Source organism: Stenella coeruleoalba (assembly GCF_951394435.1).
Source record: "Stenella coeruleoalba genome assembly, chromosome: 5".
Lineage (NCBI taxonomy): Eukaryota > Metazoa > Chordata > Mammalia > Artiodactyla > Delphinidae > Stenella > Stenella coeruleoalba.
In genome coordinates this window covers 127026768-127098856 of record NC_137150.1, presented here as the reverse complement: position 1 = coordinate 127098856, position 72089 = coordinate 127026768, and positions in this window count along the sequence as shown.

Sequence of the window (72089 nt, the reverse complement as noted above, 5' to 3'; positions counted from 1 at the left end):
TGAATCATCCTACCATATGTTTTCTAATACTATTATATTCCAGGAATATGTTGAAGTTCAAAATTTATTTTTTCAATCTTGCAAAATATAGTCATCAACAGAAGTCAAATGATCTTCCAATCTCTGCATTTGACTTCTTCTACTTGAGAATAATTGCATTATTTAAAATGTGTCATTTTAAACTATGTGTGTGATAATATATTTGTATTTAGAGTCTTAATTTTTAATGTAATGCTTAGATTTCAACTTGAAGGCATTTATTATACTATGTTTAATGGTGTTAACTTCATTATTTTATTGTGCAATATATACAAATTTCATAAATGTCAAAAAAACTAATTGATCTGGGAAATTTTATGGATTTTCTCTTTAACAGTGATTGCTGTTCTGTTGTTTTGTTTTCACATATGGTGGGAAATGCACAAAACATTAATGTCTACAAAGCACTTTGTAAGTGCAATCCCAGTGTACTCTTTACTCAAAGTGCCCCACATGCACTGCCTAATCTTCACAACAACACTGTAAGCTAAATAGCATTATCCTCATTTTATAGATAAGAAAGTGAATTCCTAATGAAATTAATTTTTCAAGTACCCATATACAGTAAGAGTGGACACAGATTAAAACCCAAGTTTGTCCAAGTATTTAATACTCTAAATTCCAACACTTTCATCTGCACTCAATGCTTTCCCCAGCTCTGCTTTCTCACCTGAAGAGACACATATTACCTCTACTAATAAAAATACTAATATTGGGAGAAATATTCCTAGTACACTATATTTCTGCATGTAAAAAGTGAAAATCTGAAACTATGCCATAGATATGTTTACCTGAAAGAAGCAAATACCTTTGCATTTTATTCTAAATAAAGCGCTAAGAGATACTAACAAAAACTAAACTTTATACCATTTATTAAAATTCTCACTCACAAATTAATATAAATACAAACATAAAACTTGAGTGGATATTTTCTAATTCTCATTTGCCAGGTATATATTGATGACTATTATTATGAAATTTTTCATCAACCCAAGAATCTTTTTGAAAAATACACAACTTATCACTTAAAAATTTGAAACTATGAAACTGTACAAATTGGGTTACAATGTCTTATTACATTTTCACACTATTGAAATGGTAGAGAACATCCAAATCCATCACATTTACACATCTTTCAAAGCCAAAAATCAACAATGTTTTCGTATGTTCCTACAACAGAAAACTTTTGCCATTCAAATTATGACTATTGATATTCCTCAAAAGTAATTCTTGGAAATGTATATTTATAGTCAACTCTTCTACCTTTATAGGCCTATGCTTACTTAAGGGAAAATATGATATATATTTATGTCATATCTACATATATATGTTATATATGTATATATATACCCTACAGAGTTGCTGAGGCAACCACAACTTGCCAGGTCAGGATTTTCAAGAAATTCTCAAGTAAGCCAATATTTGATTTGCCTATATTTGCAATCTGCTTCTTCCCCCAGGGCCTTGGTGACTTTTTTCCCAGAAGAAAGGTGGGGAAATCTTCCAAAGTCCAAGTCTAAGAAACCAGAAGAACTTTAAATAATGCACAGGTCTGGAAAGAAAACATTGGAGTCTGGAGCTGGCAAGGCCATCAAGAATTGATGTTCCTAGCCCATACAGAGAAAAAAAAGGTAGCAAGAAATGAGTGTGACAGTTGGAGGTTTGTCATTTTGAGAAATTTGAAAAATTGTTAAGTTTTATGGAGCAATAAGTTCAAAAGCTAAGCCAAAAGATACTGAAATTCAGAGTGAAGTTTTGGTAGACTTACTGTATTAAGAAGCCATAATTGGAGTTCAGATCTGACCAAGTAATAAGAGTTTTAATAAACAGTCCAAGATCTCAGTTGGGGCACATGGAGATCTAAATCTTTAGAACACAGTTGAAGCAGAAGTAGAATGAGCTTTATCAAAACTTCAAGTAAGTCTGGACTCAGCTAAATCCCCACCTGGATTAAGGAGACTCTCTCCCAATAAGGCTGCTGGCCAGAATTTAGGGTCAGCCTTCTGTGGAAGAAGACAACACTATCCAGAGACACTATAATTTTTTTATATGCCTGGTATTTTATTGTACCAGGCAAAAGAAGAATAGAAACATGACTAAAAATATTGCAGTCAACACAAATGGAAGATCCAGTTATTGGAATAATAAAATATTGATTTTGCTTAATGACCATGAAGATAATAGGGATAATAGCTATGAAAATAATGTGAACAAGAAAATTTAGAAAAACAGTGGGAAAAATATATAAAAGGATGGATAATTTTGGCCAAAATTTGGAATCAATTAAAAATGATTCAAACAGACATTCTAAAGCAAAGAATGGAATATCTAAGGTTAAAAACTCAATGAATAGTTTTAATAAAAGACTGGATACAGCAGGATACAGGAGTTTTGAACTAAAATGCATGTCAGTATAAAATAAACAGAATCAGAGGCATAAAATAAACTAGGGAGAAATGAAAGAAAACAGAACATAAAATAAGTCCAAGATGTTTAATACACATATAACTGGGGTGACAGAGGATGTGGCAGAAGCAATATTCAAATGAATAGTAGCTAATAGTTTCCTAAATTCCAAATTCCAGAAATTCAGGGAAACTAAAGCAAGAAAAATGGTGAAGGGGAAGGATGGGGAATGGAGATGATAAATAAAAAATAGGAGACATAGGGGAAAATGCACATTTTCTTCAAAGAGCAATGGTAAGACAGGTGAATGATCAACAGAAATGATGGATACTGTTGACAATGGTAAATTCAATGGTGAATCTTTAATCTATAAGCTAACTTGAGTTTAAATCCTACTCTGAAACTATCACTCTAATTTAGAACAGATTAATCTTCCTTCTGAGCCTAAGTTTCTTCAACTCACCAGAGCCCAATTATTGTGATAGTCACATATCAAAGTTATTACAATACTTATCAAAATTTCTGACACACCAAAGACATTCAAGAAATTCTAATATCCTTTCCTCTATTTAAAGCAAAAAAAAAAAGAAAAGAAAGAAAGTCTGAATGTTTTCTAAACTGACTGTGGCATTTAGTCAACTAAGTGCATGGATCTTTGCTTTTGAGCCCTCAGATAAGAGTGAAGGGGAAGAGAATTACTTTATGAGCACCTGGCACACAAACACACAATAATGTTGTCTCCTCCTTGACTCTGCCCATCTCCTTCCTCAACTTCAAATGTCACCTACAGTTCTTTCTGAAGTTTTTAGAGAAACCTCACAACAAAGCCAGTGGAATAATTTTAAACTGAAAATGCTGCTTGCTAACCTGTAAAATGCCTATTGGTTCCTTCCAGAGAGTCTCATTATTTTTAAGTTTGAAATAACACATATAGCACTTCTCATGGAAACTAAAAGTGACTTGTATTTTTTTTTAAAGAGAGGAGCTCCAAATTGATATGAATTAATTATTTAGTCTAAATGATAAATAAAAAATGTTGATAAATGGCTTTAACAGACACGCTAAGTACAGTTACATAAAGTCCAAAAGTACACTCAGTGCTTTTAATGGCAAGGAAGGATTTTAGCCAAGTTATTCTTTAAGCATAATGGACAGTTTAACGCTTCACTACTTCTTTTCCAGCTGTGAACTGCATGTTATTTTTCAAAGAGTGCTTCCTTTATCTAAAACACTTAGTCCAAACCATTCAAGTACACTCTGCTGCTTAAGGGAAAATGATGTTTTGAGTGACCCATTTTTTAAAGAACCTTATCTCAATTCACCATCCGAAAAAGGAAAATTTTTGTAAGCTTATATGCAGTCTAGTGTAGAATTTTCTTTTTTCCTAAAATTCTAAGCATAAAACGAATAGGCAAAAATTAATAAGGGCAGTGTTTTATAAATATATAACAGCTAGATAATAACATAGATCACAGGAAATTCAGCAATTCTTTGATGGAAAAATCTATTCACGATGAGCTCTGAAGGAAATCACTTTCAAGTTGATATTACCAAAATTCAGAAAAATGTTACATTAAGAAGGCTAATGATAAAAAGTCCATTATCTGGGCATCTGGATTCTTTGGATTGTAAATGAATAGATGTTGCACCTTTAAGGCTACCAAATATAAATGGAAGACTTTAACACGAATTAATTATGGATGATGCTTTACTGGAGCAAAGTGATCATTATTACGAGATGGACAAAGAGAGTTCTGAAATCAACAAGATGCATCATCATAAGACATGGAGATACAACTTGGCTGCCAATGGAAGCAAAATAATTTGCTTTCACTGCTTCTCGGGAAAAACCTATAGTGAGCTAAGTCCTGCACAGGAGCCATGGGCAGGACGATCCTAAGATGACATGTCCCTGACAATTTAGGGAGGGGCAAAATACTTGTGTATAAATAACTATGATACAAGTAAACTGACACATGGAAACTTGTAAACATAGTAGAAGTAAGTTTTATTTATTTTGCTGGACTGGAGAGACCGGAAAAGCCCAGAAAGATTTCTTGGATGAGGTGAGATTTGAGCTGGGACTTAAATAGCACTTGTCAAATGCTAGTGTGTTTATGAGTCCCCTGAGGATCTTGTTAATATACAGATTCTAGTTCACTAGGTCTTGATGGGATCTAAGATTCTGCATTTCCAGCAAACTCCCAGGTGAAGCCACTGCTGTTGGTTCTGAGGCCACACTTTGGGGAGCAAGTCTTTAAAGGACAAATAACAAGTTGTATGTATTACCTTCCTTGGGTAATAAATAAAGATAAATGTGGTCCAGTCATAGAGAGTAGTTTGGGAAACTACACAGAGGCAATAAAATGCAGTATTTATTTAGGAAGGACAAACACTTATTATGGCTGTTGTGCTAAGGGGATAGGATGTAGAATTGTTAACTGTACTCCTAATTATCTAATTATCTTTTAACTCCACTTCCACCTACCCTGTGCTGTTTATTCAATGTATAACTTAAGCATCTTGCACCTGATTTATTGTAATAACTACTTAACTAGAGTTCCTTCTCCTATCTTCTTTCCCCTAGAATTCATTTGTCACAGTGTTACTCAAATTATTTTTCTGAAACGCAGATCTTTGGCTCTCTAACTTATAGCAAGTAATGTACACACACTGAGACATATCATGACCCATGATCGAATTCTACTGCAGAATTCATAATCTACAGTTATCCCTGTGGACCACAATGCAGCAATGCTAAGAGACCTAGAGTCCTCTTAATGAGTCACATGATTTCACACAACTGTACATTTGCACATGCTGCTTTTAAGCCTGAAATATACTTGCTGACTGGGATAATCCTATTCATTCTTAAAGATTTAGCTATGTTTAATATTCTGATTTCTCTTTCTCTCCCTCACTCCCTCTTTTTCCCTTCCCTTGGTAGGAAGAATGGTTCACTTTCTTCTCTGCTCTTCTTCTGTTTTCATTCATGCATCCATTTATTCAAAAACATTTTCTGAGCACCTGCTAGGTGTCGGGCAATAAAGAAGTTAGCTAAGGCCCCAGCCTTCATGATGCTTAGAGTCCATTGAGGAATGTAGTGTTAAACAAATGACTGAATATGTGTTATTTATAGAAAAAGGTAAATAAGTATAGTTTTCCTAAAAAAAAAATTGGATGGTCAAGAAACACCAACCCTGTATTCTGTTGTGAAACGATCAGCCAAAGCTGATGGTGGCTTCCCCCTTTAGAGAGGGTAGCATGTGTTCTCTAGTCTGCAACACATTCCTGTGTCAGTCTGGGTCATGCCACACTTGGGTTCATGACTTCTTTTTAAAGCAAAAGGGTGATACAAGCTACTTTCATGTTTGTTAGATCATTGCCAAAAGTATAGGGAATAAGTTGAAATGTGACAAGAATTGCTATAAGGTCTACTTATGAAAATATTATTGCAATTGTCCTAGAAATGAATGAAGTTGGTCTAGACTGAGGATGGTGTGAGTGAGGATAGAGACAAATGGGTGAATTGCAAAGATATTTATACTCTAGGTTAGCAGTATTTGTCATTTTTTTATGGAGCATTATATGAATAGAGAAGTAAAGAATGACTCCCAGAAATCTGGCTTGAACAACTGGTACCTGCTGGCCATATAATGAGAAACAAAGTATAAAATACTAACAGTTATGAAGCAGGGAAGAGATTATGAATCTAGTTTTGCACATATTAAGTTTCAAGTGTCTGTGAGATATTTGTATAGGGCTGGAGCTAATAAAATAGGCCTTAAGCTAAGAAAAGAGGTTAGGCTGATAGATGTACATTTGGGACTTGTTAGAATGTACGTGATAGTTATATGCATGTAAAAGGATGAAACCACATAGAAATAGGGTTTAAATTAGAACAAGAAAAAACTTAAGAAGATATTGAACATTGAATAATTGTGTGACAGGGAAGCAGTTTAGCCTAAGAGACTCAGAAAGAATGACTCTTCCTCTGAAAGAGACAGGAGCAAAACCATTTTCTAAAAATACCAAGGAAAGGGCTTCCTTGGTGGTGCAGTGGTTGAGAGTCCGCCTGCCGATGCAGGGGACACGGGTTCATGCCCCGGTCCGGGAAGATCCCACATGCCGCGGAGCGACTGGGCCCGTGAGCCATGGCCATTGAGCCTGCGTGCCCGGAGCCTGTGCTCCGCAACAGGAGAGGCCATAACAGTGAGAGGCCCACGTACCGTAAAAAAAAAAAAAAAAAAAAAAAAAAAAAAAAAAAAAAAAACAAGGAAAGCAAGTATTACAAGAAAAAGGAAGAGATAAATAAGAGATCCAATAAGCTGGACCCAAAAACTTTCCAAAGGAGTATTCACATGGAACTAACAGGTCCTGTTAGTGACAGGAGTTTCAGAGGAGATAAATTGGCACAAGCCAGATAGAGAAGGATGAGGAATCCGTAATGGCAAAGAAGTAGATGCAATGAGCATAAATAAATGTTCTTTAAATGGACAAATAAAAAGAAAGGTAGGGGAAGAGGTAGTCAAAGTGTACATAAAATTCATATTTCATGACAAGAAAAAAGATGAAAAAAATTTTAAACATGAAAAAAATGTTCTCTGCCCTTTAGCCTCCTCTCTCCCCACTGTATCCCCCATTGAATATCTGCATTATGCATCCACCAAACCTCTCCATCTTCTCCAATGGCAGAAATACCTGGTCAACCATAAAGAGCAACATTCTCCTAGCACCAACAAGACAACTCCTTAAAAGATAACATTCTTTCTTGATCTTGCAAGGGTCCATGATGACCCATGACCCACTACTCACTAGGTTGTATAAACTGCTAATAATTCATCATGTAATGTACAACCCTCTGTCTCAAAAAATTATATAACTGTGCTTTGACTTCTAATGGATGGAACAGTTCTCAGAACTTTCTTAGAGACTGTTCCCAGGTTATATTTCTCAATTGGCTTGAATAAAATTTTCCATTTCTTTTTTAGATTGACTGATTCATTTTTTTTTTTTTTTTGACAAAAGGATAGAAGAAGAAGCAAAGGATGAAATGTTAAAATGGAGGATGTTGGATGTTTAAAGACTGGAAAACCAGGAGGTGCTAGAGAGAAATGGAGCAGACATAAAACATGTCATAATGACCCCATGAAAATGAGAGGGCATGGGAGAAAGGGGAGGGGATCAGCCTTAGATAACCAAAGGGTACAATACTCCCTTTAAGACCAAAAATCAGGAAGAATGGATGGCTGCATATGCAGACATTTTTATAGAGTGAGAAGTTTAGGCAACTTAACTCTGATGGCTACAGTTTTCCCTATGGTTATGCATGAAATGATATCCTTAAAAGGAGGGAGGGTAGCGAGAGACAGCATCGCTTCTCAAATTGTGGTTCATCCACACTTAGAGTCAGTTAGGGTGCAAGTATGAGAGCTCTGCAGGACTCAATAAATATGAGCATCTGCATTTTAATAAGCTACTTCAAATGATATTTAAACACATTGAAGCTTGGCAATCACTAAAGAGAAGGAAATAAATGAGTCATTTTATTCAGAGATTGCCTAATTTTTCCTTAGGGAACAGTCCAAAGATATTGCTTTGAACTTTAGGCCTCAGATCACTTACCTCTCTTTGTTTCCTTATAAGTAACGACCTTTGTTTCCTTTCCAGTGTTAAGTCCTCACTTGTTTCTCAGCCAGTCCCTGATGGCTGCATGTCCTACTGTGAGCCTGTAATTGATGAGGATCTACCCAGGGAGGCACCCTTCCTTAGCTTCTCCATGACTGACTACTAAAAGAAAGTCTCAATGTCCTTTCCTTGCTTTTTTTTTTTTTTTGGTTCCTTTATAGTTTAGAAAGTTTAAACTTTCAAAAATGATGGCTAGAAGGGATATACTGTGTTTTGATTGCTCACCATTAGGTAGAAATTGTTGGAGTGGATTTTTGTGTACAGTGTGAGGTAGGGGTCCAATTTCATTGCATTTTTTACATGTGAATATCCAGTTTTCCCAAGGTCATTTCTTGAAGATATTATCTTTTCCCTATTGTGCATTCTTGATGCCTTTATCAAAGTAAGTTGCCTATCTCTGTGTGGGCTCTCCATTCTGTTCCATTGGACTATATATCTGTTCTATGCCAGTATCATACTGTATTAATTACTGTGGTTTTGTAAAATATCTTGAAATCAGGAAGTGTAACGTCTTTGGATTTATTCTTATTTCTCAAGATAATTTTGGCTATGCTGTGTCCTTTGTGGTTCCACATAAATTATTTTTTTTTCTATTTCTGTAAAAAATGCCATTGGGATTTCAATAAGCATAGCATTAAATCTGTACATAGCTTGGGGTAGTATGGAGATTTCAACTATATTAAGTTTTCCAATTTATGAACCCAAGATGTCTTTTCATGTATTTGTGTCTTCTTTAATTTCTTTCATCAATGTTTTGTAGTTTCCAGTGTACAAGTCTTTTACCTCTTTGGCTAAGTTTATCTCTAAATATTGCATTTTTTTCGAAGCTATGTAAGTGGAATTATTAATTTTTACTTTGGATTATTAGTTGTTACTGTATAGAAATGCAACTGTTTTTACATTAATTTTGTATCCTGTAATTTACTGAACTAATTTATGAGTTATAAGAGGTATTATGTATGTGAGTGCGTGTCTTTAGGATTTTCTATATATACTGTCATGTCATCTGCAAAAGAGATCATTTAATTCTTCCTTTCTGATTTAGATTTCTTTCTTTTTCTTGCCTATGCTCTAAATGTATGTTTTTGGAGATTTTTGCTTTTAAATGTATCATAATAATGGTAACAAATGGGTTTTAGTAATTTTTATATAATTCATTTGCATGCTAATTTTAAAATATGAACATACATGCCTGCACACGCATACATTCATATAGAGATATTCATATCTCTATAAAATAGATAGTAATTATTTTTCTTGAAAAATCACCTGGTAGATACAAAATTATAATAATACTTTTAATAATAGGTTTCATAAAGGAAGAGCTATGGCTTGCTTTAAATAGCAAAAAAAAAAAAAAAATCAACCAATAGAATGTTCTAATTATGGAGGAATAGATGGATCCAAATACATTTGACAGGTGGGAGTTACTCTTAGATATGACTGAATTAGCCACAGCTGCTTTCCATAGAATAATGCCCATATGCTCAGTAAAATGGGAGATTTAGTTTTTATCATAGGGTAACATTGAGTAATAATCTTTAAGGAGCCATGTTAATGCAAGCTAACTCCATTTGTATCTGTGCACTAAAAATTCAACACAGAAAAATCTGCACTATATGTGAAGGGAATTGTGTGTATGACCTCCCAGAATTATTCAAGGGAGTGACGTTTCATGGAATTTGGACAAATTCTATAAATCCTGATATTTCTCCTGATTGCTTCATACCCTGTAGATACTTGTATCTGGGGATCTGGTCCTTGACTAATAATTGACTTAAATGTAGCTCAGGTTCAATAAAAGAAACAGAGATTTGTCTTTTCCTTTTGGAACTAGCAAATTTAGTACAAACCCATTTTCACAGTGAAAAATGGATATATTTATTTTGGGCATGTGGCTTCATTTTTCTCCCCATTGTCTTCCAAATACTCATAATTATTTCAACTGTTAGTCATGTTTAATCACTAGATGTTTAGTGGCATTATCATTTACAGACTTGTTATTTTGTAATGAAAGCATTAGCAATTACATAAGAAAGGATAGGCCAAATATATTCAATTAAAACAATGTTTGCATATCTTTATATAACTAGGCAATTAAAATTTAACACAACAGTTTAAACATTATACAACTTGAATCACCATGAAATATTCTCTCAAAGCTTAAATGGCATTAAAAGAGAGCTTTTCTTTGATCCCATGCAGATCCAAATGTTCTCAAAATCTGGAAAAGCTGAGGATGGGAAAATTCTTCCAATCAATGATGCCAAGTATGTTTTCTATGTAAAATAATATTATGTTGTTAATCAAATGAGTAATAGTGTAGGGTAAGTGTGAACTGAACATATTTTATGGGGAAAAAAATTCTGTCTTCTCTCCATGTAAGAAGCATTTACGCAGATGACAGTCATTGTATGACTTCTATGGAATCCATAGCTCTGTCTAGCACCCTTAGTGCTCACAAGAGGGTTATAGTAGGCTCCAGTGGCCTGAAGTAACAATAAACTAAAGAAGCAGCCTCTTTCCAAAGCATTTTTGGGAACTTGGAACCCTGGAGTCAATGTTTCTCATTATTAAAGCATGAATCTGGTGATAATAATAGATGTGATATCTGCTTTTTGTTGATACATGAGGAGTAACTAAATATGACTTATCTTTGGTGGATCTGATCAGTTCTGAACTTTCTTACACAAATATGCTTATTATGTCAGCAATGCAGGAAATGTTATCCAAATCCTAATAATAATTTCCAAGTTTATATTTTAACTTTGATACTATTCACTCATTTATAGATTATGGTGAAAATTTTACAATTCTAATTAATGAAACATGAATCTTGATTCACAGCAAAGTATTTTAAATTATGATTTTTTTACCATATAGATCCATTAAAATATAGAGAAATAAACATTTACAAACTCATTCTACCTGTTTTGCCCTATTTCAGGGATTATTTTACAGGGATTTTCTAAAACTTTTAGGCAAAAATCATTTAGAAATAGTTCAAGAATAAAGCATCCACTAAGATTTCTATTTTGTAATAGTCTCCAACCTTATTAAGTCATTTAAGCCTCTTTAGCCATAAAATTACTTTACAATAAAGCACATATATTTATATACATACACACACACGCATACACATACTCCTTTTCCAACATAAATTGCTAATTCTATCCTGTTGTAAAGAGAATTACAAGGAAGAAAAGAGATTCTAACTTCTAAGTTTTGTTCCAAACCAAAAAAAAAAAAAAAAAATTAAAGCCAATGCCACAGATAGGAAATCTGCTAACAGTTTCTGCTCCAAGACTCTACCAACCCTCCCTACCACACCCAAGGAAATGCTGTTTTCTTCATACTTGACATAAAGAGGCCCATTCATAGTTCGGGATTTAATGGAACTGGTGGTGATCTTATTTATAGGGCTGGTAAAAGTTCCCTGATGCATGAAACAGATCTACTGCTCTTCAATATCTACATTCGCATCCAAAATGGTCGCAAAAGGAGATCTTCTCTCTCTTCCTCAGGGAGAAAGAGGTGGAGAATAAGAAAGTTCCAGACATGTTATGATATACTTCATCAGTGATATACTTATCAATAGTAACACACAGCATGGGCACGTCAGGGCATTTTGTTACAAAAATCTTTAGCTTGTTTTTTAAACTACACCTTTTAAAGAGTGGAGTCAAAGTTACAGATGTTTTAATAATCTTATTCCTGCCCCCTCCCCCCAAAAGTATTAAAATATTCTTAATACATTTTCCCTAACTTTTGTTTAAAAATATCCAGGAGAGGGCTTCCCTGGTGGCACAGTGGTTAAGAGTCCGCCTGCCGATGCAGGGGACACGGGTTCGTGCCCCAGTCTGGGAAGATCCCACATGCCACGGAGTGACTAGGCCTGTGAGCCATGGCCGCTGAGCCTGTGCGTCCGGAGCCTGTGCTTCTCAACGGGAGAGGCCACAACAGTGAGAGGCCCGCGTACCGCCCCCCCAACACACACAAATCCAGGAGAAAAAAGGAAAGTGTAAAAGCAAAGCTGCTTTATACAATATAATCCAGGAATAACTGCAAGGCTAGGATTCAATGAACAGCTGAGTATTTGAGGGACAGACATTAACATCTTAAACGTCTGTTTGATCTGTTCAACAAACACATTTGAATATGAGAAAATCACTCCAGTTATGGGCTATCATGATATATCTGAGTGTAATGAATATGCTATTTGAAGGTAGGTATGGGGAGAAAGACCTGTTTTCACTGGCAGAGTAACACTATCCTTGGCAGCACTGAAGGTCTACTTCTACACTGAATACAGTAATTGTGTATGGAAGACTCTAGGTTGAATACATTTAGTGAGGCAAGGTGCTAGGAGAGCCCTTGGCTCACTGTTGGGCACAGTTGGGTTTGCATTCTGGCCCCATCAACCATTATTGTTGGTTCTTAGTCAAGTTATTACAACTTTCTTAGTCAAACGTTTCTCAACTCTAAAAAATGTATTAATCATACCTATTTTGCAGAGACGTTGGGAAGATTATACAGGGTGATATAGATAAAGCATTTAGTGCCCTCTCATTAGTATAAGTGGTGACCACTCTATAAACTTCCATCTTTGATACATGCACTACAATGTTCATAGCAGCACTGTTTACAATAGCCAAGACATGGAAGCAACCTAAATGTCCACCGACAGATAATGGATAAAGAAGATGTGGTACATATATACAATGGAATATTACTCAGTCATAAAAAAAAATAAATAATGCCATTTGCAGCAACATGGAAGGACCTAGAGATTATCATACTAAGTGAAGTAAGTCAGAAAGAGAAAGACAAAGACCATGTGATATCACTTATATGTGGAATCTAAAATATGATACAAATGAACTTATTTACAAAACAGAAACAGACTCAGAGACATAGAAAACAAATGTATGGGTACCAAAGGGGAAAGGGGTAGGGGAAGGATAAATTAAGAGTTTGGGATTAGTAGGTACAGACTACTACATATAAAATAGATAAACAACAATGTCCTACTGTATAGCACAGGGAACTATATTCAAAATCCTATAATAAGCCATAATGGAAAAAAATATGAATCTCTTTGTTGTACACCAGAAGCTAACACAATATTGTAAGTCAATCATACTTCAATTAAAAAATTTAAAAAAATAAACTTCCAACTTTGATACTTTTTTCTTCTTAACACTTTTCTTCTTTCTCTCTTATTCTTTATTATTTGTGCGCCCTACTTATCAATACTTTAACTGATTTTATAACAGTTAGAAAAAAATTTAATTTTCTAAATGAAAGAGTATGCCCCCCCCAAAAAAAGAGTATGCCTGTAGTTTTGGTAAATTCCATAGCAAAAATGTGCTAAAGTAAAATATTAGCAGAGATCACAACAAGAATTTTCTAAATTCTGGCACATAGAAGAAATAGTAAAAATCTTTACTGAGTGATTGCCATGATCCATGCAACTTTCTAAGCCCTAAATGACATGTCATTTAATCTCCATGTAATATTTATGAGGTAGTAGTTACTGTAGTTCTCATTGTAGAGCTGAGGACCATAAAGTCTCATGGAAATAGTATAATAATGTACCAAAAGCATATACTGCCATTTCTGAGCCAGACAGGACTTGGACCTTGATCATCTAACTGTGCTATTTTCACAGCTACTATTTTCAGTGGAACTTTTGATAAGGAAGGTTCAGCTCATTGGTAAGCACTTCAAAAAAGAACTGTTCCTTTTAACAGTGGAGAATGGTGTCCAAAAAGGAGCGTCAAAGGAGATGATCATTAATGGCAATAGGGTTTCTGATATCCTTTCTTGTATCAAAAAAAGAAAACCAACAGCATTGGCATAAACTTTAATCATAAGAGAGAAAACTTAAATGCAAAAAAGCATTTTATAATAAACTCAATCTATGTCATAATTTTTTTTAATGAAAAACTGATTAGAGAAAGCTAGGATAGGATATAATAGGAAAATGATTGTTTATTTCAAGATCACCATGTTAACAATTTGAAGCAATTTTGTTTGACCTCAGGCTTTTTACTATGTATAAGGTAAATGTGTAATTAACTTAATTCACTATTTGTACAGAATCAATGGTGTGTAAGTAATGTTGCATTAAAAAATACCATCAAATTCAGTTGTTTAAAACATACCTATGGTTGTTTATGAGACTCTGAATCTGGTGGGAGTTCTGGTGTCACCTCCCCTCAGTAGTCACTCAGTCACCTGCACTGAGCTGCAAGTCAGCCAGATGGCTTGGCTGATCTTGGCTGGGCTCTCACATGCCTGGGGCTTTGGCTGAAAAACTGAGCTGACCCAGCTCTGCTACTCATGCTCTCATCCTCCACCACACTGAAGACAAGGGTCTAAGAGAGAAAGAATGGAAGCACACAGGACTATCTAGATCTAGACTATAAACAGGCACTCCATTGCTTCTGTCATATTCTATTGTCTAAAGCAAGTCACAAAGTCAATGCAGCTACAAGAATTGGAGAAAATATTCCTCATGATGAGAAGACCTATAAAGATACATTGCAAAGTACACAGACACAGATGGGGTCAAGAATTTGGGATATTTTTGCAATCTATCTACCACAAATGGCATTTGCCACTTATATATCTCAAGGTGACTTTGGTTATGAGGCATTTTTTAATAACCTTTTTATTTTCAAATAGTTTTAAATTTACCAAAAAATTACAAAGATAGTACAGAGAATTCCCATATACCTCACACCCAGCTTCCATCATTATTAACATCTTACATTAGTGTGGCACATTTGTGACAACTAATCAACAAATATTGATACATTATTATTAACATTTAATTATAATAAACATTTATTATAATAAAATCATGCTTTATTCAGATTTCCTTAGTTTTTACCTAGTGTCTATTTTTCTGTTCTTGAATTCTATCCAGGAAATCAGATTAATTTTAGTTGTCATGTCTCTTTAGGCCTGTCTTTATTGTGACAGTTTGTTGTTGGCATTTTTAGAAATCTGATCACATATTCATATAGAAGTGTATTGTAAGTGATTCTTCAGATGTAAAATTGCTTAAGTCAAGTATATAGCAAAGTGCAGCTGTGAATTGCTCATAGGAACAAAGAACTGCATACAGTCAAAAAATAAAATCTATTTTATTAATGCACCTTACTTTCTTAAACACTATTCCCAAAACACATATAGTTACATGTGAAAGAAATTTATATCATACATGCCTTTAGACAGAATAAGGGACAGCTTAACCAAGGGCCTTGACACAATAATTTAAAATAAAGATGATAATCCAGGGAGCTTTAAAAACTACTCAGAAAACTTTACAAAGCCTCATCTAATCAGCTGCATTAATGGAACTCCTGAGTATGTGTTTGGGAATATCCTGGGGCTGTTCTAGAAATCACTTTAAATCATCCACAAAATCTATAATTGAATTCAACTAAAGAATGCAGCTAAGCTAAAGCAACTGTCTTTAGCATGGCTAACACATAATGAACCTTACACGCACACACACACACACACACACACACACACACACACACATATATATTTTAAATTAATAGTGTTCTGGGTTGTTAGCAACTGACAAAAATGTATTGTTTTCTCTTTAAGCGACAAACAGAAAATCAATTGCTTTCAATCTGAATTTTGTTTTGTCTCCCACACTCCTCCTACTTCTATATAACAGCCTCCCAACAGGCAAAAATATAAAGGGTCATTTAATGAACTTTACATCTGTGCCCTCAGCTACTGCCATTGGCTTTTCAAGATGGGTCATTCCACTATGTTTGCCTGTGTCTAAGAGGTAAGTTTCTATAGGACCCCAGCTCAGTGCCCCACAATTCAAGAATTTTGAAGAATACTATGGAATAAATTCTAGACAAAATATAGTCTTAAGGAGTAGGTTCTTATTTAGTAATAGAGATCAAAATTAAAATCTCCTTGGTCTAGAAGAAGTAATTTAGAAAGTATCTGTCAGGAGAATGTTGACACACCTATGAGGTAACACATCCCCCTTTTTCTCCTAAAAAATGTCTCTGATTACAGGGTGTCATGGGAGAGTCCCTGATATTTGGACAGAAGAAACCCATGATCTTATGAGGATACATCACTTAATTAATTTATATTTTTTCACAAAGTATATCCATAGAGAGGTAACTCTACCTGAATATTGAAAAGGTAACACTCAAGGTTATCCTAAAAGCATGTGAACAATTGAGTGAGGTAAGAAGGATGAGAGAGGAATGTAGAACCAGCATCAGAAACCTTTGATTTCTCCTCATGTCACCACCTAGGTGTGCAAAACAGGTGCCAGGTAGAAGATGTGGCCTTGTACAGGAAGTTTGTACAGGAAAGTTGATGTGTCAGTGGCCCAGGGGGAGGTGGTCCTCCAGAATATGCTGGGAGGAGATCAGAGCAGTGGCCAGGAGCAACTCGGGGACATCAGCTCAAAGTTTTAGGAGAAGAACTTTAATTAACGAATGAAGACATCCTCTTTGAACAATGTAGTCACTTTAAGAATGAAAAAAGAGGGCTTCCCTGGTGACGCAGTGGTTGAGCGTCCTCCCGCTGATGCGAGGACATGGGTTCGTGCCCTGGTCCGCGAAGATCCCACATTCCGTGGAGCAGCTGGGCCCGTGAGCCATGGCCGCTAAGCCTGCGCGTCCGGAGCCAGTGCTCCGCAACGGGAGAAAGAATTAAAAAAAAAGAATTATAGCCGTCTGGCTAAACATGGTCAAGTTATTGTCAAATGTATGACACTATTTTATTCATCAGAAGATTTTAGGTAATTTATGTTATTGTACATAAAATACCAAAAGGTACTTGAGACAGAGTAAAGGGGAAAGGACCTTTCCTAATTGAAAAATGCTAATAGATATTTCTAACAAAATAGCCATTAATAAATAATGCTAATGTAATTAATGTAGGAAGACAGAAAGAAGGAAAGTCCAATGACATGAAATGAAACTCTGGCCAATACTCCACTAGGTCTTTTATATACACAAATACACTTAGCATAATTACCCAAAATTAAATATATATTGAATATATGCCATATTTTATACCTGCAGCTTGGCATCATCTTTTTAAAAATTGCATGCTTAACTCTAAACCTCTGAACAAAATACTAGATGGTAAAATAGAAATTATGTTTATTTATTACACATTGACATTTGATCATACTTGCCTAGTTTTTGAAAAAAGTCTTCCTCCTACTACTTTTAGAGACCTTAAAATGCCTGTGCCGAAATAAGTTTTATTCCTTCTATAAGACATCACAGAAATCCCATGTTGCAAATGTGCTAAATTATTTGAGCTAATAATGAACACATATAAAAAGAAAATCTGAGCTAATTCATATTATTTTAAAATTACCTCTCAAAACATCTTTTTCACATGTGAAATGGATAGCTTTGTGTACTCTTATTTTAGCAACTCTTTCATGTTTGGAATTTTCTCACACAATTCTATGAACATAAAATCTGTGGGTGGGGGAAATACAGTTTTGCTAAATACAGAGAGAATACACTTAATCTTAGGGGTTGACTTCAGAAAGTGGACACAAGCTATTTGGTGATCTAATTTATTTGCCCAGGACCAAAGTTATTTCTTGCAATTTAAGAAGTATGCTTTAGACTGGTCAGTCTGAAAATACATGTAGCCTCTCTTTCAGGATTTATCCCTGAATTGGACGGTTGGCATTCCCCTAGGATACTTAGGCTAGTCTTTGCATGCTTTGCCTCTAACAGCTGGCTTCTGTGACATTCTTTAGACTTTCCCTGGGGTAAAGGACCTCTTAGGGCCAGAAGTGCCTGGAATTTTACCTTCCCTGAGCTGAGTCCCCTCTAGGCAGCCCCAGAACCCATAACTGATTGATCCTGGAAGAAAAGGAGGCTCCCTTCCCCTGAGCAAAGGCAAATACTGCTGTCATTTACACTGGGAGCTCCTGGTAGGATTGGACTAAAGCTGGGACTTTGACAAGAAACTTTACCTTTGCTTAATTTCTTCTTCTTCCCTGACCACCTACTGGATTCTCCTGGGAGTGTTTGCATATAAATGTGCATCTCCTGGTTAGTTTCTGGGAACCCCAATTTAATACCCCCATTGATTTAACTGCTCTTCAAAAGAAAGAAGACCAATCTCACATAGAAAATCAGTGTAAAAATCCTAGGTAGATTGAAAACAATAAAATCTAACAATAAAATTTTTAAAAGATTACATAGCAGTAATTTCAGAAAAGCAAAAATGTTCTCTGAGAGAAGGTTTTCAAACTAATTCACAGTATTAATTTTTCAAAAGAAAAAAAATATCATGATTGCTACATAATAAATAAGAAGAGTAAATAAAATAATAAAGATACTTCCTTTAAATTATAAAAATGTATCAACCTTATACTAATTTAAAAGTATCCAATAACATTCAATTTATAGGAGACTCCCTGGATTAGAATTCACATTTCTCTCCAGTTTTCTAATTCCATGATAGCCTCTCCTCACACATATTGTAAAAATCAGACAATACGAAAATAAAATCTGTATTATAAAATTGAAAATGACATCATTATAATGATATGAAATAGAAAATAAATTGGATGAAATTATTAGAAACGCTGTAAATGGCCATCTCTACAACGATTATATTTTAAAAGTAATCCATGACACGATAGTATTTCTTGTATTTATCAGAGTAAACCTACAAAAATATCTTTTCTCTCATTATTAATATTTTTATGTGTACAGCAAATTTGTTTGGTTTTCTGACTATAAGGAATCCTCTGCCTTAAAGCAGATAACCTAATTATTGATGGGGCTGGCTTAAAACCATACCACAGACATCAGTAAAAGTTTATTCAAGATTTAAAATAAAGAACATCTCAGAAAAGGTATTATATGTGCCTGTCCTTTTAACATAGTCCCAAAAGATATGACTGAAAAAAGTATTCATGACCTAGCTCTTCATATCTCCTCAGGCACTTAAAAGCAACAAAAAATGAGATTTTTAGCCCTGGAAGATTAAACTTGTTGTAGAAGTGCTTGGGAGTAAGGCAATTTTGTGAAAAGTGCTGTTCTTAACTTTAAAATGATAGGTTTTACACAAACTCACTTTCCGAATAAGGATATACAGAAATCAGAAGGGGAAAGGAAGTTTTCTTCCTAAACTAGTGAATTGTTAGAATCAGACTACATTACAACAAATCACTGAGCAGCGTGAATGAATACCAAGCTTTAGTTATGGAACATAACTAAAGAAAAGCAGGTACATTTCTACTATAGTCATTAAAAGAATAAACAAAACAAAAATACATAAACTTAATCAATAAATATTGCAATTCCCACTTTTCCCATCAGGAAACAGATCCAGACATGAGTAAACAAATAGGCTTTATATAGGCATTAACTTAAGCTTTACCTTCTCCTAAGGATCTTTTTTATCTTTTTTTTAAAAAATTTTATTGGAGTATAGCTGACTTACAATGTTATGTTACTTTCAGGTGTACAGCAAAGTGAATCAGTTATGTGCATATATATGTCATGTATAGCCATTATTTTCATATTCTTTTCCCATGTAAGTTATTACAGTATAGTTCCCTGTGCTATACAGTAGGTCCTTATTAGCTATCTATTTTATATATAGTAGCGTGTATATGTTAATCCCAATCTCCCAATTTGTCTCTTCTCCCAACGTTTCCCCTTTGGTAACCATAAATTTGATTTTGAGATCTGTGAGTTTGTTTCTGTTTTGTAAATAAGTTCATTTGTATCATTTTTTATTAGATTCCACATATAAGTGATGCCGCATGATATTTGTCTTTCTCTGCCTGGCTTACTTCACTTAGTATGATAATCTCTAGGTCCATCCATGTTGCTGCAAATGACATTAGTTCATTCTTTTCTATGGCTAATTACCTATAATCTTGACATTGTCTCAGGGATGAAGGGCCAACCCCTGGAAAACAACCACATCTTTCTCTTTACTTCTCTCAGACACAGAAAGGTAGAGAAACCATCAGAAGTGCAAGCTTTGTTAAAGGAGCAAATAAAATGAGCTCTTGGAAATTACGTTAGACATTTTTAGACTTAATGGGAGGGAGAACTCTCATGACCTCAATGTATATGCACTTCTTGTAAGGCCATGTGAGGAAGGAAAGAACAGGCAACCTCACAGAGACTGATACAGGAGAAAATTCATGCAAGATTGTTACCCTCGGGAACCAACAATTCAACCCTTTTAAAAACCACATTTTTTAAATAATTTATTATTGTATATTGGCTGTATTGGGCTGGATAACTTGTCTTTTAGTCCAAAGTCTAAACAGAGGGTAGAAAAAATTTTCAGAAAAGACTACATAGTAAATAGTTTAGGCTTCTGGACCAAGAAGAAAAACAGAGTATATATATCCAATAAAATCTTAAATACTAAAAATTATTTTAAAACACAATTAGCCCAAGAGCCACACAAAAACTGGCAGCAGGCCAGATTTGGCCCAAGGGCAATATTTTGCTAACCCTTGATATAGAATATGAAAAATTAAGCAGGGGCTTTATGGGATTACACATCACCCAAAATACTAAATTTGAACATAGATGATACTTTGAGTTTTTTTTCTATTTGAGAAAGGGTATCTTTTATTTTTATATCAGCATTTTTGACATAATGCATAAAACGGATGAATTGTGGTAGATATTTTTGGTGGACTCCTCCTAAACATCCATGTCACACCAGATGATTGTTCTATTCCAGCAATGATAACTCCCACTTCCTTGACAGTGATCTGGTAAAGAATGTAATGTGACATAACTCTAGCCAATAGGATACATAGGGAAGTCCACTTGGAGGCCTCTAAGGAAAATATTATTTCTCTAAGAAGGATACCTAAGAAAGAGATGGTCCTTTTCTTCCTCTAAAGGTAGTCCAAGTGAATATGAGATGTGATGTCAGGAACCACTACAGCCATCCTGGTAACAACTGAATGTGAAGCCAAAGTAAAGGATGGCAAGTCAGAAAGATAATGTAATTACTTAGCTGGATCTGCCTGCTTCCCCACCCAGATCCCAATAAGTCTATAGATTCAAATATTTTCTGAATCATTTTTTCTACCACTTCTGGTCTCCAAAGACACTTAAGGGTTTTTGGTTGTTGTTCTTCTTACGGCTATACTTTTCACATTTTATCATTGCTCTATCATCACTGTGATCTTGTGTTCTGGTGCTCATAGATGTTTAAGTCTTTAAAAATATATACCTAGGTATTTAAAACTTTTTGTTTCTATCTATTCTATTAAGCATTTGCAGAAGAGCATCAAAGCATGATCTGTATTGATATCTTGACCCTAAATGTCCAGATTTTCTATAGATCTAGTATTTCATGCAGGGTAATTGACTTGTTCCACTAATAGATGTCCTCCTTTGGGTTAGCTTCTTGCCCCAGGCTATGCGTATACTGGTCAATCTGTGAATGGCTGCCTCATTGCCAATCTGGCCACGGTAGTAGAAGGGCATAATACAATTAGATGTGGTCAAAGCAGACAATACAAAGCAAGGAGAAGAAAGAACAATCTGTGATTATTTTTGTCAGAAATGAACCGTAGGTGTGTAAATGTCTCTAACTTGGAGGTCCAGGGGCTCCTAAGACAGAAATATAACTCAGTGCAGGAGGGATGTGGGTAGGTCTTCTCCCTCCATGTCTAGAGAACACCTCTGATGTGATACAGAGAAGTTATATAATTAGAGCTCTATGGGCCTGAAATATGAATGTAAGCTTCACAGCACCAAAAGAGTAGCCAATGCTGGAGTTATAATCTTGTATCTGGCTTACAAAAAAGTTCAAATATAAGTGGAGAGTCCCCAGGAAGTAGCTGAAAAGTTGGAGAAATATATCCTTCAGATATACAGGATAATGAAACTCCACCTCAGATGCTGGGGTGAAGCTATTTTTAACCCCACTCTATAGGTTCTGTTTATAATCCTTCTTACTTATGCTCTGTAGTTTTTTTCCTTCAGACTGAATTAAGCACAACTTAAAATGAAAGAAAGTCCCCCACCCTCTCTTCTGCTGCCAGGTAAGGGTATAGCACTTCCTGCCAAAAGTCTCCCAAGTAAATAAATTGCACTGAACCCAAGCTCTTGGATCTGGACAAATGTTTCCAAAACGCAACTATCAACCTGTCACTGAAGTGAGGGCAAGGAGTCCTTCTTATTTGGCAAGTATTAAAGAACGTTGGATGAATTACGTTTACTACTGCTGTATCTCATGGGAGTGGGGTAGGCTAATAAATGTGTGGGATGATTAATTCTTTGTGTTTATTGGCAGGGCATTTCGAAGATATTCCATCACATACTCCCTAGGTTTATATTATGTTGGAGATGTCTAATACGTTTTTTAAATCCGTTATTCAGGAATAGAAAGAGAAAAGTCTCCATCTTTTATGTGCCAGGCCATGAAAGAAAGTGATCATTGAAAAAATACAAGCAGCCTTTGTCCTAGGTAAGTTTCACATAAAATTCTGCATGTTAGAATTTGGAATTGCTTTGGGATCCCTCCAGGCATCAGCCCATGGGGTGACAGGACAAAATAAAGGAGGAAATGTGCTATCTACTTTTAATATGTACATTTCTTTAAATGAGTTCCTATCTAAAGTAATTCTGAATACTTACCCATTGGGTCACCTCCAGACAATTTCTAATTTCTAAATTCTAATTTCTAATTCACCAAATTTTTTATTTGGTGAATAAAGCATACTAGGTTACAGACTTGATTTAGATTGCATTTAGAGAGCAGGGAATTGGTAGCTGGAAAACTAAATTGAACTGAATCTTTCTGCTATTATGTTATCATAAAGAAATTTCACTTCTAACTAATTCCCAACAGATTGAACAACTGATTGGTATTTTGAAACAATGAGTTTGTTATTGTATAATCCTTTTGTTCATTCATTTGTTCACTCATTCAATCAACAAGATTGAGTTTTTATGTGAAGCCCTGTGCTTAATGCTGGAATATAGTCCTCAAATTCATGCAAATTATATTTGAGGGTAACGTCTATCTACTCATCCCAAAGTTAAGGTTTCTAATATGTATAGTACTACTATATAAAGTGAATCAGAAAAAATAGTATTGGGGAATTTAGATAAAGAATGACTCCAGCTTAGGACAAGATAATGAACATAATAGGATACTGTTATATGTAGAGACCAATTTGCTTGCAATTTTAATGTGACTATTTTTGAAACCTTTATATATTTCTTCTGCTTTAGATTTTCAATCAATGAATTGAACAGCTTGGTATAAAGAGTGAGTAAGAAAAAGCAAGAATTATTCAATAAATTCTTCAATAAAAAGATAAACCAAATGAATCTTCATATCATATATTTCATTTACACCTATTTTTCATAAATCAGGAATCTAGGAGTCATCCTTGACTCCCTTCTATTCCTCAACAGTTTCTCAATCCCCTACTGCCCAACCAATCCAACCTACTGATTCTACATTCTTAAAATAAAATACCTCAGATCCAACGCCTACTCTCCATTCTCATGGCCACTATTTTAATTTTCCTTAGATTAATAAAATAGTCATTATGTAGGTTTTTCTGTATTCTTTTTTCAGGACTCAGTTCAACCACATACTTCTCCTCAAACCTTTCTAAGCAACACCCACTCTTCTAACCCATACTTCAATATAGAATTAGCCACTTCCTCTTCTGCACTCCATAACAGGTACTCCAGACCTTTGTTATGGGTACCTATCTAAGGATTTGTCCAAACTATTAGCTAGCAAACTCCTTAGGAACATAGGCTGTTGAATTCACAATTCTTTTCCAAGTGCCTTGTGCAAAAAGCCTGATATATACGAAATTTAGCTCCTGTTTATTTAAAAAGTAAATCAGTGAACACATAAATATAAAATCCACTTCTTTTTAGCATAGTTCACCCAAAACAGAGCAGAGATGCAATAAATGTACCAGTGACTAGAAGAACTCAGATATTTTCAAATGATGGATCAGAGATTTTTTTCTGGTTTTATTGGGAAATAATTGACTGTACACATTTAAGGCATACTGCATGATAGTTTGATTTGCATATACTGTGAAATGATTGCAGTAGGTCAGCTAACATACATCTTCTCACACAGATACAATAAAAAGAAAAGAGAAGGAAAGAAAAAAGGAAGAAAACTCTTGTGATGAAAATTTTTAGGATTTACTCTCTTAACTTTTCTGTCTATCCTGCAGCATTGTTAGCTATAGTCATGATGCTGTACATTACATCCTTGATACTTATTTATCTTATAACTAGAAGTTCATACCTTTTGACCACCTTCCTCCAATTTTCCTTCAATTACTCACCACCTCTAGTAACCACAAGTCTAATTTCTTTTGCAGTGAATTTGGTTTTTTGTTTGTTTTTTTTGTTTGTTTTAAGTTTTTATTTAGATTCCAGATATAAGTGAGATCATATGGTATTTGTCTTTGTATGACTTATTTCACTTAACATAATGCCTTCAAGGTCCAACAATGTTGTTGCAAATGACAGGATTTCTTCATTTTTATGGCTGAATAATATTCCATTATGTATATAATCTCAACTTCTTTACCCATTCATCCATCAACGGACACTTACATTGTTTCCATGTCTTGGCTATTGTAAATAATGCTGCTATGAACATCAGGGTGCAGATATCTTTTGGAATTAATGTTTTCAATTATTTTGCATATATTCCAAAAATTGGAGTTGCTGCATCATATGGTAATTTTTAATTGTTTGAGGCACCTTCCTACTATTTTGCATAACAGCTGTACCAATTTATAGTCCCACCAACAGTGCATAAGTCTTCTCTTTCCTCCACATCCACCCCAGCATTTGTTATCTCTTGTCTTTTTGATAATGGTCATTCTAACAAGAATTAGATGATATCTCATTGTCATTTTAATTTTCATTAGCTAGTAATGTTGAGCACCTTTTCATGTACCTGTTGGCCTTTTGTATATCTATTTTTGAGAAATGTCTTCTCATATCCAAAGAATGTCTTAAGTGTTCAATAAGAAAACAAAATTCTGTTTCGGAAGAGGTCCAATCCCCTATGTTTCTCTGAGATACTGCAGATTGTGTTATTTTTCTTTAAATAATATACATTTCATTCAGGGAAAATAAGACAAATAAAATTCATAGCAATTTAAACCACAAACTCAACACAAAAGAGAAAATAGGAAAGAAGGGGGAAGGAAGGAAGGGAGGGAGGGAGGAGGGGAGGGAGGGAGGGAGGGAAAGAGGGAGGAAGGGAGGGAAAGAAGGAAGGATGGAGGGAAAGAAGGAAGGAAGGAAGGAAGGAAGGAAGGGAGGGAGGAAGGAAGGGGGAGGGAGGGAGGAAGGAAGGAAGGAAGGAAGGAAGGAAAGAAAGAAGGAAGGAAGGAAGGGAGGGAGGAAAGAAGGGGGGAGGGAGGGAGGAAGAGAGGAAGGAAGGAAAGAAGGAAGGAAGGAAGGAAGGAATGAAGGAAGGAAGGAAGGGAGGGAGGGAGGAAGGGAGGGAGAGAGGGAAAGAGAGAGGAAGGGAGGGAAAGAAAAGACCTAGAAACTCCCACCAGTTCTTCCTTAGGCTACATCTTTTTGATGACACCTAAGTTACTGAGCACATGGAAGCTCATGAATTTTTGCTCCATGTCTGTTTCAGTCATCTGTACTTGCTAAACCTGTTCTGATACCCCATAAAATTCCTTCTCACTGGACTTGAGCAAAAATCTTTTCACAACTCCATAAGTCCTTAGAGTCTCTAGCCCCGACTGATGCTATCTTCTCCAAACTTGTACAATAAATGAATAATCCTTCATTTAATCTTTCATTCAGTTCTTCAAAAAAGAGTAGTTACTGAATATCAAGGCCTTAGGGTAGTAATTACATATTTCCCCAAAATCTTAGAGGTAGCAAAGGATAGTAGAAAAGGCACAAGTAAGAAAAACTCAAGCAAAAATATTAACAATCTAGAATGAAGTACAACTGAAATGCCTAGGTATTCTAAAAGAGCAAAGTAACATTGTCTTATTTTACTCAATTGTTTAATATCTTTTAAAATACAGTTGTTTATAATGTGTCCTAAGTTTTACATTTGTAAATTAGTCTTTGCTGCTGGTCTCTGACACAACACTCTGTTTCCTTAGAGTGTGAATTCAATCTAAGCTACATTTAATTGTGATTCATTTTTCTCTGTCTTCCTGTGTTCCCTGCTAGAATCCAAACTTCATACAGGACCTGCTCATCATATTCTCCCTGTAGTCCTCTTTCTTCACACTCAATTCATTCATGACTTTAAAATCAATGAATATATTATTTTATTGGATTCTGGTAAAGACCTAGCAAAGAAAGAGGTATTAACCTCATATGACTGGTGACAAGGAGATTGAGCCAGAGGAGCAAAGTAGTTTAAACTCAGTCAGTTGTAGGAGAGTAAGAGTTCAAGCCCTAACTCTCAAGAACCTTGCCTGACTGTACTCACACTGCCTGCCTTGTGGTGAATAGCATCACTTAGAGCTATTGGCAGATAGCTCTAAGTGATACATTGTTAAATGTATCAATAGATGATTTCTTTTTCTTTCTGGGTGATGTTCTATTGTTAGGGTATATAACCATTTGTTAATCCATGTGATGGGTTGTTTCCAGTTTTTAGCTATTACAAATAAATCTATTCAAACATTTGCATACAATTTTTGTATGGACATACGTTTTCATGTCCTTGAGACCTGGGAGTGGGACGGCTGGATCTTGTAATAGCCGTATGTCTATTTTTTTAAGGAAACCGCCAAACTGTTTTTCAAAGAAATTGTACCATTTTCTGTTTCCACCAGCAGTGTATGAGTGTTCTAATTCCTCCACATCCTTGCCAATGCTTGGTATGGCCAGTCATTCTAAATTTAGCCATTTTAATAGGTGTGTAGTGATATCTCATTAAGGTTTAATTTTCATTTTCCTATGAGTAATACACTTTGTTATTATATATCCGTCATCAATATATCTTTTTAGGAACATTATCAAGTGATGCAGTTATCACCATAAATCAGTTTTAGAACATTTTTACAATCCCTTCTAACAATATCTCTCATACCCATGTACAGTTAATTCCTGTTCCCACCCTCAGCCTCAGGCAACCAATCATCTAGTTTCTGTTCTATAAATTTGCTTTTTATAGACATTTAGTATAAATGGAATCATAAAATATGTGATCTCTTGTGCCTGGTTTCTTTCACTTGGCATACTGACTTTGAGGGTCAGCCATGACATAACATGTATCAGTAGTTCATTTATTTTATTGCTGAATAGTAATCCATTGTATGAATATAACAAAAATTTTTATCCATTTATCTATTGAAGAGGATTTAGGTTGTTTCCAGTTTTGGACAGTTATGAATAATGCTGCTATAAACATTCACCTGCACATCTTTCTGTAGACATAAATTGAGGTATGGATTGAAGTTCGTTTGTTTACATATGGATATTGTTAGGGACTGAATTTTATTCCCCCAAAATCCATATGTTGAAGTCCTAACCTACAGTATCTCAGAATGTGACTACTTGAAAATAGCATCTTTAAAGAGGTAATTAAGGTGAAATAGGGTCATAAGTGTGTGCCCTACTCACTATGACTAGTGTCCCTTTAAGAAGAGGAGATTAGGACAAACAAACATAGAGGGAAGTTCATGTGAAGGCAACAGAAGAAGATAGTCATCTGCAAGCCAAGGAGAGAGGTCTCAGAAGAAATCAACCCTGTTGACAACTTGACCTTGGATTTGTATGCTCCAGATTGTAAGTAAATAAATTGCTGTTGTTTAAGACACTCCATTTCTGAAATTTTATTTTGGCAGCCATAGCAAACCAACACTGATATCAATTTTTTCCAGTAATACTTGTTGAAAAAAGTAAAACTTTCTCCACTGAATTATCTATGTATGTGTGTCTTTGTCCATATTTGTGTGGGTTTGTTTCTGAATTTTCTATACTGCTCAATTGATCTGTATGTCTGTCTTTAAGTATAAATTGTCTTGATTAATGTAGATTTATATTGGCTTTAAATCAGATAATGTTAGTCCTCCATTTTTGTTCTTTCCAAAGTTGTTTTGCTTATTATAGATCATTTACATTTCCATATACATTTAAGAATCAACTTGTCCAAAAATTCCTTCTAGGACTTTAATTGGGAATGAATTGCATCTATAGATCATTTTCAGAAGAAATGACATCTTAACAGTATTGAGTCTTCTGAGACAAGAAAAGCAGGTATATCTTCCAATTCATTTAGATCTTCTGTGGTTAATCTCAGCAATGTTTTGTAGCATTTGTGTGTACAGATCTTTCAAATTTTAGTTATATTTCTCCCTAAGTATTTTATACTTTTCTTATATTTAATGGTATTTGTAAATTTCTTTTTAATTGTCACTGATATATAGAAAAACATTTAAATTTATATATTAATCTTGTATTCTGAAATCTTTCTAAAATCATTTAGTTAGCAGCCTTTTCAAAGATTTCTTTTATTTTTTTTATAGATAATCTTGTCCTCTGAAAATAAAGGTGGTTTTATTTATTCATTCCCATCCAGATTCTTTTCATTTTCTTTTTCATCTTTTCACGTTGGATAGAATCTCCATTATAATATTATATAGATGTGGTAAGACCACCTAGTTTAATCATTAAGCATGGTGCTTGCTGCAGGTTTTGTGCATACGTCTGTTATGAGCTTGAGAAAGTTCCCTTTTATTCCTAGTTTGCAAAGATTTCTTTGTTTTTTTTTTGAATTTTATTTTATTTATTTTTTTATGCAGCAGTTTCTTATTAGTTATCCATTTTATACATATGTCAATCCCAATCTCCAATTCATCACACCACACCAAAGATTTCTTTACAGGAATGGATGTATTTTGTAAAATGCTTTTCCAACATTTATTAAGATAATTATATGATTTTATCATTTTTAGTTTGCTAATATGATAATTAAAAAGCATAGGTTAAATTATTTGTATTTCTTTTTTAAACATTTGGTAGAATTCACCAGTGAAACTATTAGTACATGCAGCTTTCTTTGTGAGACGGTTTTAACTACAAATTCAATTTTTAAAATAGATATAGGTTATTTAGTTTAGCTATTTAATCTTGAATGAGTTTTGGTAATCTGTGTCTTTAAATAAATTTGTCCATTTTATCTAACTTCAAATTTATTGGCATAAAATTGTTAGTAGTAGTAATTTTTTATCCTTCTGTTATCTCTAGAATCTGTAGAAATTTATCTTTTCTCATTTCTGATAACTGCATTTTGTGTCTTCTCTCATGTTCTCCTGATCTATTTGGCTATGAATTTTGATCTTCTCAAAGACACAGTTTTGGGTGTCATTAATTTTCTCTATTACTTTTATGTTTTCTATTTCACTGATTTTTGCTCTGACCTGTATTATTTTTCTTTGCTTACTTTAGATTAAAGTTTCCTTCTTTCTACAGTTTCTCAATATGGATGCTGAAGTCATTGATTTGAGGCTTTTTTTTCTAATATGTGTTTAACATGTTACATAATAATATAAATATTTATATTAGGAATTTTTTTTCTAAATATTACTTTAACGGTTTTCTCCAAATTCTGATATGCTGAGTTTTCATTTTCATTCAATTCGAAATATTTTCTTTCCAATTTCTCTTTTGATTTCTTATCTAATTCATGGGTTATTTAGAAGTGGGAAACTAAATTACAGTTTCTAAATATTTGAGGGTTTTCCACTTGTCTTTCTTCTGTCAATTTCTATCGTAATTTTATCGTGTTTAGATAATATGATGTGTTTTCTTTCAACTTTATGCGTCCATATTATATTCCTTGAATACTTGTAAGTTTATTGAGATTTGTTTTATGGCCTATAATATAGGCTATTTCAGTGAGTGTTAAGAGCCCACTTAAAAACAACAGGTGATCTACTGTTGCTAGGTGAAGTGTTCTATAAATATCAATTAGGTCACATTGGTTGAAAGTGGTGTTCAAGTTACTATATTTTTGATGGTTGTCTACTTATTGTTCCATCAGATATTGAGAGAGTGTACTGAATCCTCTGACTATAAATATAGATTTGGCTATTTCTCTTTGCATTTCTATCAATTTAGGTTTTATGTGTGTTGAAGCTTTACTCTTAGATGTGTTAATATTCAGAATTGTTTTCTTGATGACTTGCTTCTTTTCGTTATGAAATTTCTTTCTAAACTCTAATAATATTTGTTCTGAAATCTAATTTATCTGATATTAATAAAGCTTTAACAGCTTTCTTTAGTGTTAGTACAGTGTATTTCTTCAAGTTTTTACTTTTATTCTATTCATTTCTTTACAATTAATGTATATTTCATTTAGGCAGTATATAGCTGGATCTTGCTTTCTTATACAAACTGACAAATTCTATCTTTTAACTGAGTTATTGAGAAAATTTGGATTTAATGTGATTATCGATATGTTTATGATTAAATCTTTTGTCTTGCTCTATATTTTCTCTTAGCCCATCTGTCCATTTTCCTCTTTTTTTCTACTTTCTTTTAGGTTAATTATATATTTTCATGATTCTATTTTGTTGGCTTATTGGCTATAAATCTTTGTTTTTTTATTTTTAGTGGTTGCTTGAGGGTTTATAGTGTAGGTTTTTAACTTAGAGCTATCTGCTTCAAGTAGTATTACAATACTTTATATATATTGTGCAAACCTTATAACAGTATACTTACATTTCTCTCCTGCTAAACTTTGTGATATTTTTCTTATACATTTTACTTTTACTTATTTCATAAACTCCACAGAATGTTGATCTTTTTTTTGTTTGTTTAAACACTCAATTATCTTTCAAATATATTTAAATAATAAGAAACAATTCTTATATAATTATCTAGGTAGTACCATTTCAGTTGTTTTTCATTCCTTTGTGTAGATACAGATTTGTAACTAGTATTACTTTCTTTCTGTCTCAAGAGACTCAACATTCTTGTAGGGCAGGTACGTGGGTGATTAAATTGTTCAGCTTTTATAGATATGAAGACCTTCTTATTTTGCTTTTATTTTTGAAAAAAAAATAGTTTTTGCTAGGTATAGGATTCTAAATTGAAAAGATTTTCTCTCAATACTTTAAAATATTGATCCATTCTTTTTGATTTGTCTCTTTCTAATGAGAAACACTGGTGTCATTCTTATCTTTCTTCCTATGTACATACCACATGTTCTTGGTTTTTGTTATTTGGTTTACCCCAATCTAACTGTTTTCAAGATTTCCTCTTTATCACTAATTTTTAAAAATTTAATTATGGTATTCCTTGGTATAGTCTTCTTCATTTTCTATTCCTGATGACTTATTAATATTTTTAGAGCTGATGATTTACAGTTTTTATCAAATATAGAAATATTTGTGCATTATTTCTTGAAATATCTCTCTCCCTTTCTTCAGTTACTCCAATTACATATATATTACACTGCTTGAAATTGTCCCAGGCTTACTGATATCTTGTTCATTTTTTAAAAATTATTATTCTCTTTTTTCTGTTTTATTGGGAACATTTTCTGTGTCTTCAAGTTCACTATTTTTTTTTCCACAAGGTCTAATTTGATATTATCAGATCCAATGCAATTTTCAATTTAGACTTTGTTTAATCTACAAAAGCTTGATATGGGTTTCTAAAAATATTTTCCAGGTCTCTTCATAAATATTTGTACATATGTAATACAGTTAAAAAAATTATTTGAGGGGGGGACAGGAGAAGATGGCGGAAGAGTAGGACACAGAGATCACCTTCCTCCCCACAGATACATCAGAAATACATCTACAAATGGAATTGCTCTTATAGAACACCCACTGAACACTGACAGAAGACCTCAGACCTCCCAAAAGGCAAGAAACATCCCACGTACCTGGGTAGGGCAAAAAAAAAAAAAGAAAAAGAAAAAACAGAGGCAAAAGAATAGAGATGGGACCTGCACCAGTGGGAGGGAGCTGTGAAGGAGGAAAGGTTTCCACACACTAGAAGCCCCTTCACAGGTGGAGACTGTGGGAGGCAGAAGGGGGAAGCTACAGAGCCACGGAGGAGAGTGCAGGAACAGGGGGGCGGAGGGCAAAGTGGAGAGACTCCCACACAGAGGATCGGTGCTGACAAGCACTCACCAGCCCGAGGCTTATCTGCTCACCTACCGGGGTGGGCTGGGGCTGGGAGCTGAGCCTCAGGCTTCGATCTAACAGCTGATCTTCAGCAGAAACTCTGCAAGCCAGAAGGGAGTGGCAGAACATACTTAAAGTGATGAAGGAGAAAAAACCTACAACAAAGATTACTCTACCCAGCAAGGATCTCATTCAGATTTGATGGAGAAATTAAAACCTTTACAGACAAGCAAGAGCTGAGAGAGTTCAGCACCACCAAACCAGCTTTACAACAAATTCTAAAGGAACTTCTCTAGGCAAGAAACACAAGAGAAGGAAAAGAACTACAATAACAAACTGAAAACAATTAAGAAAAAGGGAATAGGAACATACATATTGATAATTACCTTAAATGTAAATGGATTAAATACTCCCACCAAAAGACACAGACTGGCTGAATGTATACAAAAACAAGACCTGTATATATGCTGTCTACAAGAGACCCACTTCAGACCTAGGGACAATTACAGACTGAAAGTGAGGGGATGGAAAAAGATATTCCATGCAAATGGAAATCAGAAGAAAGCTGGAGTAGCAATTCTCATATCAGACAAAATAGACTTTAAAATAAAGACTATTACAAAAGACAAAGAAGGACACTACATAATGATCAAGAGATTGATCCAAGAAGAAGATATAACAATTGTAAATATTTATGCACCAAACATAAGATCACCTCAATACATAAGGCAAATATTAAGAGCCATAAAAGGGGAAATCGACAATCACAGTAGGGGATGTTAACACCCCACTTTCACCATTGGACAGATCATCCAAAATGAAAATAAATAAGGAAAAACAAGCTTTAAATGATACATTAAACAAGATGGACTTAATTGATATTTATAGGACATTCCATCCAAAAGCAACAATATACACATTTTTCTCAAGTACTCATGGAACATTCTCCAGGATAGTTCATATCTTGGGTCACAAATCTAACCTTGGTAAATTTAAGAAATTTGAAATCTTATCAAGTATCTTTTCTGACCACAATGCTATGAGACAAGATATCAATTACAGGAAAAGATCTGTAAAAAATATAAACACGTGGAAGCTAAACAATACACTACTTAATAACCAAGTGATCACTGAAGAAATCAAAAAGGAAATAAAAAGCTACTTAGAAACAAATGACAATGGAGACACGATGACCCAAACCTATCGGATGCAGCAAAAGCAATTCTAAGAGGGAAGTTTATAGCAATATGATCCTACCTTAAGAAACAGAAAACTCCTGGAATAAATAACCTAACCTTGCACCTAAATCAATTAGAGAAAGAAGAACAAAAAAACACCAAAGTTAGCAGAAGGAAAGAAATCATAAAGACCAGATTAGAAATAAATGAAAAAGAAATGAAGGAAACAATAACAAAGATCAATAAAACTAAAAGCTGGTTCTTTGAGAAGATAAACAAAATTGATAAACCATTAGCCAGATTCATCAAGAAAAAAAGGGAGAAGACTCAAATCAATAGAATTAGAAATGAAAAAGGAGAAGTAACAATGGACACTGCAGAAACGCAAAGGATTATGAGAGATTACTACAAGCAACTCTGTGCCAATAAAATGGACAACCTAGAAGAAATGGACAAATTCTTAGAAATGCATAACCTGCCAAGACTGAACCAGGAAGATAGAGAAAATATGAACAGACCAATCACAAGCACTGAAATTGAAACTGTGATTAAAAATCTTCCAACAAACAGGGTTTCCCTAGTTGCACAGTGGTTGAGAGTCTGCCTGCCAATGCAGGGGACATGGGTTCATGCCCCGGTCTGGGAAGATCGCACATGCCATGGAGCTGCTGGGCCCATGAGCCATGGCTGCTGAGCCTGTGCATCCGGAGCCTGTGCTCCACAATGGGAGAGGCCACAACAGTGAGAGGTCCGCGTATCAAAAAAAAAACAAAAAACAAAAAACTTCCGACAAACAAAAGCCCTGGACCAGATGACTTTACAGGCGAATCTATCAAACGTTTAGAGAAGAGCCAACACCTATCCTTCTCAAACTCTTCCAAAATATAACAGAGGGAGGAACACTCCCAAACTCATTCTACGAGGCCACCATCACCCTGATACCAAAACCAGACAAAGATGTCACAAAGAAAGAAAACTACAGGCCAATATCACTGATGAAAATAGATGCAAAAATCCTCAACAAAATACTAGCAAACAGAATCCAATAGCAAATTAAAAGGATCATACACTATGATCAAATAGGCTTTATCTCAGGAATGCAAGGATTCTTCAAAATACACAAATCAATCAACGTGATACAGCATATTAACAAACTGAAGGAGAAAAGCCATATGATCATCTCAATAGATGCAGGGAAAGCTTTCAACAAGATTCAACACCCATTTATGATAAAAACCCTGCAGAAAGTAGGCATAGAGGGAAGTTTCCTCAACATAATAAAGGCCATATATGACAAACTCACAGCCAACATTGTCCTCAATGGTGAAAAACTGAAACCATTTCCACTAAGATCAGGAGCAAGACAAGGTTGCCCACTCTCACCACTCTTATTCAAAACAGTTTTGGAAGTATTAGCCACAGCAATCAGAGAAGAAAAAGAAATAAATGGAATCCAAATCGTAAAAGAAGAAGTAAAGCTGTCACTGTTTGCAAATGACATGATAATCCACAAAGAGAATCCTAAAGATGCTACCAGAAAACTTTACAGCTAATCAATGGTTTGGTAACATAGCAGGATACAAAATTAATGCACAGAAATCTCTGTCATTCTTATACACTAGTGATGAAAAATCTGAAAGTGAAATTAAGAAAACACTCCCATTTACCATTGCAACAAAAAGAATAAAATATCTAGGGGTAAACCTAGCTAAGGAGACAAACGACCTGTATGCAGAAAATTATAAGACACTGATGAAAGAAATTAAAGATTATACACATAGATGGAGAGATATACCATGTTCTTGGATTGGAAGAATCAACATTGTGAAAATGACTATACTACCCAAAGCAATCTACAGATTCAATTCAATCCCTATCAAACTACCACTGGCATTTTTCACAGAACTAGAACAAAAAAAATTCACAATTTGTATGGAAACACAAAGGACCCCGAATAGCCAAAGCAATCTTGAGAATGAAGAATAGAGCTGGAGGAATCAGGTTCCCTGACTTCAGGTTATACTACAAAACTACAGTAATCAAGACAGTATGGTACTGGCACAAAAACAGAAATATAGATCAATGGAACAGGATAGAAAGCCCAGAGATAAACCCACGCACATATGGTCACCTTATCTTTGGTAAAGGAGGCAAGAATATACAGTGGAGAAAAGACAGCCTCTTCAGTAAGTGGTGCTGGGAAAACTGGACAGGTACATGTAAAAGTATGAAATTAGAACACTCCCTAACACCATACACAAAAATAAACTCAAAATGGATTAAAGACCTAAATGTAAGTCCAGACACTATCAAACTGTTAGAGGAAAACATATGCGTAACGCTCTATGACATAAATCACAGCACCCACCTTCTAGAGAAATTGAAATAAAAACAAAAATAAACAAGTGGGACCTAATGAAACTTCAAAGCTTTTGTACAGCAAAGGAAACCATAAACAAGACCAAAAGACAGCCCTCAGAATGGGGGAAAATATTTGCAAATGAAGCAATTAACAAAAGATTAATCTCCAAAATTTACAAGCAGCTCATGCAGCTCAATAACAAACAAACAAACAAACCAATCAAAAAATGAGCAGAAGAATTAAATAGACATTTCTCCAAAGAAGATATACAGATTGCCAACAAACACATGAAAGAATGCTCAACATCACTAATCATTAGAGAAATGCAAATCAAAACTACAGTGAGATATCATCTCACACCTGTCAGAATGGCCATAATGAAAAAGTCAGGAAACAATAATTGCTGGAGAGGGTGTGGGGAAAAGGGAACCCTCTTGCACTGTTAGTGGGAATGTAAATTGATACAGCCGCTATGGAGAACAGTATGGAGCTTCCTTAAAAAACTACAAATAGTACTACCATATAACTCAGCAATCCCACTACTGGGCATATACCCTGAGAAAACCATAATTCAAAAGAGTCATGTACCAAAATGTTCATTGCAGCTCTATTTACAATATAGGACATGGAAGCAACCTAAGTGTCCATCCACAGATGAATCGATATAGAAGATGTGGCACATATATACAATGGAATATTACTCAGTCATAAAGAGAAATGAAATTGAGTTATTTGTAGTGAGGTGGATGGACCTAGAGTCTATCATACAGAGTGAAGTAAGTCAGAAAGAGAAAAACAAATACTGTATGCTAACACACATATATGGGATCTAAGAGAAAAAAAAAAAGGAAAAGGGTCATGAAGAACCTAGGGGTAAGATGGGAATAAAGACACAGACCTACTAGACCATGGGCTTGAGGATATGGGGAGAGGAAGCATAAAGTGTGACAAAGTGAGAGAGTGGCATGGACATATATACACTATCAAACGTGAAACAGATAGCTAGTGGGAAGTAGCCGCATAGCACAGGGAGATCAGCTAGGTGGTTTGTGACCACCTAGAGGGGTGAGATAGGGAGGGTGGGAGGGAGGGAGACGCAAGAGGGAAGAGATATGGGAACATACGTATATGTATAACTGATTCACTTTGTTATAAAGCAGAAACTAACATACCATTGTAAAGCAATTATACTCCAATAAAGATGTTAATAATTAATTAATTAATTAATTAATTAATTATTTGAATGTCTTTGTCTGATAATTCTATCCTATCATCTATGCCATTTCCGGTAAGTTTTAATTCTACTTTCCTCCTCATCATTGTATTTTCTTACTCTTTGTTTTTCTTTTTGTTTTTGTTTTTGCGGTACGCAGGCCTCTCACTGTTGTGGCCTCTCCCGTTGCGGAGCGCAGGCTCCGGATGCACAGGCTCAGTGGCCATGGCTCATGGGCCCAGCCGCTCCGGGGCATGTGGGATCTTCCCGGACCAGGGCACGAACCCGTGTCCCCTGCATCGGCAGGCGGACTCTCAACCACTGAGCCACCAGGGAAGCCCTTTTCTTATTCTTTGCATGACAAAAAATCTTTGAGAGAATTCCAGATATTGTGCATTTTGCCTTATGCCGAGCATTTTTATATTCTGATAAATCAACTCAGCTTTATTGTAGGTGTAATTAAGTTGTTTGGAAACAGTTCAATCTTTTCAAATTTTGCTTTTAAACCTTTTTTTAGGCTCAACTAGAAAAGTGCTTAGACTAGGAATAAGTACCTTCCACTACTGAGGTAACTGCCTTTGGAGTCCTCTACCAAATAACCCCTGATTCATGAGTTTCTCTAATGTATCTAGCAGGGACAGGCACTATTCCTTGTCATTTTTTTAAAAAGAAAATTAATTAAAAGAAGATTTTTTAAATTCTATAGTGCTTTACAATTTTTGAAAGTTTCACACACATGATTTCATATAATCCCAAAATGACCCTTTCTTCCCCTACTCATATTGCTCGCCACCCCCCTTCTTTCCCTGCTGGTAGTCACTAGTTTGATCTCTATATCTGTGAGTCTGCTTCTCTTCTGTTTTATTCACTAGTCTGTTATATTTTTAGATCACATAAACATGATATCATACAGTTTTTTTCTTTCTTTATCTGACTTATTTCACCTAGCATAATGCCTTCCAAGTCCATCCATGTTGCTGCAAGTGACAAAATTTAATTCTTCTTTACAGCTGAGTAGTATCCCATTGTGTGTGTTTATATACATATATCACATTTTCTTTATCCATTCATCTGTTAATGGCCTCCATCCATCTCTTAATGGACACAGGTTGCTTCTATGGCTTGGCAATTGTAAATAACATTGCTATGAACATTGGGATCGTGTATCTTTATGAATTAGTGTTTCTGGTTTTTGGGGGTCCTTTGTGAGTACCTAGCACTATTAACTCTAATCTGTTCCTATAGTTGTTTCCTTGGTCTCAGGGAGTTTCCTCACATACATGCACTGATCCATATTCAGATGGGTAATTGGGGCAAAACCTTCAGAGTTCCCTTTCTGTCCAGCAATCTCCTCTCTAATACTCGGTCCTGCAAACTCTATTCCCTTTGGGATCCCTGTACTCTCATTCCTCTCTCCTGAACTCAGGGAGTCCACCAAACCTGCCTGTATTCCTTCTCCCTACCTTGTGGCATGAAACCCCCTCAAGTCAGTATGCTGGGGCAATTATAGCGTTCTCCTCATTGTTTCCTCTAAATGGTTACTGTCTTGAATTATATTATGTCTAGGTCCAGTGCCTTGAAAACCATCATTTCACATATTTTATCTATGTTCTGATGGTTTCACGCAGGAGTGTAAGTCTGGTTCAAGTTACTCCATCTTGTTTGAGAGTGTAAGTCCCATTTCTTTTTAATGTGATACCATAATATAATCACAGAGAATATTATTTTCATATCACAATGCTGTGGTAACATTAGTATCTGCAATATCACTTTATTCCAGTTTTCAATAAGTTAATCAACGTAAGCCTCTGCTCTACTAAGTATCTTAACCCTCCAAAGTAATTAACACTTCCATCCCATGACATTCAGGAGCAAACCTTGAAATTAAAATGAATTAATATCTTTCATGCTATTTTGCTTAATGGTAACAATTTAAGGAAAAATGCAGTTTATCACACTGTTTCTAATTTTTAGCAGAAATTATATATATATACACAAATATAGATATGTGTATATATGTATATATATATATATATATATATATATATATATATATATATATATATATATATATAAAAGAGAGAGGGCACAGAATGAAAGAGAATAAAGAAACAAATAAGGAAAAGATATGTGCACTTGACAGTTTTCCCTAACTGCTATTTTTCTAGCTAGGATTTCAGTGCATGTAAAGTTTATGGGCATAGAGCTCTTAAGAATTTTACATTCCTACTATGAAATGGAATACATGTCTTCTCTTTTAGATCACTTATAAAGATTACCCAAATCAAAAGGGTGTACAAAGACAAACAATCATACATTTAATCATAATAAAAGAAAACACTCTGCAGCAGAAACCATACCGATATTTTCAAGTTTCTAATAATGAGTTCAAGATGGATTAACCACGTGTCACTGAATCTTTGCAAATTTTGTATTGTCTTTAGGACAAGAGACTTGCACTTTCACAGTATGTTTTTCTTCAAGAGGCCTCAGAACACTGAAACTTTCTCCACCCTTTATGAGTTTCACTATGAAATGATCCACCATGGGTGGGGAGTGTAGATATCACCCTTCATAAGCCCACCAATGTGGTCTTGGCAGTCACTGGAATCTACTGGCAAAATAGGACAGAACACAAGGAATCCATCACTTTATATTTTTTGCTGCACAGGAACTGGTCCTGTAAAAACATGTTAACACCAATGTGAAAAGTCTTACAAGCATATAAAGTATATTTTTTTGATGTTTTCTCTTTTATATAGATGTTTATCTATATTTGGAGTTTATTAGAAAATATCAGTAATAAAACTCATGGGAAATTAGAGCCATTCTCTAAGACCACCAAACCAAACTCATTCAGATTTTAAGATTTTTAATCCTATCTTAAATTTTTCCAAGCCTATTTATTATATATTAGGGGAAGAGTCATTTTCCTGATAATGCAAGAAAAAAAATCACCAAAAATACTGCACTAACCAGCCCTCACTCTCTGGCTTTAGCTTGAAATAACTTCAATGACTAGTTGTGATGATCAACAACTCATAAAACTGTGACAGGAACAAAAATTTTATACTCCTTTAGCTCACATTCAAAAGTAAATTGAAACCGAACTGACTATAGCCAAGTATCTTTTATGTTAGTGAAAAAATGAGCAAATATAAAGTTTCAGACTGTTCTTTTGGATATTTTTTATAAATTTCTGTAAAAGTTGGTATAAGATATTCATAGAATGTGTTATTAATGACTTTTGAAATCTTGAACAGAAAAAGAGGAGAATTTAAAACAGAGTATCTGTTTTGATTTTAAGTGCCTGATCAATAGCCATGTTTTTCTTCTCAAATGTAGAAACAGCCAAAAGGACGCAAGAATCAACATGCATATGGGGGTGTGTGTGAGCATCACAGTTATTACTGATAAAAAAGTGGATCAGAAGAGGTGGCTTAGATGCATGGCCATAATTGAATTCCTAATACCATCATCAATAATTTAATTTATCCCCCAAATTCCTGACTTCCCATCCAGAGGGAAGTACCTGTCCTACTGTAAGGCTCCTATGAAAGTAGAAAGTAAGAGGTTTCAGAAAAGACAGAGCTAAGCTTACTGAGTTTGCTTTGTTATATTTCAACAAATTATGAAGCACATATTAATCTTCATCCCCATTATACCAGTGTATTTAATCACATTGCTTAAAAGCTACAAGAAATCTGTTATTTTAACTTTGAAATGATACTTTTTCCACAGTACACAGTGGAGAATAACAGTAGTTTGGGTTTCCTTTTTAAGTGAATGCATTTAGCAGATAGATTTCACATTATAAAAAATAAAATTTCATAGCCAGCAAGATCTTAGTGATATCAAATATAAATATCTCCCCTAAAAAAGGAAGAAACTGTAACTCAAAAATGTTAAGTGACATGCCCAACCAACATCCCCCAAGCTTTTATTTGCAGAAGTGGCACTGAAACTCATGTCTCTTTGCTTACTCTTTGCTTGGACTGTGAACATCACAAGAATTTCTCAGGGTTTCCCTCCACCCCCATATGTGGAACATGATGGCTAGAGTGGGCTGGTCTTTCCCCAGGTCAGTTAGACTCTGATAACACACCAGAAGGTTAAGCTCTGCTAATTCATTGTCCCTGAAGGCAGGCCTTGTTAGGAAGAATAACTCTATTCTCAGGAAAGAATTTTTCTCCAGTATTTACTGTCAGAACCTGGTTGAGCTACGGTCCTAGAATTTTTAACTCTCCAAGTTATCTACACTGAGTCTCCAACAATTTGCTGATGAAAGTTCAGATTTTTCTTCCCTGGCACCAATTCCGAGGTATTTTCTGCTCAAGAATCCCTGCTCTGGGAAGCCATGACTCCTATTCACCTGTCTGTCTCTCCAATCTTGGGGGCAGTGATTTGCCCTGCATCCTCCCCTCTCTTAAGGATCCAAGAAGGGTTGTTGATTTTTCAGTCTATCCAGGTTTTCACTCGTTATTAGAACAGAGTGGGGACTTCCAAGCTCTTGACATGAAGAACCAGAAACTGGAGGTTCTAGACTTTTTCACATTTTATCTTTTCAGTAATGCCAGATGTTTACAAACATCACTAAACTTAGAAAATCCTAGTGTACATCTGTTCAATTTTTCATAACCCCAAGGGAATTATATTAAGTTCAGTCTCCATTTTTACCAAAACTTGCATACATCTGACGCGTTGTTTTTGAACGGTTTTCTCTTTTTATGTTTAGAAATGTTCTTCAGTCTTTTAAAGATCAATATGATTTTCTGGTTGGAGAAGTGGCTTACACTGTGTTCTTCACAGATATGTGAGTCAATTTCCCTGAGAATGCCATCAAAATACAAGTCCATCTTCTAAGTGTTTTCCTAAGTCATCATAAATGTCATGGGGGTATTTTGTACAGCATTTGAATTTTTTTACTGATTGAATGACATAAAGATTTTCAGGTTCTTTACAATATGAAAATGCTCCTTATCATATAATGGAAAGGTTGTCTTTTCACTGCTTTGAAAAGTTTTCCTTCAAAGTCAGGGGGATATGCCTTTGCTCTCCATTACATTTCTTTTCTACCACAAGGCCACCCTCCCCCCAGAGGAGTCTGGGGGTGGGAATGTTGTGCCCCTCCTGCTCAGTGGGGCCCAAATTAAGCCTGAGGTATTGGTCCTTCAGATCTCCTGTCAATGTTTTAATCATGGTTTAAACTAAGTTAACTAAAACCCAAGCCATTTGCTACTTTATTCACTGTCTCTGAGCATTGCAGTTAATAGTCAGGAAAATTAGTCCCATTCATAATAGAGATATTGTGTTTAAACAATTTGAAAGTGAAACCTTCAAATTTCTAATTATTTTCTATCCACATTAGAGAATGCCATGGAAATGTCTGTAATATTTGTTACATCCTTTGACACGGTGCTCCTTTAGTCAGAAGAAAACAAATTCTCTTCCAGGGGAAAAAAAATGAGGCTGTATGTTAGTACCAAAAAGAAAAAATAAAAATAAAAGACCTTATTAATGCCTTGCCACTGTTTCAATAAATTTATATTTCAAATACATTTGAATGAAATATGTCCTTCCTTTTATTCAAGATGAAGAAACTACTCTTGATGACCTGAAAACTATATAAAATGTACCTAGCTCAACTCAAAACAATTTACTACTAACTGGGACTTCCTTGGTGGTCCAGTGGTTAAAGCTCCACGCTTCCACTGTGGGGGGCAAGATCCTGCATGCTGCGTAGTGTGGCCAAAAAAAAAATTTACTACTACCTGTTTTTCATTGCATATACTCATAAAAATTACTTACAATGCAATTCATATTTTCTATGTGAAAATTAAGGACAATTACTGTGATAAATAAGGAAACAGGCTATACTGAATTTTACCCTTATTAGTTTGCAAAGGTAAGGTACTTGTATTTAGTATTCATTTTTTCTAGTACCTTACATTAGCTAAGGATACATTTTTAACATACCATCTATGGCATTCTTGAGTTTTAAGTTTTTAATAAAAGATCACCTTCAATGTAAAATATAATAATGAGAATGTTGCATTCAGCAGGAAAATGGACTTTCTGTATCACATTTAACATTTTATTTTTTAATAGACTACAGCTTTGGCAAATCTTGATTGAAAAATAAACAGTAAGCCATATAATGATCAAAGGAATTGGTAGGTTTATAATTAACCTATGCACTTCATATTTCATTTAAGAAGAAAGAAAAGAAGTAGAAATAGAAACACAATAATAATAATAATAACTGCTATAATTTAGTGCTCACTTACTTACCCTAGGTCAGGCAGTTCAGTGAGTGACCTGTGTTATCACTAAACAACTTGTTATCAACCGTCTCTATTTATAGTAAATACAATCAAAGAGATATGTCAGTTATCCCAGGTCACATCGTGAGTAAATCTTAGAGCCAGAAAATAGATTTTTTAATATAAACTCTCCTCTTAACATTGGTAGGAGAGACCAATCTACTATATATAACAAAGAGATTCCAAATTCAGCAACCTAAAGAAAAAAATGAGACAATTTATTTCTTTCTTATACAAAAAGTTCAAGAAAAGCATGGCAGATGGTCAAATGGTTCCTCAGTCATGAATGCCTATCCCTTTCATTTTGTGGTTCTGCCATCCTTAAGGCCTTGATGCATGGTCTAAGCGGAGCCATCAGCAAGAACTCTCAGCAGGGGGGGAAGAAGAGAGAACATGGAGGAGCCATATTCATACATTTGTGCCTACAGAATGGTAAACTGAAAGCAGGCTGAAAAATGGAGTCCAGCTAGGCAACCACGTGCACAGTTCCCATTCTATTATCAATGAAGAAAGGAGGCAACTTCCGTGGATAGTTGCCACCACAACACAAACTCATGTGATTTCATTGAAATCTCTATGCCCTTGGCCATCAGTCATGAGCTTTTCTCATCACCTCACCACACAGCTTCAGAAGCCATCCACATACTTCAGTTTGGATTTCTCATGGCCCAAGATCAATAAGCTCCAAATCAATTTCATCTTAGCTCTTCTCTCCTAAGCCAAAGCTATCTTCTAAATGTATCATCTTGACCAAAGACCAATGGCTAGTTTTCTAATCAAGAATCTGTAAACTGGGCTTCCCTGGTGGCACAGTGGTTGAGAGTCCGCCTGCCGATGCAGGGGACACGGGTTCGTGCCCCAGTCCAGGAACATCCCACGTGCCGCGGAGCGGCTAGGCCGGTGAGCCATGGCCGCTGAGCCTGCGCATCTGCAGCCTGTGCTGTGCAATGCGAGAGGCCACAACAGTGAGAGGCCCGCGTACTGCAAAAAAAAGAAAAAAAAAATTCTTGAGGAAATGAGGGAGAATGAGCAGGATATAAACCTTTCAAGCAGAGAACACAATGTGGGCAAGGAGCCACAAGAAGCAGGAAGGGCAGAACACCTTGGGAACTGAAAGACCAAGTGACTAGAGCTGAGAAATGGAGAGTGTGCAGATAAGCCTGGAGAGATATCAAGAGGTCAGAAGCTGAATCTCTTTTTAAACTGTTTTAAACTTTTTGTAATTATCACTTTCTTGCAAAGGACAATGAAAAATGTCTTATGTGAAGGTGTGACATGATCTGATTCAAATTTTAAGATCTCCCTAAGGCTGCTATGCATAGCATAGATGAAAAAGTGTAGCGTGGATGTGGGTAAACCTTTTAAGGAAACCGAAGAAGCAGTAACAGATGAGAGTAGTTAGGGCTAAAATGATGCTGACGGCAAAGTTGGAGAAAAGTACATGAATTAAAGATACACTTGGAAGGTAAAATCAGTAGGATTGGTGATTGACTGGATATGGGGGTGAGTGAGAGAAGGTGATGTCAGGGATAACATCTGACTTTTAGCCCCACATCATAAGGAAACCCTGCTCTGCAGGGGGCCCAGGTTTAGGAATGATGACCAAAAGTTCAATTTTGGACTTATTGGGTTTGTGGTGACTTTTAGATACCCAACTGGACAAGTCTAGTAGAAAGTTGGATTCTGTGAGCGGGACATAAAAATTTGGGAATCATTTGAATGTTTAAGTTGTAAATTAATGAGCACAGAGAAGATAATAATAATAGAAAAAAAAGACTGGCTAAAAGAAGATGGTCTGGCAAAGGGACTGGAAAAGGATAGCTGATAACCTATGACTAGTTTATTCCCCAAACCTCCATACTTATTTATCTCACTTTACCCAACTCCCATTACTATTTATTCTACATAACGTTGTTGGTGTAATTTCCTTTAAATATATCTATCAAAATGTCACCAATCCTGTTTGTTGCTGTTTATTTTCTCTTACTATATGCACACATGTCTTAATAAAACAGCACATTAAATTTTACTGCAAGAATCATATTTAGATAAAAAGAACAATCCAATTTAAGAATAGTTAAATAAATGCTCCATTACTTTTCCTTCCCCTTTTAACTGCTATTCTGGCAACTGTAGCAATAACTTTTTCAGTGGTAAAAGGGTTAACAGATAAAAAAACACATTATCTTTTCTCTGTTGTTAAGGTTTATTGTTAAAGCTTACACATAGAAATTCAATAACAATTTTGGTATAAAAGAAAACCTCATTCAAATTATTTTTCACTTTTTTCCAGCCATGATTATATTAAAACAGAGAAACTATTGGGAGAGACAAAGAGCAGACACTACAAAGAGCAAGAGAAATCATCATGGTAAAAGGAAACTGACGATGCAGAAATTCAGCACTAAGATCAGCGTGGAATTTTTGAAAGTACCTATTGTCTCAACAGTGCAAGTTGTTTTTGTCTTTAAAACATTATCTATTGTAAATCTATCCCATTTCAAACCCACATTACCTGGTTGACTAACTTACCTAGACTTAATAGAGTTCATCTCTTACATAAAAATGAACTCATGAAATAGATTCAAAATTTATTTTCTCCAAAACAAGACAAATAAAAGGGGATGGCGGGGGGGGGGGGGTAATGTCAATTATTTCTTTTTCTTTTGCTCAATGGCCTCACAGGGAAGAGCCACAAAAAAACTCAGGTTTTTTTCCTCAAGATACTTTGTGGAGAATATTCAGGCACATTAATTCAAAAAGTATTTATTGAACAGATGTCCACTTTATTATACTTTTCCACCTCACTGTATTCCTGGTTACAAATAGCATATTAAAATAGTGATCATTTTGAGAAAGTTTTGACGCACAATGTGTAATGATAAAGGCTGAAACTGATAGCAATTAAAATTATCGATCTTAAACATAGTAATCAATTTAAAATGAACATAATTTGGCAGTTTTAACATATGTGTTCAAGGTTTCTTTTCTATACCATTCTACTTTTAAGTAAATGTTCCAAGTGAGAACATTAAAGAGACAAAAATCAGAAATTGTTTTATTTATTATTGTTGTTGTTGTTATGGTTGAAATTGTCATCATTACTTTAATTCTATTATGCTAAATACCAGGGCAGTTAAAACACATTTCTCAATACTATATAGGATGAAAAATAAAATCACTTACTATAATCACATCTGTTGGAAACACTCCATCTAAAAGGTCTATATTGTTGCAATTATATACAATTTGAAGCAACTTTGGGTATCTAAAAGATTATAAAAAGATAATTTACTTTTTAACTTCAATGCAACAAGAATGACTACAGAAATTATTGGTTGGGAAGAAAGAAAAGAGAAAGTCAAGAAAAAGTATCTCACCTGGAAGATTATTTTGCAGATAACTTGAATAAGCTGTTTGTTAAAAGCTTAGCTAACAGGTGTCCTGTCTAATTGACTCAAAGTAGCATTCAATTATGCTTAAAAAGGATACGAAAGTGCTTTTCTCTCTTATCCAAAATGTGGCATAATGATAAAAATAAAGAAAGATCTAATTTCATACTCAAAAATAGCTTATATTAGGAACTAGAGTTTATTTTTTAAATTGGTGAAGAGAAAAATATTAACCAAGCTGAAATAAAGACTCATCTTTGTGCATTTTTGATGCCATACAAATAGAAGAGGTCCTAGCACACTGAGAGTAGCCTTGAACATTGAACAAGGAGCCCATGGGTTTGGCCTCTGTGCAAGTGACTTTTAATGTTATTATTTGAATACCATATATTGAGGGATTTCTGTGCTAAGACTTTTAAATATTACTTTAATCCTCACAATAACTATATGATGCTGGCCAAATAATCTTTAATTGTTATATATTATGTATTTTATAAGTGAGTATACATGTGTAGGATGGGAGAAATAATTGAAAGAATAGACAAATTAGGTATTAGTAATAAGAGTCAAGTCCATTGTAGTTGTTTCTCAGAAGCCTTACAAAATTTTTCAGTCATTTTTGTTTAAAGGCTTAATTCCATGTTATCGATATTTCAAATGTTTAACTTCTTTATATTACTGAACTTTATATTACTGCCCCTGAACTTTATTTTTTTTAATTTTTTTATTGAAATGTAGTTGATTTACTATGTTATATTAGTTTCGGGTGTACAGCAAAATGATCCAGTTTTATATATATATATATATGTATATATATATTCTTTTTTAGATTCTTTTCCATTTTAGGTTATTACAAGATATTGAGAATAGTTCTCAGTAAGGTCCTGTTGGTTATCTATTTTATATAAGGTAGTGTGTATATATTAATCCCAAACTCCTAATTTATCCCTCCCCCCACCCTTTCCCCTTTGGTAACCATAAGTTTGTTTTCTATGTCTGTGAGTCTATTTCTGTTTTGTAAATAAGTTCATTTGTATTATTTTTTTCTCAGGACTTGTTTTTATCCAGACTGAACAGTGATCCGACCAGCCACCTCCTCATGTACAACTCCCATAAATTCATCAGGGCAGCTGAGAGGTCATCATTTGCAGCTACAGAGGGAGACTGTGAATACTGGAATCTAAGAAATAATGGTTGAACTTAGTACAGAATTATGAAATATGTCTGTGGCAAAATCACCCAGAAGAATATTCAAAATTGTTTGCATTTTTGAAACAAGTTTTAAGCAATCTGTGAACATGAAGAGTTCTGGAATTTTTAAAATAATTTTGGATTTATTTTTCCATTCAGGAGACCACAATCATAGAATTTGGGGGTCGGGAGTCTTTTATTACTGGAATTATAATAAAAATAAGTAATAAAATATATAATAAAAATAGCAAGAAGAATGTGTAGACTACAACTTGACCAAAGTTTATGTCCAAGAATAAATACAGAATTATTAATTTCAAAGACCCCCACTCTAAGTGCTTGTTGGAATATTTTAACTTAATTATATTTGAGATTGCAAAAACACAATGTGATTGAAAAAATACTGCTTTCAAAAGCTACAGTTTTGTATTGAGTTCTTTGCACATCTGTAAATGTTAAATATATCACGATTCAACTGTAAAATGTATATACTGCTTGACCCAGCACTTTCATCTTGGCCATTTATCTTAAACAATAATTGAACATGTACATTAAAGATTGGTTAAATATAGTCGTCATAGCATTATTATATTATCAAAATCCTGGAAATTCAATGAATATCAACACAAAATTGTTGAAATAAGATATTATGAAGACATAATATTTCATATGGAAATGTCTTAATTGATATTTATAGCAGAGTTGAATGAAGAAGCAGTTTAAAAGATACAAGGAATCAACCATTTATATAAATTATGTATATCTGTTTATTTCTCTTTATGTATGCAAAAAATGATGTCAGGAATTTCTTTGTCAAAATACCAAGAGCTGGGCTTCCCTGGTGGCGCAGTGGTTGAGAGTCCGCCTGCCGATGCAGGGGACGTGGGTTCATGCCCCGTCCGGGAAGATCCCACATGCCACGGAGCGGCTGGGCCCATGAGCCATGGCCGCTGAGCCTGCGCGTCCGTAGCCTGTGCTCCGCAACGGGAGAGACCACAACGGTGAGAGGCCCACGTACCGCAAAAAAAAAAAATAAAAAATAAAAAAAAAAAAAAATACCAAGAGTGTTTAACTATGAGTATAGAGATTTTAGGTAATTTATTTTCTATCATTTTGTATTTCTTTATATTACTGATTGTTGTTTATAATTATATACTGTTTTATAATAATATAATAAAGATATTTTAATTTTTAGATATTTAACAATTTGAATGAGTGTGTGGAAGAGTTGAAAAAATAACTTGACACTGGCACATGGACACAAAGACAATTATACCAAACTTCAACATGTCGAAGTTTCTGTCAAGGAATGTTGTGCACATCACCTGAGTTCTCATCTATGTGAATTATATATGCTTGGCACTTAACCATCTCGAAACTTGTTCTTCTTTTGACTTCAAGAACACCTTGATTTTCTTATTTTTCCATTTCTGTAATAGATAAATTGGTTTATCTCCTCTTTCTGACCTCTATATTTTGGAGCCCTTAGGATCCTGTCCTATTCTGTCCTGCTAAATATTTATTAACACCTATATAAATATTATATCACCATCCCTAACATCAACTTGAACTCCGCTTTCAAGTAGTTAAATGCCCATTCTACTTCACTTGCATGCTGTTAGGCTGCTCAAACTTAACATATTCAATGTCAAATAGAATTCTTTACTTACCTCAAAAAACCTATTCCCCATTTCCCTAGACTTTAGTCCAAACTACCATTATCTCTTGCCTGCTTCACTGCAACATCTTCTTAACTGAACTTCCCATTAACCCTTCCCCCCACCAACTCCCAGCCAATTTTCCACATAACACCTCTGTTCAAATCCTTGTAAAGTTTTCCATTTTGTTTAAATTTCATACTCTTTATTCTGACCCACAAAACCCTACATAATCTAGACCTTTTCTACTTAGTTGAGTTCACATCCCATCACTCTTACGCTCACCAGCTATTCCTCCACTCACACCCAGCTTCTGTTGTTCTTGAACACTTGTTTAAAACGGGATCCTATATTTGTGCATTCTCTTCCTAGTAAACTACTACTGCAGCTCTTCATATGGATAGATTGGTCTAACGTTCTGGTCTCGGTACAATTATCATCTTCTTGATAAGACTCCTTTGACCACCATTTGTAAAATATCCTTCCTCCCCTTTCCTATCCATCCCCTCATCAAGTTTTAATTTCTTCACAGCTTATCACTACCTGAAATTACATTATTTATTTATTGGTTTGACTGTCTATTTTTACCTTCTACTACTATAAAAAGTAAGTTCTATGTGCTCAGGGCCTTTGTTGCCCTTGTCCACCATTGTATCCCCCAAATTTAGAAAAATGCTGACATACAAGAGATAATCAATGAATATCTTTTGAATAAACAAATGATTGTGCATTTCTGGCTAAAGTCTATACTGATCAATTTTAATTTGCTTTAATCTGCTGAAGACCTAGTCCCAAATATAAAATAAAGTCAACTCTATCTGCTCAGAGACAGCCTTAGACTTCCTTTTCTTTGCTTACAAAATTAAATTTATTGTTTTAATTGAAATATAGTTGATTAACCATGTTGTGCCAGTCTCTGCTATACAGCAAAGTGACTCAATTATACACATATAGACACTCTTCTTTTATATATTCTTTTCTATTATGGTTTATCACAGGATATTGATTAAATTTAAACTTCTTGCCTTAGGCATTTTACTCTCTCCATTGCCAAACTATGTTTGCCTGTCCCTAGGTCAAACAGCCCTCGCACACACATACAGCACATACTACCACTCTTTCCTTCCCTCTTACTGCACAGGAAAGCAGTGTAGACATGGTAGAGAAGATTGGCTCTGGAGACAGGTTACTCACTTCATTCTCCCACTTCACCCTCACCAACTGCTCAATCATGGGCAAGTTGCTCAACTCTTCTAAGCTTTAGTTTATGCATCTGTAAATATGATAGTAAAACTGCCCATCTCCTAGGGTTGTCCTGAGAACTAAATGACATAATGTATGTAAAGCACTGAGGAGAACTATTTCACCATGTCTCAATTATGTTTTCTGAAAAACAGTAATTTGTATACATAAAGAAACCAAAACCTTTTCAATTCCCTTCCCTACCTAAAATTCTGTAAATGTCAAGTATTTACTAAGAATGTTAAACTGAGGATTTGTAACCTCTCTGATCATGCTTTCTAAAACTATACCATTTAAAAGAAAGACGTTGCTTTATAAGGTTAGGGTAGCTCACAATGCCTATCTCCTTACCTCATTATGATCCTGATAAAATGCTTGCCAATGTAAAATCATGAGAAAGCTATTTCATGGGTGTGAATTATGAGAAAACTCCTTCAACATCAAACTTTTTGGCTTGGTTATTTTCACAGGTCATTTTTCTGTTGGTTTCAAAATCCAGTGATATTTCCACTGAATAATCTGGCCTCCTGGGCAATCATGTATTTTGGGAAGACAATCAAACTATTGACATTTTTACCAAAAAGAGAACTGTATGATCAACTTAAAATTTCCTTTGATTTTGAGGTCCTCTAGCACACGGTATTTCTTTTAATTTCCTTTATTAGTTCCATTATATTTTACCTAGTAGATACCAAGAAAGATTTTAAAAGAAATTGCACCAATTATAGATAAATAATAGAACTCTTTTTCCAAATACTTTTAACCTAAAAATGCTATTTTATTTTAATGATGAGAAAAAGAGTTTTAAACAATAATAAAAACTAAGATTTTTAAGGTTAAAACTAAGGTTTTAATAAGGTTATCTTTAATGTGAATTCCATCCAATACTAACAGGGTACTGATTAAAATTTATATAGTGTTAGCAAAATGAACAACTTTCCACTCTTTGGGGGTAGGGAGGAAGCAGAAGTCAGATCTTCCATTTATGTTATGGGAAACTCCTTTTCTGCAACATTAATACCCATTTAATGCCAATACTCTTAAATTTTCAAACTTCCCATATAAAGCAAGATTGTCACATATATGCTAGCAATTCATCTGCAATTTTAAATAAGAGCGCCTCATGGAGTTAAGTGTTTTCAAGGAAAATCATAACACATAACTTTTTCCAAAGACTAATTAAATACAGAATATTTGAACTGGAAGATTCAGCATCATACTGGATCCAATATGTTCCTCTAAGATGTAAAAGTCTTCTTATTTAGTTAATTAAAGGTTTAAAATAAAGGTTTTTTTATTCTAGCTGTAAATTAAAATAAAATAAACTGCATTTATATAATAAGATTTCATTTTACAGCTGATGTTTATTTAAAAACCAGATCAACTCATATAAAACCAGATCAACTCTGTCATATATCTTAGGGCTGAGCATAATACGTATGGGAAAACCCACTGCTTCCTAACTCAGTGCTTCTAACACAAAGAATCAGATACAACAAGAAATGTTCTGCCCTGTCCTGCCCTTGTCAGTTCAAGTGAGACGATTAACATTGTTCTAACATGGTGTTTCTTTGAGGTTTAATTTCAATTCAGTTCCACTTTTTAGAATAGCAATGGTGCAAGCAACTTGGTATTACAACACAGAAAATCCCAGCCACATGGTAAAAGCTGATCCAGAAACAAATGAGTAACATCAAAAACAGGCCAAAAATCATATCCAAAGAACTGAAAAAAAAAAAAAAAAACTAACGATTTCAGTGGAAACTTCTACACTGGTTGGGTTCATAAACACAAGTTAAAGGTGGGGAAAGTCTTTATTTTATTAACTCTGCTTAAGTACTGAAATTTAGAGACCAAAGTAAGCTTTCTTTCCTGATAGGAATGGCAGAGAATTTTTAAATTATAGGTCTACATTTTGCTACTCAGTGATCTTTAAAACTAAGTTCTCTTGAAAGTATAATCTTGCTAACAGTCAAGTAGTTTCCTGTTTACTTAAATCTTTTTTGTTTGAATATTTGAATTTTATTTAATTTATTTTTTTACAGCAGGTTCTTATTAGTTATCTATTTTATACATATTAGTGTATATATGTCAATCCCAATCTCCCAATTCATCCCACCACAACCACCCCTGAGTTTACTTAAATCTTTTCCAACATTTTTTGCCCTATTCCTAGTAGAACCTAAGGAATATCCTCTTTTAATCTTGACATCATCTCCCCCCTCAAGCCATATAAAGATGGGATTGAAGTGAACCTTTGTAGATGAAAAAACACTGACAACTTTTTTTTTTTCTAATGGAATATGCTTAAACCAGTTCTTTAAATAATCATTGTTCTTAGGCTCTATCTATAAGGTAAATTCAGATAAGAGATTTTTTTTTTCTAGTATGACAGTATTTTGACCAGAGTAGACTTCCAATAAACACTGATTGACTTATATATACTTTAGGAAATGGGGAATAAGTCCGACATACATCCATGTTGCTGTATTAAACATTTTCAAGGAAAAAACCAATGTATTTTCTTTCTTTTTTTTTTTTTTTAATGTTGAGCTTTCTTTTAATTTATTTATTTTTATTTTATTTTTGGCTGTGTTGGGTCTTCGTTTCTGTGCGAGGGCTTTCTCTAGTTGTGGCAAGCGGGGGTCACTCTTCATCGCGGTGGGCGGGCCTCTCACTGTCGTGGCCTCTCCCGTTGCGGAGCATAGGCTCCAGATGGGCAGGCTCAGTAGTTGTGGCTCACGGGCTTAGCCGCTCCACGGCATGTGGGATCTTCCCAGACCAGGGCCTGAACCCGTGTCCCCTGCATTAGCAGGCAGATTCTCAACCACTGTGCCACCAGGGAAGCCCAGCAATGTATTTTCTTAGTCTTAAAATGGTCAGCAACTTATTATTTCTGGTTCAGACATGTTTATACCTCTGGCTAAATTTTCTAATCTCTCAATATTTTATTTTTCTTATCCATTCCAAAATAAATATGGATTCTTAAAATCACATGGGTTCTTAGCAGTATATTATGAATATCAATAAAATATGAGCATTACATGACATTATAGATATAAAAACAATCAGTACCATGACTAGCCAATAATGATATCTTTGCAAACTATAAAACATTGTGCAAATGCAGAGCATGTACCTTGGCAAAAAGAGATATTAGGCTAAGAATGAGTTTTTCAAGAATAGTTCTGGAATTCTATTAGAAAACATATATATTCAGGAGCTTTCAGGGATATCACTAGATTCTTTAAAGAAAAGCTGCAATTTTATATTTAATTAAAATTTCTATTTCAAAGTAACTTATGCCTTTAATTCTGCTTTTAAGTCATATTGTGAGCAAATTCTACAATCCCTTTCCTTTGATCAGATCATAAAAATATTGGAAAATATATTTTAAAATAGAGTGAATGCATGGATTCTCTCAGAAACACAAAAGAGAAGTTTCTTTCAAGAATATCTGCAAAACATAAAGCAGATGAGATTCAAACTAAGAGGAAAATGACATCTTAGGACACTTGTGAGACTCTGTGGAAGAGAATACCAAATAAAGTGGGAACTGTCACAAGGATTTGTATGCCTAAAGATGGTAGATGCTCAGGGTGAGGGAGAGGCAACTGACAGGGACCACCCAGTGAAAGGTCCAAACCAATCAAAACGGAGAAAAGGTAAGGAATATCAGATGTAAAGCCACTGTCTCATCATTTTCTCATCTTATGGACAAAGTAAGGAACATGAACTCTGGAAGTTCCTACCTCTCACTCTGCTGCAAGAAAAGGCAGCAGGCAATTGTTAAGGATTTGTGAATTTGAAGCAGTCAAAAAGACTCCAAGTTATCTGAAAAGCATGGAGACCATAAAATCAGATAACAAACCAAAATACTCAGACACAAGAAATAGTAGTACTAAAGCAATCAGAAAAAGACTTGAAAACAAGTGTAATTAAAAAAGGTAAAAGTTGCATCTGTGAAACAAAAACAGAAGGTAACTTGCCATAAAAATAATCCTTTAGAGATATTGGAGGTAAATATAGCTGTTGGGAGAAAAACTTAATTAATATATGGGCTGAATAAAATGATGGTTATAGATGAAGCAAGAATTGGTGGTCTGGAAATACTATGGATAGTAGATATCAAAAGTTGATCTTAGCTTATTAGGAATGTCAAAAGAGGGAATAGAGAAAAATGAAGCTGAGAATCATAATTATGGAAATAACATTTGGGAGTGACCAAAAAACTAAGGACCATGCCCAAGATGCTAACAAAAGATGGTGAAGAGAAGTACTACAGAGAATATTTTTAGGCAGAAATGGGAGAAAACAAAAACTTCTCCTGATAGTACTGCACCAAGTATATCACACTCGATACTCTGGTTCAAATATACTTGTAGGTATTGGTAAGTGTTATGCACAGAAAATGATGGGACAGAACATAATCAGGCAGGAGTCATGGAAGATGAAGGGACTTGAGTGGAAACGAAAATATTGTGCCGAATGAAAATAAGCCAGCAATAAATGGAAAGATGCCCTCAGTGAAAAGATCCTCAGTATGAAATGAGCTGGACACATTCAAGAATCATTAGAAAAAAACATTAGGTCTTCTGCAGAGTAAGCATGGAAAAGGACAGAAGAAGCGTTCAGAGAAAGTCAAGAACCAGATCATACAGTACCTTGTAGGCCATAAGAAGATTGGCTTTATTGTACATGCAATGTGAAGCCTTTGGAGGATTTTAATAGAAAGTCACATGAACTACCTTGAACGATCACTCTAGATTCTATGTGGAGAATAGAAAAGAGTGTGGAACATGAAAACAGGAAAACAGGAAAACATGTTGGGAATTTATCAGTTGTTGGAAAATCAGGTTATCTTGCTGGTGTCTATTTTGAACAAGAGATAAGATATGAAAATTTATATAAATCCCATTATTTTAAAACTAATTATTTCTAGTCAGCATATTTATATAATGCCACTTACAATGTATGATTTGATTTTTCTCCTCAGAATATTTGGATTAGCTTTATACTAATTTCTCAACACACACTCAACTACCTCCTTTGATGTCAAATAGGAAGACCTTGAAATATGACTTCTAGGGTTTGGAAATACAGGGATTACAAAGTTAAAGAGTAGGAAAACAGATGACTCTCAGACAAAAACACCTTAAGTACATTCATTGGCCAACTATTATACCAAAATGAGCACTTACTATTTGTGATATATTAAATCTAATGTAAATACAGTAATTTATTTTGACTTCTTGAATTCTAAGTTATCTTTAAATCTGCATTCTCAGATAACAGAAGCCTCTCTAATTAAGAGGCATAGAATAGCTCTATATATTGAGTGATTACAAAGTGCTTAGCACAGTGTATAGTGTTTTATGTTCTTTATCTCATCAAATCCTCATGACTATTCTATTTGACCTGGGCTTTACTATTTCCATTTTACATATGAGGAAGTTCTGTCTCAGAAAGACTAAATCATTTCTGATGGCTAAATGGCTAACATCAAATCTGAAATTCCAACTTAGGGATCTCTGATTTGATAGTGGTCATAGCCATCATTTTGTACTGCATCACATGAAGTCAGAATAGCAGACCTACTCCAATTCCAGGGCAGTCACTAATTAATGGTGTGATTTGGAGTGAGTTACTGAAACAGTTCAGGGTAAGTTTTTTAGTTTGTAAAAGTATGAACAATAATGCATACTTTATTACCATGTATATGTTGTCAACTACAAATTGGCTCTTGCCATTGGCACTTGCCATCTACCTCTACAAGGATTAAATTATGAGCCTCTGCAGCTGCTGACTTTCAACACTCCCTGAAAGGAGTTCAGAGTGGAGATCAGGAATGAGGCACTCTGTGCTCTGGGAAAAACTGCCAGAACATGTCTTCAGATAGTGAGCTATTTTCAGGAGACCATTTTACGAGCCCAATTCTTGTATCTCCTCATATCTAGAAAAACACTAACATCCTTCTTGGTGATGTCTGCTCCTTGTGACTAGCAGTAGCCTTCACGAGACTAGCAGAAACCTTCTGCAAAAAAATATGTGCTTTATTGTATGTACTCCCCTTTCACCAAAATCACAAATATACTGACCTTCCCCCCTATCTCTTTGAAGCAGTTTCTCAGAGCTTTCTGAGATGCTGTCTCCCAGGCTGTAGTCCTCATTTTTGCCCCAAATAAAACTTAACCCTCAAGGCTCATGTTGTGCATTTTTTTTTGTCAGCAGTATCAAAGTAAATGAAATAATATTTGTGAAAAATCCATCACAGTGTCTGGCAGTAGAGTTGAATCTGATATATGTATATCTCCTGTCTTTCTAAAACTTAACTCATTTTCAGAAAAAAAAAATTCTAAAACAAAAATCAAGTGTATCTGTCTTTTAACCAAAGATACTTAGTGTAAATTTACCTTTTCTTCAAGGCTAAGGGTATACACCATTATGCCAAATGAAGAAGGGACATACGACCATTTGCCATCATGCTAAATGCAGAGTTTTACTTTGCTGTGCTCTTTTGTGTTCTGAATTTCTGACTCCCAGGTCACCTTTCATGCTATAATTCTAATGTCAGTTGTCTTTCTTTAGTGGTTACCACTGTTTTACAACTTTATGCTTCTAATTTCTGCTTCTGATCTGTAGTGGGCTGAACAAGTAAATTTTATTTCTTCTGTTTTCTCTAAACTCTAAGATCCAGCTAACATCTAATGACAATGATCACTTAGCACAGAGCTGTATATGTGAAAGCTCTTTGACAGAAGACAATGGACCAATAAGGGTAAATATAGTAACACAAATGACAGCCCTCAGTCTTCATTTATTTCTATACTCCTAGAGCCTCAGTCAGTGTCTGGCAAATGGTAGGTGATAAATAGAATATTTCCTGCCATATTAGTAAACAAAGGATGTCACAGTCATCAGCTATTGCAGCCACCAACAGACAGTGAGCTGGTGAGCCCTGAGGGAACTCAGGAAGGAAAAGGATACCTGCCATATAGCAGCCTTCAGACTGCAGCCACTCCCTGCAGTGAGCCCTGAGGAAATTAGGATGTGAAAACACAGAATACTGGCCCCAGATAGCTGAGGTGCATATCAAAGAAATGATTTCAGTGAGCCCAGACTCTGGCATCTTCCCATGCATAGAAAAGCACTAAATTCCTTAACTTGAGATATCTAGTTTTCTTTTATTAACAGTAATCTTTTGTTTCTACCACCTGCCCTTCATTGCAAAACTCCTATATATCCTGGCACCTCCCTCACCTCCTCACAGCAGTTCTCTCAGGGTTACTTGAGATGCTGCCTCTGGGCTTGAAGTCCTAAAAATTCCCACCGAATAAAACATTTTCAAATTTTAGGTTGCTCACTTTTTTTGTTGTTGTTGTTTTGTTTTCCCAGTTGACATAGGCATTCAATAAATGTTTCTGTAGTGAAGGTTTAATACATGAATCTAACTGATACTTTTCTATGAGTCTTTTTATTAAGACATTGTGGTTTTGAGTTTAATTTTAATATTTTTGGTATTTCTATTTCATAAAACGTCAAAGATGCTACATGAATCATGTTCAGTTCCTTTTAAATCCCCTGAAATTTACTTCCTACTAATTTTTTTAAAGGAAAAAGAAAAAAAAAAGCTATAAATCTACAATGAAATCATGAGAAAGGCTATCAGATAATGGATTTCAACTAATTTATGATTAGATGAAAAGCATTGGGTGGGGGGCATCACAAGCCACTGGGAAAAAGATGCATTATTTTTAAATGATATTGGAAAGATCAGCTCATTATAAGAACAAAAAATAGATTTAAGTCCTTTCACATGACATCCCAAAATAAACTTTAGATGGAATAAATATCTACATGTGAAAAATAAAATTATATAGCTAATAGGAGAAAATATAAGAGAAGATCTCTGTGAGCTCAGAGTGGGGGAAGAATTTTTTGACTTAATCTAGTCCAAAAACTGTTCTCATTTTACAATTTAAATGATGTTTATTTCTCCCTAATCAGGAGAAAAGCCAGAACCATGGGTTGACTCCCAGTTCTGTTCTATTTCCAAGGAATCATTCCTCATTTATTTATCAGTCTCAAATGAAACATATGCTATCTTGAATCCTTCTGATCCTTGGAGATTAGTTAAACCTGGCCTGAAACACTATTTCACAGTGTGTGAGTGTCCAGAACCCTCCTCACAATTTCTGGAAGCTGCCGAGACTAAGATCTTCAGGGTTTCCTCTAAGTATGTGCTGGTCTGTGTGGGCTTGTCCTGTGTCAGTACAATACCAGACCCATCACTGGTTTATGTACACACCCACAGTCTCACAGCACATATACACACTCACACATACAAACAACAAGCATTTCTGAGTTTGGCAACTTCAGTCAACATCTGGGAAATAATGGGTGGAGGGACTTTAAATTCCATACAGCTTTCTACCACAGCTCCACTCCCTTGTTTGTCTCTCTTTCTCTTAGATCAACAGGTACCTTATTATTTTTTTTAAATCTCACTTAAAACATTTTCATCAACTTCAAGGTCCCTGAAGATCTCGCCTTCTCTCAATCACTTGTCAAGAGCTTTTTTGTCGTTGTTTTGTTTTTTTCTTTTTCTCTGAATAAATACATTAGCTTTTCTAAAAAGGATATGCCTGTCCCATGACAAATATGCATCTAGCATAACTAACATTATACAATGTGCAAAAAAATAATCAGTGACTCTGGAAATGGTCTGGGAAAGAAAGCTGAAAAATAGAAGCTAGACTAGAATTAGTCTAGAAACTGAAATCTGGTTAGAGGTACCAGACCTTGACCCACTGAGCACGGTCTACTAAGTAGTAGTAATTAAGTCATTGGGACTATGTGGTGAACCTGCAAGTACTGATTTCAGTACAATTTGAAAGTTCATTTCCTTCACCACCTATAGAAAAGCACTCTGAACTACCAACAACCAAACTACAACAATAGCAAACAGATGCTGGCTTGATTGGTATAATAATAAAAAAAGATATTACATAGATCTCTTCAATATATTCATAATAAAACTCTGTAGCCATACTGACTCCGTGTCCTGTGGAAAGCTACTTAGGTCAAGAGGGAGATGTGCGTGTAGAAGGTTGAGGAGGCCTGGAGATGACTTCAGGGAAGTGTAGGAACTGTGGATGATGTTATCCATCCCCTCTACAGTCAACTAAGCTGTATTCCATGAAGGTACTGACAAAAAAACAGCATGTCAAAGAGAAGAAAAAAAATAAGGAAAAACACTAGGAAAAGCTAGTTTCCAGAAAGATCTAATATCTCATTTTAGAGACTCTTCAGTGAACATATATATGTTGAAAGGTTAAATTTAACCAGCTGATAAATAAGTACCAACTCTTTCAAATTTATTTCATTTTAAAAATTAACTTTTCTCTTTGAAATATTGTGTTTTAGAAATCAATGAGAATTTTGAGTTAAAAATTAAATCATCCCAAATGAATGTTAGAAAGGCATTTTCAGTGCAAATTATAGAAGTGATTTGTTTGAATTGTGAGATTTCAGTGAGTTGATAATTAACATGAAATCCAATCTCTGTATTGTCTCCAGATCTACCTTTGAAAGATAGTAAGACTGTTTCTTAAAATCTACCATGATTTAGCTACTTTAGCATCAATTTAAATTTCTATAAACCAAAAGAATGGCTAGAAAACATTATTTAAAATAAAACTCTACTCTCAGAATGTCAACCTATAAATGATTACTATTGTTATCTACCTTATAAAATGTCACAAGGTCCTATTACACTAGCAACTTGACCTTAATGTATATGATTCAAGGGGTAAAGTACCCAATCAAGTATGTGGTTCACATGCTTGGGCATTCTACTGGGGCTACTGGCATTAGTGTCCTGGCTCCTGCAGTAGTTGGTCATAAAAGAGATACTATCTGATTCTCTTTGCCAATTCCATTATTTTATACCTTCAAAGTTCTCATACTACTGAATATCTTAGACTATGCTACTGAATACATATTTTCCACATATACCTTTGGACCATGCAGGAAAAGAATGAGACAGACACTTTGTTAAAGTGGCTAGTCCCAAATTTACTTGAACTGGCAAACTTCCAGAAGTCAAATTCTTTCTTTATCTATTTCTCATTTAGGAATAAATGAACTCTTCTACGGATCTTTATGATAAACATGTAAAGCTTTAGAAAATAGCACAGGTATTATTCAGATATGGCATGGTGCAATTTTCCCTGAAAGCAAAAAAAAAAAAAAAGTTTCAAATAAATTCTACTAACAAAAAAGTTTCAATCTTAAACATGAAATTATTAATTAAATAAAAGCTTCAACAATATTATATCATACTATGAGGGCACATAATTTTCTATAATATACTTTTTAATAAAAAACAAATTAATCAATTATCTTTTTTCTATTATGAGAAGTTATTTCTAAATTTGTACCATGACAGGTGATGTCAGCAAGCTGGAGGAGTAGGAGGTCCAACACTCCTCTCTCTCACACATGCACACATACACAAACAATACATGACTACAAAGAAACAAAAATAGCTCTGGGAAAGCTCTGTTCTACAAAACCCTGTGAAGCACAGAAAAAGGGTGGCCACATAGAAAAGCACAGGGAGCATTTTACCTGTGTTGCCCCATACTCCAGTCCAGAGCAGCTCAACACCAAGACAGATGATATTGGAGAGATTTCAAATAGACACAAAAGGAGAACAGGTGGGGCCCAGCAATCCTGGACATCGGTGGACATCTGCAGCCTTTGTAGAGAACCTGCACAGTTTCCACCACTGCTATACTCAACTGTAGTGCTGCCAGCAGTTTTTCTATGTGTCCTCTCCCCAGGACTGGAGCTATCACTGTGGTGAGACCTGCTCCCAGAGGTTGTAGTGACTGCCACACCTGGCTATCCAGTACTGGGACACCATAAAACTTTACCATCTACAAGACTGAAGCTGCCACTATGTTCAACCTGCCCACCCCCCCCCCCCACCCCCAGTTTGTCCTAAGTTGAAGCCTTAACCACCCTCTGGGTCCTAAATCTGGGCTTTGACCTGATAAAGTTATTAGTGAATATCTCAGTATAAACTTTGCAGGCTAGGACAGTGGGATGATATATTCAAAGTGTTTATAGAAAAATAATGTTAACCAATAATGCTTTACATGGTAAATGAAGAAGAGATAAAGACTTCCCAGACAAACAAAAGCTGAGGGAACTCATCAGTACTAGACTTGCCTTCTAAAGTAAAGGGAGTTCTTCAGGCTGAAATGAAAGGATGCTTAGTAACATGTAAACATATGAAAGCATAAAATTCACTGGTAAAGGTAAATGTATAGTCAAATTCACAAAACTCTAATAGTGTAATGGTGATGTTAAATTGCTTTAAATTCTAGTATAAAAGTTAAAATACAGGGCTTCCCTGGTGGCTCAGTGGTTGGGAGTCTGCCTGCCAATGCAGCGGACACAGGTTCATGCCCCGGTCTGGGAGAATCCCACATGCCATAGAGCAGCTGGGCCCATGAGCCATGGTCACTGAGCCTGCATGTCTGGAGCCTGCTGCTCCACAATGGGAGAGGCCACAAGAGTGAGAGGCCCATGTACCACAAAAAAAAAAAAAAAAAAAAAAAAGTAAAAATCAAAAGTAGTAGCTACAACATTTTTTTAATACATACACAATAGAAAAGATTAACTTGTGACATCAGCAACATAAAATGTGGGGAAGCAGCAAGTAAAAGTGTAGAGCTTTTGTATACAACTGAAGTTAAGGTGTTATTAGCTTAAAATAGACTGTTATAAGTTGTTTTATGGTAACCAGCAATCAAAACCTAGAGTAGATACACAGAAGATAAAGATAAAAGAATCAAATTATACCACTATGGAAAATCATCAATTCACAAAGGAAGACAGCAAGTAAAGATAAAAGGAACAAAAGAACTACAAAGCAGTCAGGAAACAATCAGCAAAATGGCATTAGTAATTTCTTATATATCAATAATTACTTTAAATGTAAATGGATTAAATTCTTAAACCAAAAGGCATAGAATGGCTATATGTTGCCTACAAAAGACTCACTTTAGCTTAAGGACACATCTAGGCTGAAGGTGAAGAAATGGAAAAAGATATTCCATGCACATGGTAACCAAAAGAAAGTAGGGGTGGCTATACTTATATCAGACAAAATAGACTTTAACTCAAAATCTGTAACAAGAGACAAAGAAGGTCATTATATAATGATAAATAGGTCAATTTATCAAGAGGATACAATAATTGTAAATACATATGTACCCGACATCAGAGCACCTAAATGTATTAAGCAATTATTAACATGTGAAGGTAGAAATAGTCAACAGTGCAATACCAGTAGGGGATTTCAATATCCCACTTTCAACAATGGATAGATCATCCAGACAGAAAATCAACAAGGAAATAATAGACCTGAACTACACTTTAGAGCAAATGAACCTAATGGACATATACAGAACATTTCATCCAACAACAAGAGAATGCACATTCTTCTCAAGAGCTCGTGGAACATTCCCTAGGATAAATCATGTTAGACCACAAAAAAAGTCTTAACATATCTAAGAAGACTGAAGTCATATCAAATATTTTCTGACCACAGTAGCATGAAATTAGAGCTCAGTAAAAGGAGAAAAACTGAAAAATCCACAAGTACATGGAAATTAACACATATCTGAACAAACAATGGATCAAAGAAGAAATTAAAAGAAAATATCTTGAGACAAATGAAAGTGGAAACACAACATATTAAAATTTATGGGATGCAACAAAATCAGTTCTAAAAAGGAAGTTTATAGTGATAAATACCTACACATAAAAAAAAGTCTCAGATAAACAACCTAATATTACACCTCAAGGAACTAACTAAGAAGAACAGCCTAAGCCCAAAATTAACAGAAGGGAGAAAATAATAAAGATGCAATCAGAAAAAAATTGAAATAGAGGCTAGAAAGATTATAGAAGAGATTAACAAAACTGAGTTGGTTTTTTGGAAAGATAAACAAAATTGGTAAATCTTAGCTAGACTGAGAAAAAGAAGAGATGACTCAAGTAAAATTATAAGTAAAAGAGGAGACATTAGGGCTTCCCTGGTGGCGCAGTGGTTGAGAGTCCACCTACCGATGCAGGGGACATGGGTTCGTGCCCCGGTCCAGGAAGATCCCACATGCCGCAGAGCAGCTGGGCCCATGAGCCATGGTTGCTGAGCCTGCGCGTCCGGAGCCTGTGCTCTGCAACGGGAGAGGCCACAACAGTGAAAGGCCTGTGTACCGCAAAAAAATAAACAAATAAAAAATAAAAATAAATTAAAAAAATAAATAAAAGAGGAGACATTACACTGATACTACAGAAATACAAAGGCTCATAAGACACTAATATAAGCAATTATATGCCAACAAATAAGATAAGCTAGAAGAAATGGATAAATTCCTAGAAGCATATACCTTACTAATAATGAATCATGAAGAAAGAGAAAATCTGAACAAATAAAAAGCAAGGAGATTAAATCAGTAATTCAAAATGTCCCATGAAATAAATGTTTAGGACCAGATGGCTTCCCTGGTGAATTTTACTAACACTTTAAAGAGGAATTAATACCAACGATTCTCAAACTCTTCCAAAAAAAATCAAAGAAGGAATATTTCCAAACAAACACATTTTACAAGGCTAGCATTACCCAAGGCTATACAAGGATATCAAAGAAAAGAAAAGTACAGGCCAATATCTGTGATGAAAATAGATGCAAATATCCTCAACAAAATACTAGCAAAATAAATTCAAAAGCACAATGAAAGGATCATACACCATGATCTGGTGGGATTTATCCCTGGGATGTAAGGATGGCTCAATATACACAAATCAATAAATGTGATATGCCACATCAACAGAAGGATTTTAAATCATGTGATCATCTCAATCGATACAAAAAATTTTTTGACAAAATTCAATATCCTTTCATGATAAAAACTCTCAATAAACTAGGCATAGAAAGAATGTACCTCAACATAACAAAGGTTATATATGACAAGCCAACAGGTAACATCCTATTCAATGGGGAAAAGCTAAAAGATTTTCCTCTAAAATGAGGAACAAGACAAGGATGCCTACTGTAGCCACTTCTATTCAACAGAGTACTGGAAGTCCTAGCCAGGCAGTTAGACAAAAAATGAAAGAACAGGCATCCAAATCAGAAATGAGGAAGTAAAATTGTCTCTGTTTGTAGTTGACATGATCTTATATATAGAAAACCCTAAAGACTCCAACAAAACCTGTAGCACAAATAAACAAATTCAGTAAAGTTGCTGGGTAAAAAATCAACATGCAAAAATCAGCTACATTTTTTACACTAACAAAAACTATCTGAAAAAGAAATGTCAAAAAGAATATCATTTACAAAGCACTGAAAAAAAAAAAAAATACTTAGGAATAAATTTAACCAAGGAGGTGAAAAACCTGTACACTGAAAACTGTAAGACATGGATAAAAGTAATTAAAGATGATACAAATAAATGGAAATGTATCTCATGTTCTTGGTCTTGGCAATAAGTTTTTGGGGATATGTTGCCAAAACACAGGCAACAAAAGCTAAAAAAAATCAAGTGGGACTACAACAAACTAAAAAGCTTCCGTATAGCAAGGATACAATGAATAACATAAAAATGCAACCTACTTAATGGGTAGAGATATTTGCAAGTCACATAGTTGACAAGGAATTAATATCCAAAGTATATAAGGAACTCATACAATTCAAAAACAAAGCCATAAACAATCCAATTTAAAAATAGGTAAAGGGGGCTTCCCTGGTGGCGCAGTGGTTGAGAGTCCGCCTGCTGATGCAGGGGACACGGGTTCGTGCCCCGGTCCGGGAAGATTCCACATGCCGCAGAGTGGCTGGGCCCATGAGTCATGGCCGCTGAGCCTGCGCATCCGGAGCCTGTGCTCCGCAACGGGAGAGGCCACAACAGTGAGGCCCGCGTACCTCAATTAAAAACAAAAAAAAAAAACAAAAAAAACAGGTAAAGGACCTGAACAGGCATATTTTTCCAAAGAAGATATGGAAAAGGCCAACAGGTACATGAAAAGGTGCTAACATTACTAATCATCATGGAAATGCAAATCCAAAACCACAATAAAATATCACCTTACGCCTGTTAGAATAGTTGTTATAAAAAAGAAAAGAGGTAAGAAATGTTGATGAAGGTGGAGAAAGGGAACCCTTGTACTCTGTTGGTGTAAATATAAATTGGTTCAGCCATTTTTTAAAACAGTGTGGAGATTCCTCAAAAATTAAAAACAAAACTTTCATATGATCCAACAATCTCACTTCTGGGTATATATCCAAAGGAAATGACATCTGTATTCCCATGTTTATTGCAGCATTATTTACAATAGCCAAGACATTAAAACAACCTAAGTGTCTGACAAGGGATGAATGGATAATGAAAATGTGCTATATATTATGAAATATTATTCAGTCATGAGAAAGAAAGACATTCTTCCATTCAGGGCAATGTAGGTGAAACTGGAGGGCATTATGCTAATTGAAATAAGCCAGACAGAGAAAGACCGATACTGCATGGTATCACTTTTATGTGGAATCTTGAAAAACAACACCAAAAATAATGATATCATGGAGAAAAATGTGAAATGATAAAATGGTGATTGCCAGGGGTAAGGGTGGGGGAGATGGGGAGATGCAGGTCAATCAAAAGGTACAAAGTTAGTTATAAGATGAGTAAGTTCTAAGGATCTAATGTACAGCATAGTGACTGTAGTGAATAATACGGTATTGTGTACTTAAAATTTGCTGAGAGTAAATCGTGTGTTCTCATCCCCTCAAAAAGAAAATTGAATTAAGTATATGAGATGATGGATGTCTTAATTAACTTGATTGTGCAAATCATTTTACAGTGTTTATGTACATCAAATCTTCTCATTGTACAATTTAAATATATACAATATTTTCGTAATGATAAATATATACAATATACAATCCAGTGGAGTGGATTTTGATGACATCACAAGCTTTACAGCAGAAGTGAGAGCTTTTAATTTGATACTGTTGTTTTATTTTTCTTTTTTTATGAAAAGAAGCAAAGTTATGTTAAATGACATAAAGTGGCCATAAAATGTTCAAGAGAGCTAGAAGCCAACGATCAGGAATTAGTTTTAATCAATACTTCAAACTTAGTTTATTCACAAATAGTTTTTTTCTTTTGTAGACTTACCTTAAGAAGTTGCTTCAAGGCCTAGGAGAAAGGGCCAGGCTGGGGGACAGTGGAATGAGGAGGGACCGGGAGGAACGTGATGGAGAAAGAATTCAGACAACATAAGCTCTCTAACTTTTTAAAAAAGAAAAATTGAAAGTAATCAGTTTGTGGTTATTTGTGCTCTGCACCCAAACTTCAATGTGCGTAGTGTGTGGTGGATAGGGGCGGGCTTCTCCCATACTCCCAGGTAATTCTCCCGACTCCGCTAGGTGTCCTGCTGTTCAACTCAATTCTGACACTATTTAGCCAAAGCTAGCATCAGATTCTGCAGGTTGAGGGCTCAGACCCACAAGACTGCTGTCTTCTCCCCACACTGCATGCACCAGTCGCCAGTTGCAAGCCGAGGTTATTGCTGTACTTCTGAACAACTGGGTATAAACCAGAGGTTCCCACAACCTTCACGGGGTTGATTCTTTTGCTATAGCAGCTCACAGAACGCAGAGAAACATTTTATTTACTAGATCACCAGTTTCTTATAAAAGGATAGAACTCAGGAACAGCCTGATCTAAGAAACGCACAGGGCAAGGCATGGGGAAAGAGCCAGGAGTTTCTATGCCTCTCTGAGAATCACTCTTTCAGCACCTTTATATGTTCACCAACCCAGAAGCTCTCCAAACTCTGTCCTTTAAGGCTTTTATGGAGGTTCATTACTTAGAAATAATTGATTAAATCATTGGCAGCTGGAGATTTCCCCCTTTTTCCTCCCCCAAAGGTGGGCTGGGTAAAGAAGTGGGGTGAGACTGAAAGTTTCAACCCCTCTAATTTCTCCCTTGGTTGTCATGGCAAACACCCTCCCCATCATTTCATTAACATAAAAAAAGACACCTTTAAGGCTCTCAGCAGTTAGGAAATTCCAAGAGTTTTTGGAGCTCTGTGACAGAAATAGGGTCAAAGAGCAAATAAATATTTCTTATTATAAATCACAAAATCACAGTGCTATTTTTATACTTCAGTCTGTGACCATGTTGCAATAAATAAATAAATCCTGTTACAACCAAGTATGTTTTCTAATTTTCCTCTCAAACCAAGTATGTTTTCTAATTTTCCTCTCACTGCCTAAAGGATGATTCTGTTTTCCCAGCTAATGGTGTGCTGTTGCAGTTAAGATTCAGGTGTATAAATAAACTGAGAAATTACCCAAGCTATAAAAGCAGTATACTTTGCTTCCTTCCATTTGTTAATTTAGGTTTGCAGAAGATGTATTCCTAGGAAAACTGAAAAATATATGTATAATGCCAGATGTACACTAGAATTAAATTGATGGGTTTCTAAAGAGACTGTTTAGCCAAAGAAAAATTAGAAATTCTGAGAATAAAGGAAATAAACTTTTCTGAAAAACAGTTGTTGTTCCCAATGACCACTAAATACGCTTTATTCCATGGGTTGCAATTCTGTTTCTTTTTTCTGGGAGACTCTTGGGAAGCATTGGTTCCTAGTTTCATGGGCGGGGAGGTCTTCAAAGTCCAGGCACATACAGAAAGAAGCAAGTTCAATGGTAAAACCAAATGAAGACTCCTGTAGCCCCTAGTTCAGTCCCCCTTTAAGATGTTTGGAGGAGATTGACTCTGATCTAATACCTTTTGGCGCTGCTCTGTCTACAGACACTCAAACCTGAAACCCAGCCAATCATAACAGTTCCTGCCCATACGAATAATCACAGGCATTTCAGAGTTTAGTCTTACACTTTGGCCGTGAGTTTATAATGAAAATATGCTATTCAGTGTTTGCAGAATGAGGAAAGCTAACTGGCCAGGTGTATTTTTCCAAGCTGTCAATTATTTCTAGAATCTAGGAGTATTTTCCTTTTTTTTTTCTTTTTAACAGTGGTACTTTGCTTTCATATAGTTCAGTTTGCACCCCCTCTTTTTTATCATCTGACATTCCTACAAGAGTAGAAACTTATAACTTTTATGAAAACTTTGTAGTCGCCAATCAAAATGATAAATCAAATTAAGTGCAATTTTCTCTTGAAGAATCTCATGAGTGCTGCTTTCTTAGAACAACCTCATATTGCAAAACATCTACTTTCAGGCATAATTGATGCAAATCAGAATCAATGACAGGCCAGTGGTTTACTGCTTTCTTCCTGTATCATTCCTACATCATTTATTCAATGCATATTTATTGAAATTGTAGAAAGTAAGGGGCAAGTCAACCATGATTGTGTCCTGGGCCTCAAAGAATTTAAAATATTTTAGGAAGGCAAATTTGGAGAAAAAATAGATACCCATGCATACATATGCAGTAAATTTCTGTAGCTACAATGGATGAATGGTATTTTTTTTCCTGATTGTGGCCATATGAATGGAGTCACCTTTCTCTATGCATGTGCTCCGTTCTCCCTAATCCAGTACCTTCAAGATCCATCCCCAGGCAGGTGCACCCATTTCTTGTTGGTACATATTAGCCAGACCTGTAGTTATATGTTGAATAGTCCCTTTCTTCCTTCAGCAGGAACATGATTTTTGTGGTCATGCCAGGTTAACACTTAATCTGTATGATTGGTTTAGAAGCAATGAAGAGAAGTAGGAGTCGATAATGAGAACCACGTTATCTTGAGAGGCATCTATCTTGGGTGAATCCTTTGCATAGTTTTAGTCAATTTGGGGCTATCATGTTGGAGGGAGGGGATATATCCTTGCTGGCTCATAGGGTCCAAGAGCGTTCTCCCAAATGTCTCCATCTAGGCTCAGTATTCTAGTATTCCTTTATCAGGACCCAGAATTCAACATAGAAGGATTTGCCAGGAAATACAAATTTAGCCTCCTTTCAACTGTAACTCTCTTACTATTAAATCTCAAGCCTGGTTTTCCGTGTATTCTGCTCTTCAGCTAAAGGAGATGTGAGCCTGTTTAAATGCTGCAAAGAATAGCTTCTGGCTTACACTCTGCGACTTTATTTGATAACCTCTATTTTCTTCCTTCAGAGTCTATATGGTCACTAACAACAGCTAACCAATCTGATAATCTTGATAATTATTATTTTTTCCATGCATTTCCTGTGAAGAGCTATTACAAAACCAATCATTATCTCTTCACTTGTACTTCAATCCATCACAGGTGGTGAAAAGTACGGTGCTGAAAATTTCAACTAGCCTATTTAGATTTTGGAAACAATGCATACCACACTTGAGAATACCATTTTACCCATGTATTGAAGGACTCAGAAGGCTGACAGTCTTGAATGTGCCCCACAGATGATTCTGCAGTAGTTTCAGGCTGTAGTACAAGTAACCCTTCCACTTGACTCAAATGATTTAGCCAATTCCACAGTGCAGGAGGGTTTTTGGTAGATAGGACATTATATCTCATCTCTGGCAAGCCACAGAGAAAATGACCTTGCTCTAGATATTAGAGTAAGCCCATACCATCTTTAGCAAAGAACAACTCACCATTTGAAAAAACAGCTTCTTATATGCTACAGGGCCCTACTAGAGACTGAGCAACAGAACACATGATATCAAGTGGCAGTGTTGTGAAAGACACCCATCAAGAGCTGGATATTGTCTGATCCATCAAATCATAAGTTAGATTGAGCACAGTAACATCTATCAAATGATACAAATAGCAAATTTGGGCCCAACCAATTCTAAAGGTCATGAACAAATTATGCGAAATAGATGACTGAGGTCTCAAGTCACCTATGTCTCTTTCCCTGACTCCTATCTTTAGCTCAAATCTATGACCTTGTGGAGGACTCCCTACAACCAGATGATAGAGAGGGTAGAAAATCTGGTCCTAGTTTATGGATGGATCGATTTAATATGTTGCTGTGAGTCAAAATGGACTGTTGTCATACTAATACAACTCCATTTAGGAATGACTATAAAAGTCACTGATGAGAGAGAAATATATCAGTGGGCAGAGCTTTGAGAAGTTTTTGTGGTCATAAACTTTGTGTGAAAGAGAAGTGGCCTAAGTTAATGTAATCCTGAGCAGTGCCTAATGGCTTGGCTGCATAGTCAAGTGTCTGGAAACAGCAAAATTCATAAGGCACTAAACGAACCTATACACAGGATGACCCATCCAGTGGAAGTAAAAAAAACTTTGTCATCTGCCACCCCACTGTTTGCACAGCGGGCCTATCCATAAGTAACTCTGATAGAAGGGGTACACATGGGCTCAAGAATAGAATCCTTTAATCCACTTCACCAACACTGATCAAGCTTCAATGCTGCTAAATGTTTAACCTATCAAGAGCTGACTAAAACAAACCTTTGAGACCAACCATTCCTCTTTTATGGGCATTAACATGAGACACAAAAGATTTGCATACATCAACGCTGGGGTTGGGGAAGCAGCAATTTTCCCTTACAGGGATTGGTATGTTTTCTGAATATGGGCTTGCCTGTCATGTTCACAGTGTCTTGGCCAGCACCAAAATGCAAACTCATTAAAAATTCTGCATAACAGCAAATATTACCTTGAACCAAGTGACCAAATTGATAGGAAAGATCTGTGACCCTGGGCACACGGCCACAAGACTGATAATTTGTAGCATGTACTTCATCACCATGAAGTTGCTTGCCTGATAGAACATTGAAACAGCTTTTGAAAAGCACAGCTAAATTGTTGATTACATGGGACAGTCTATGGGGTTGGGGCATTTTCATTCAAGACAACGTGCATACTTAAAGACAACGTGTATACTTAAAGTCAATAGCCATGGCATGGTACAATAACCCAGATAGAGCACATAGGCTTGGGAATTAAGAGGTAGAAAGAAGTGTGGCCCCTCACACCATCATTCTCAGGGATCCACTGAAAAAAATTTATACTCTATACTTCTCTTTCCAACGATTTTAGGCCCTGCTGAACTACTGATAGAAATACAGATGCCAGGTGGAGGATGGGTGGGGTAGAGAGGACTCTTTGACCAAGAGAAGTAGTAAGGATTTAACTTAAAATAATAAGGATTGAACTTTAAAATTACTAATTCTACATGATT